Source organism: Pelodiscus sinensis, unplaced genomic scaffold (genome assembly GCF_049634645.1).
Source record: "Pelodiscus sinensis isolate JC-2024 unplaced genomic scaffold, ASM4963464v1 ctg34, whole genome shotgun sequence".
Lineage (NCBI taxonomy): Eukaryota > Metazoa > Chordata > Testudines > Trionychidae > Pelodiscus > Pelodiscus sinensis.
Window position 1 is genome coordinate 6,737,096 of NW_027465849.1, and position 66,136 is coordinate 6,803,231.

Sequence of the window (66,136 nt, forward strand, 5' to 3'; positions counted from 1 at the left end):
TTTCCCTGCCAGGAGGCAAAAGTACCAAACACCTGGCAACCCTATGACACACTCAGCAACTGGGCCCAGCCCCCCTGCTTACCTGGTTCTGCAGGGAAGCTCCGTTCTGGCTCCATAAAGAAAACAAAATGGCCACCCACAAAAAGTCTAAAGAACTGAAGCCTTCCCTGGGTCTTAGTGCTCAACTGCTTCCCTCTTGCTATCCCTATTTTGCAGGCACTTACAGCTGTTTTAATGCTGTTTTTTCATTTTTTTTTCCTCAGAAACTTTGGTCTCCCCCTTTTTTTCCCCTGGTGGTTTTTCTGCGGGGAGGGGTTTGGTATTTTTGGGTAAACCATCTGGCAACCCTATGCACCCGCATCTCCTGCTCCACATCCACAGGAAGCCTCTGACACACAAACATATACACACCCCAGGTCACAACCCCCTCCTTCACCCAAACTCCCTCCCAGACCCTCTCCTGCACCCCAGTCCCCTACCCCAAGCTCCCTTCTGCACCCAGTGTCTGTCCCAGACCCTGTGCCCCCTCCATAGGAAAGTGCAGCCCTCAGCCACTTACCAAAATCCTGGTGTGCCCCCCATCAAAAATGACTGCCCACCCCCGGGATAGACACTGGGCAGGGGAGGACAGACAATCGGACGCTGTGGACAGAGGGCTGGGTGCTGTCTGGGGAGAGGGAAGAATCTCCTCCTGGTCAGCACCTCCCCCTGTGCCCCCCCCCACCCCCGTGCCAGTGAATGCTCTGGTTGTGGTAGCCTCTGTCCCCGGCTGGCACCCGTGTCGCTGGCCTGGTGCTCCCAGGCTGCCTGCAATGGGCTCTGTGCACCCCCCCTCCAGGTCTCGGGCACACAATGGATCTAACAAGGTGACGGGGGGGCAGAACAGAACCAGCTTAGGCTCTGCATTGAGAGGGGCCCCTCCCCTCAGTCTCTCCTTCCCTGTGGGGCAAAAAGATACAGGGGTTTGCCCTGGGTAAAAAATCGCCCCAACTAAGAAAGGGGGGGCAGCTGGTGGGAGGCTGGGGGGCAGGGACATGCTCCTTAACCCAGCACAGGGTAGGGGTTATGGGGTGGCTGCAGGGGGGCTCAGCGGGTGGGGCTGAGGATGTGGGGCCAGAGAGAAGCAGGGCGGGGGCAGAGTGGGGGATTCAGGGGGCAGGGGCTGAGGAGGTGCAATGGCTCATGGGAATTCAGGGGAGAGATTGAAGGGAGGGGGCTGAGGGGAGCCGAGGGGAGAGGCTGAGGGAGGGTCGGGGGGCTCAGGGGAATGGGGTCCAAACCCAGCAAGGGAACTGGAGAGAGAAAAGACTCAAAAACGGGGCGACAGCTGACACCTCCACTGGCTTCACCCCCTTAGACCCCCCCCCCCACACACACACACACACGCAGCTCCTCCTCCTAGTTGCTCCTGGTGGGTGGGCGGAGACTCCAGTTATTCCTCACTCAGCCGGAGGGGTGTCCCTAAGGCATCTCCGGCCACTCCCGCCCCCCCGCATCCCCTCCGGCCCTGCCCCCCCCCCCCAGCCTCTCCCATCCGGCCCTGAATTCTCAGAGCCGGGGAGGGCGGAGAAATCCGCCAATCAGCATCTGCTCTGAGCCCCCTCCCCCTCCAATTCAGTCCGGCCCCCTGGGGCAGCCCCGAATAGGGGCAGGGGGGAGGGGAAATCTGAGTGCGGAGCCGCCCTGAGGGACTGTGATGGGGGGGGGGGGCGCTCAGCTGGGAGGTTAAGGGGGGCAGAGAGTCCGGAGGGGGCACAGCGCAGGGGCTAAAGGGGGTGGCAGAGGGAGGGGGAGGGCGGGGCTGGGGAGGGCGGGGGCACAGTGTCAGGTGTGGGGCGGGGCGGGAGCGCAGTGGCAGGTAAGGGGGAGGAGGCCTGAGGGGGGGCAAGGGAGCTGCGGGGGAAGCTGGCTAAAGAGGGGCATAAGGGGGCGGGGTCAGAGGAGGGGTAGGGCGGGCTGCTGGGGTGGGGGTGGGGGTGGGGGCGGGCCGCAAAGGGGCTTAGGGGGCGGGGCTCTCTGCGATGTCTCTCCTGCGCGGCCGAGATGATGCAGGCGAGAGGCGGTTGCCATGGGAACGGGAGGCAGGGAGGGACCGCGAGGGAGGGAGGCGCGGGGCGGGGCGGGGGGCAGCGGCCGGCGGGGCCGGGCCGGGCCGGGAGCGGGCATGGCCGAGCGGGCTCCGGGCTGCCCGGGTCTTTACGACACGGCCACGTTGCTCCAATTCTGCACCGGTGAGTTAGCGCGATCCGTGACCGGGCTGCCCCCCCCCCCCCCCCCCCGGATCCCTCCAGCCGTGCCCGGGGCTGCCCCCCTGCATCTCCCCCCAGCCGTGCCCGGGGCTGCCCCCCTGCATCTCCCCCCAGCCGTGCCCGGGGCTCCCCCTGCATCTCCCTCCAGCCGTGCCCGGGGCTGCCCCCCTGCATCTCCCCCCAGCCGTGCCCGGGGCTGCCCCCCTGCATCTCCCCCCAGCCGTGCCCGGGGCTGCTCCCCTGCATCTCCCCCCAGCCGTGCCCGGGGCTCCTCCTGCATCTCCCCCCAGCCGTGCCCGGGGCTGCCCCCCTGCATCTCCCCCCAGCCGTGCCCGGGGCTGCTCCCCTGCATCTCCCCCCAGCCGTGCCCGGGGCTGCCCCCCTGCATCTCCCCCCAGCCGTGTCCGGGGCTGCCCCCCTGCATCTCCCCCCAGCCGTGCCCGGGGCTGCCCCCCTGCATCTCCCCCCAGCCGTGCCCGGGGCTCCCCCTGCATCTCCCCCCAGCCGTGCCCGGGGCTCCCCCTGCATCTCCCCCCAGCCGTGCCCGGGGCTCCCCCTGCATCTCCCCCCAGCCGTGCCCGGGGCTCCCCCTGCATCTCCCCCCAGCCGTGCCCGGGGCTGCCCCCCTGCATCTCCCCCCAGCCGTGCCCGGGGCTCCCCCTGCATCTCCCCCCAGCCGTGCCCGGGGCTCCCCCTGCATCTCCCCCCAGCCGTGTCCGGGGCTCCCCCTGCATCTCCCCCCAGCCGTGCCCGGGGCTCCCCCTGCATCTCCCCCCAGCCGTGCCCGGGGCTGCCCCCCTGCATCTCCCCCCAGCCGTGCCCGGGGCTCCCCCTGCATCTCCCCCCAGCCGTGCCCGGGGCTGCCCCCCTGCATCTCCCCCCAGCCGTGTCCGGGGCTCCCCCTGCATCTCCCCCCAGCCGTGCCCGGGGCTCCCCCTGCATCTCCCCCCAGCCGTGCCCGGGGCTCCCCCTGCATCTCCCCCCAGCCGTGTCCGGGGCTGCCCCTGCATCTCCCCCCAGCCGTGCCCGGGGCTGCCCCCCTGCATCTCCCCCCAGCCGTGTCCGGGGCTTCCCCTGCATCTCCCCCCAGCCGTGCCCGGGGCTGCCCCCCTGCATCTCCCCCCAGCCGTGCCCGGGGCTCCCCCTGCATCTCCCCCCAGCCGTGTCCGGGGCTCCCCCTGCATCTCCCCCCAGCCGTGCCCGGGGCTGCCCCCCTGCATCTCCCCCCAGCCGTGTCCGGGGCTTCCCCTGCATCTCCCCCCAGCCGTTGGCTTGGTTGCCCCCTGCATCCCCTCCCCAGCCGTGCCCAGGGCTGTTCCCCCCCCCCCCCCGCATCCCCTCCCCAGCTGTGCCTGGGGCTGCCCCCTCTCGCTCCAGCAGCCACACCCGGGGCCCTGTGGCTGGCCCGCATAGCACAGCCAGGTGCTCTGGGGGGCCGGTGTCCCCCTGCGCCTGGGGTCATGTGGGGTCGTGGAGCAGGCAGGCTCACGGGTACGAGGAGACCGAAAGGCACTTGGGCAGGATTCGCCCTCGGGCTGGCTGCAGCCGTGGGCAAAGAGCGGGGGCAGGAGACAGGGGCTGCCCTGCTGGTGCCTCTCTCTCCCCACCCACAGCCCCCCTGCTGTGGCAGCCCAGCCCCACATCCCGGGGGGCTCAGCCAGGAGCCACCAAACTCCGTGGGCGAGGCCCTTTGCCAGTCTCTGCCCACAGCTCTGCAGATCGCAGCGGTCCCTTTCCCCGGCAGGACACGGGGCCCGCGTCCAAGCAGCCTGGACGACCCATCTGGCCCTGGCGCGTTGGCGCGGTCCCCTCCGTGCCCGCCCGTCAGGTGCTGCCGGGAAAGAGTCGATGCTGGGCAGGGCCGGCCATCCACTAGATTCCCTGGTTCCCCCCCAGAGCCGGTTCCTGGGATCCCAGGAATCCTGCCCATTTGTACGCCTGGCGGGCAAAGCACAGGGTGGAGCATGTGCCACCTGGCCCCTCCCCAGATGCCACTGTGAGCAGCGTAGTACAGTCCCTCCGCCCATGTGGGACTTTTTCCAGCTTACATCATTGCAAAGCCCTTGCTCAGGGGATCCTCCGCTTGGCATGGAGATGCAGCCACCTCTGGGGTGGAGCATGGGACTGTTTATTCAGGGACTCCCCCCGCCAGGGTTGAGATGCAGCCTCCTCTAAGGTGTGGCAGGGGGGTGGGCACTGAGCTGCAGTTGCCTGCATGGAAGGGCACCCTGGGGTTCCGTGCTTGGTGCGGGGAGGGCGCTGTTTCTGGGGTGGGGCGCAGAAGCTGTTTAACAGCCCCCCTCATGACAGGGCAGGGTGGGATGTGCAGAAGGGGCCTGTGAGCGGGGGAGCGGTGGGCACAAGGAGCTGGAATGTTTTGAGGATCCTGGCGCAAAATCCTTAGTGATGTCTCCCGGCATCTTCTGATCCCTGGAGCACCCAGGCCCTCCTCTGGACTCGTGCTGCGGAAGAGGGGCTCTCCTCCCATGCCGTGCCCCCCAAGGGTGATGCCCCAGGGGCAAGAGAAAAGGAGGGGGAATCTGAGGGTGGGGCAAAGAGGAGAGGGGCGAGGCAGGACCATTTTTAGCTCCGGTGCCCGGGGCAGCTGTGCCCCATTCCCGCTGCCGGGAACCAGCCGCGCCTTCCCGGAGTGCCTGGCACCCCCTCCCCTGGTGCCACTGCCGCCTGATCTCCACCCCATCCTCCACCATCCCAGCCCCTCCCTGGGCTTCCTGCCCCCTCTGCCCGGGCTGCCCCGCAGCGCCAGGCCCCCGCCTCGTCCCCACACGGGGCAGCGCCACGGTGCGGCCCCCCCCAGCTCTGTGGTGGGCGGGCGGGTCCCCAGGGAGCGGTGCCAGGCGGAGAGGAGTGAGCGGCTGCCATTGGGCCGCCGGCCGGGCTGCTGCAGGGAGGGCGGGCCGAGGAGTGAAATACGATTGCAGAGGAGAGAGGCAGGGACGGAGGAGCCACCACTGCAGAGGCCGGCAGCGGGGCAAGGGGGGGGGGCACGCAGGCCGGGCACAGGGCCCCCGGTGCGACAGGTGGGTGCCAGAACCGGGCTGCCGCTGGGTCTGCAGAGAGCGGCAGGGGAGCTCCCAGGGATGGGGGCCTGGGAGGCAGCATCTCTAGGAGATGGGGGGGTGCCAGGGTCCAGCAGGGGGGGGGGGCAGTGGCTAGGGGGCACTGCCGGGCGGGGAAGCAGGGGCTGGTTCTGGCTCTGGGGGGTACCCGTAAAGTTCTGCAGAGCCTGACCTTGCAGAGGGCTGGCCTGGCCTGCAGCCAGGCTGGGAGGCACCAGAGACCACCCCATTGGTCCTAACCCATCTGCCACCCATGCTCCGGGGGTGCCACCGCCAGGGGCCAAAGCCGCTGCAGGGGGGCATCACGAGAAACTGGCTGCCCAAGCTTGGGGAGGGCTCAGCGTCTGTTTTCTCTGGTCAGCCAGGCCAGCAGCCCCTGCAATATTCCCACCCCGGGAGACAAGCCAGAACTGGGACCCTGATTGTGGAGGGGGTGGTGGCTTAGGGACGGGCACAGCCGGTGCGGGAGGGGGCACTTGGGGATGGGCATGGAAAGTTGGCTGCAGGGGTTACTGGGGGTGGGAATGGCCAGTCAGGGGCATTGCCTAGAGATGGTGTGTGTGTGTGTGTGTGTGTGTGTGTGTGTGTGTGTGTGTGTGTGTGTGTGTGTGTGACGGGGTGGGGAACCTAAGGCACCGGCTTGCCTGGATCCAGCCCCCAAGGCTCGGGGCTCCCCCCACTCCAGCGTTGGGGGCTGGAGCACACAAAACCGACTCGGCTGGGGTGCAGGGAAATGTGGGGAGAGCCTTTCTGCTTCTCAGTGGGGGTTGGGTGTGGGGGGGGGGGTTGCTTCTCACTTTTGTGCAGCCCCTGGCTGATTTTTCTGTGGGTCAGTGGCCCCCAACCCAAAAAAGGTTCCCCACCCGGGTGTATGAGCGTGGCTAGTGGAGGGGAGGGATGCATGGGGACGAGCACAGCTGGTCGGGGAGCATTGCTTGGGGACAGGCTTGGCCGGTCGGGGAGGGGGGGTCACTGCAGACGGGGTCGCTCGGGGACAGGCTTGGCCGGTCGGGGAGGGGGGGTCACTGCAGACGGGGTCGCTCGGGGACAGGCTTGGCCGGTCGGGGGGGGGGGGTCACTGCAGACGGGGTCGCTCGGGGACAGGCATGGTCGGTTGGGGGGGGTGTCACTGCAGACGGGGTCGCTCGGGGACAGGCTTGGCCGGTCGGGGGGGGGGGGTGTCACTGCAGACGGGGTCGCTCGGGGACAGGCATGGTCGGTTGGGGGGGGTCACTGCAGACGGGGTCGCTCGGGGACAGGCATGGTCGGTTGGGGGGGTCACTGCAGACGGGGTCGCTCAGGGACAGGCTTGGCCGGTCGGGGAGGGGGGGTCACTGCAGACGGGGTCGCTCGGGGACAGGCTTGGCCGGTCGGGGGGGGGGTGTCACTGCAGACGGGGTCGCTCGGGGACAGGCATGGTCGGTTGGGGGGGGTCACTGCAGACGGGGTCGCTCGGGGACAGGCTTGGCCGGTCGGGGGGGGGGGTCACTGCAGACGGGGTCGCTCGGGGACAGGCTTGGCCGGTCGGGGGGGGGGGTCACTGCAGACGGGGTCGCTCGGGGACAGGCTTGGCCGGTCGGGGGGGGGGGGTCACTGCAGACGGGGTCGCTCGGGGACAGGCTTGGCTGGTCGGGGGAGGGGTCACTGCAGACGGGGTCGCTCAGGGACAGGCTTGGCCGGTCGGGGGGGGGGGTGTCACTGCAGACGGGGTCGCTCAGGGACAGGCTTGGCCGGTCGGGGGAGGGGTCACTGCAGACGGGGTCGCTCAGGGACAGGCTTGGCCGGTCGGGGGGGGGTGTCACTGCAGACGGGGTCGCTCAGGGACAGGCTTGGCCGGTCGGGGGAGGGGTCACTGCAGACGGGGTCGCTCAGGGACAGGCTTGGCCGGTCGGGGGGGTCACTGCAGACGGGGTCGCTCGGGGACAGGCTTGGCCGGTCGGGGGGGGGGGGGGTGTCACTGCAGACGGGGTCGCTCGGGGACAGGCTTGGCCGGTCGGGGGGGGTCACTGCAGACGGGGTCGCTCGGGGACAGGCATGGTCGGTTGGGGAGGCACTGTGCAAGGACAGACATGACAGGTCGAAGGGGGGGTTGCTCATGGGCATGGCTGGTCGGGGGGATGTCACTTGGGCACAGGGTGGCATGGTCAATTTCAGCTTACTACCCCCCCCCCATCCTGCAGCATCTGGCCCCTCACTGCTCAGAGGTCCCAGACAGGGTGGGGCTGCTCTCTGCCCGGCCCGTGGGCCCTAGGCCTGGGTCCCCCATGTGGGGCAGGGCCAGCACAGCCTTGGCTGAGCAGCAAGGTTCGGGCAGGTGTGGTGGTTAGTTCTGGCCCTGTGCCAGGTGGGGGAGGGACAAAGGGCATCTGCCCCCCCCCCCCCCATTGGACCAGGTGCTCCAGGGGGAAGGGCTGACTCCAGCTGCTTTCCTTTGATGGGTCCTGGCACATGCAGAATGAGGGAGTCAGTGGATGACCCTGGCCCAGCTCAGCTGGGGAGGGGGATGTAAAGCCCACGGGCTCATACTTGGAAAGGGAAACCGAGGCAGTATAGCGGGTAATGCTGACATAGCCCCTGGCAGCGGGACGGGGGCCCATTCTTCCCTGCCAGCAGGAGGATCTCGCTGGGGATCAGCCCCTGGGAAGGGCAGGGGGCCCAGTCACTCCGCAGTGGGGGGGCTAGATCTGACTTGGAATTGCCCCACAGATGGTGCCAGTCAGGGTTTTTGGTTCCGAGGACAGGGCTGGGATCCATGGGGCAGCAAGAGGGGAGGCAACTCCTCTGTCTCTCCCCATTTGGGGCCAGGTGGAGGGGACTTAAAGCTTTGGGATGGGGAGGAGATGAATTGCTCATCCAACCACCGGTAACAGCTGCCAGGGGCCTCACCCCTCTATCTCCCAGTGCATCCCGCACTGCCGAACCCGCTAGTAGACACGAGCGTCTGTAGTGAAATCGCTATTGGCAACCGCTCGCCTGTCGTCAGTAGGGTTCAGAGTTAACACACATTGAACTGTCATTCCAGGCTCTCTGCAGCCTGGAGCCGAGGCTGCTACAGGGTGCAACATCCCCTTTGCAGGCAGGGGCAGGACTGGGGAGTAGGTGTTTCCCTCACACAGATCTGAAATTCTGACTGAGAACCGAGCGTCTGAGCTAAGGAAATAGGTGCCTTCCTCTGGGCTGAGCCCCGTCTCCTGCTTTCTCAGTGCGTTTTGTGTGCTGCCCAGCCTTCCGGGTCTGTCTGTCCAACCCTGCAATGTCCATGGTCGTCAGGGGAGCTCCCCGCACCCCTCTGCAGCACCGACCCCCATCTCCCTCTCTCCCCAGGCGTGCTGGTGTCCCAGGCCTCACCCGGCCTGGCGCAGCTTCCAGCTCTTACTGCTGGGACTGTCGCATGCTCACCTCGAGCCATCAGGGGGTGCTGACACTGCTGCACCCATGGGGGCAGCTGGGATCCGGCTGTGCCCGTTGATGGGCTGTGACAGCAGAGCTATGGGGGAGGGTGTCTGGTGCCCGTCTATGCTGGGACCGGCCATTAGCTCCTCTGCCCCATGCCCTGGGGCAGGACAGACTCAGAAATGTGCGGCTGGAGGAGCCTTGCCCTGACAATCCCTCCTCAGCCCTGAGTTGCTGCCTTCTGCCCTGGCAGAGCCATAGGATGGTTCAGGGCGGCCACCCCAGCCTTCGCACTTTGGGGGCCTGCAGGGGGCATCCTCCCAGAGAGGCAGGGGGCGGGGCTTGGGGAAGGGGTGGGGCTTGTGATGTGGGAGGTTGCCCTGTGTCTGGGCCTCCAGACCCCATGCCCCCCTCGGGGTGGCCCTGGTTTCTGGCAGTGGGGGCAGAGTATAGGCCAGCTGCCAGAGCAGGGCTGTCTGGGAGGCCGGACTCCTGGGTTCTAGCCACTGCTCTAGGGAGGCAGTGGGGTCTAGTGGTTAGAACAGAGAGTCTGGGATTCAGGACTCCTGTGTTCTCTGCCTGGCTCCGGGAGGGGAATGGGGTTCAGAAGTGTAGAGGTAGGAAGGCTTGAAGTCAGGACTCCGGGGCTCTGTCCCCAGCTCTGGGGAGGGAGTGGGGCCTAGTGGTTAGAGACAGCACCGCTAAGGCAAAGCCGCAGAGACGTTGGCCTGCTGAATTCGGGGCTCGGTCCCCAGCTCTGCCTGCTACGACCCTGGCTAGCCTCTCGGCTGTCTTGGCCGTACAGGAGGGAATGCTGGGGAGGATGGGGGGGCGGGGTCTCAGGTGCTACAGGTGGGCAGTGCGTAGAATATGAGGAGCTGGCCTCAGAGATGCCAGACTGGCAGCTCCCTTGCACCCAGAACCGTGCGACGGGCTGGGGTGCGGGGTGGCCCGTCTCTCCTGGACTCCTGGGTCCCAGCTCTGAGCCAGCTGCTCGTCTCACCCCTCCCCCACTTCTAGGTCACTGGTGATGATGGTATGGGGGGTAGGGATCTGGGGCTGCGCCCTTCGTTGGGGGCAGCGGGAGGGGCCCGGATCCCCACGGCTCACCAGTCCCTCCGCTTGCCCCCCCAGATGATAACCTGTCGGGCATCAGCGGGATGGAGGTGGACGACCGCATCTCGTACCTGGAGCAGCGGCTGCAGCTGCAGGAGGACGAGATCCAGGTGCTGAAGGCGGCTCTGGCCGACGTGCTGCGCCGCCTGAGCGCCTGTGAAGAGAACGGACTCAGCCTGCAGAGGAAGGGGCCGGCGAAAGGTACCGGGGCTGCCGGGCTCCTCCCCCGGGGCTGCTCAGCCCACACCCCGGGTGCTCGCCCCTCCCCCGTCCCCTTTCGGCTGAACCTCCGCTCAGCACCATCTGCACCTGCTCCCAGCAAGAGGGGGGCAACCCCCCCCAGGCAGGGTCCTGAGCCGGTCCAGTGCCCACCCCCCCACGTGGCAGCCACCCGCCTCCTTCCCTATCAGCAGCTCCGAAAGGAGCCACCCCCAAAGCCAGGTTGGCCTCGTGCCCCGGGCAGGAGCCTTGAGCCGTGGGGGGAAGGGCTGAGCTCCATGGAGCCCCCCAACTCTGAGATCCACATCTGGGCACTCCCCCCCCCCAGGATCCCAGGGCCCAGCTGTGACCCCACCTGCTCTGGAAGGAAGGAAGCACTTGTCCCGCCCTTGCTCCCCACCATGGGGCACGGAGCCAGCGCCCTGGGACTGAGGGGCATGGGGGTTGTGGGGAGCCCATCACCAGCAGGGAGCCGAGCCGCCTCCTGGGGAGACCCGCCCCTCCCCCCCCAGACTGGGAAGAACTCCCCAGCCGCTGGGGGGCTGCAGCTCTGAGCAGCGACTCCTCCTCCCTCTCTCCCCACCCCCGCAGTCTGCCAGCTGCTCAAGGGGCTGCCCTCCAAGCCCACCCTCAGCAACGGGATCCTCCCGCAGAAGAGACCCGGGGGCTACTCCACCTCCCCGTCGTCCCCCAAGAGAGAGCCGGCCCACGGCGCCGCCAGGAGGTAGGCGCTGGGGGGTGGGGCCTGAGACGCAGGCCGGTGGCTACGGCAGGGGTCACGTTCCTCTCCTGGGCTGGGAGGCCTTTTGGGACGCTGGGAGGGGCAAGGAATCTTCCGTGTCGCGGCTGCATGGGGCCTGGCCCTTGGGGAGAGGAGCTGCCTACAGCCCCAGAGACTGGGTATGGCTTGGGGGCGGGGCTAAAGGTGGCAGTACAGCCTGGGGGGCGGGGCTTAGAGCAGCAATACGGTCTGGGGGCGGGGCTTAAGGCAGCAATACAGTCTGGGGCAGGGCTTAGGGCTGCAATACAGTCTGGGGCGGGGCTTAGGGCTGCAATACGGTCTGGGGCGGGGCTTAGGGCGGCAATACGGTCTGGGGCGGGGCTTAGGGAGGCAATATGGTCTGGGGGCGGGGCTAAGGGGGGCAGTACCATCTGGGGGCAGGGATAGGGGCAGCAGTATGGCCTGGGGGCAGAGTTAGGGGCTTGCACTTCAGCCTGAGCTACAGCAGAAGAGATTGCAGTATGGTCTAGTGGGTGGGGCTACAGGGCTGCAGTACAACATGGGGCAGGGCTAAGTGATGGCAGCACCGCCTCGTGGGCGGGGCCTGGGGCTGCAACACAACCTCGTGGGCGGGGCCAGAGGCTGCAGCGTAGCTCCTGGGGCCTGGACGCTGGGAGCATCCAATAGCTGTGGTGGGACGGTGCCATCCGCAGGTCGCCTGCCCCTCCCGACCTATCCCACGTCGCTTCCCTGCGAGTGGCAGCAGTGGGGCCGGCCCAGCCACTAGCCACCCTAGAACTGCCCCCAGCAGCTCCTGGCACCCTGGCATCCCGAGAGCAGCGCTGCAGCCAGCAGGGGGCGCCAACCCCAGCAGGTATCCACCTGCCCTGCTCCCAGAGAGCTGGAGGACGCAGAGAGGCCAGGGCCAGTGTTGTCCCCGCTACCCGTCCCTCGGCACTGTGAGGGGGTGGCAGCCGGGGCCAGTCTGTGTGCTGGGGATCTCTACTCGAGCAGGCAGCGCCAGGCTGCAGAGCCTGAGGACGAGGCAGGGCGTGCTGAGCGTGGATCAGGGTGTGGGATGCTGGGTGTAGCCGGCACACAGGTGGGGTCTGTGCCAATACCATGCCTGGGGGGCCTGGCGGGTGTGTATCTGCTGGGGCACTGGGGCTGTCTGTCCGGTCCGTGTTGGGGGCAGGTTGCTGTGTGGTGTGGTGGTCGTGTGTAGCTGCGGGGGGGGGGGGGGATCTCCGTCTGTCAACGCTGATGTGCTTGCGCACCGTGTGCCCGGGGCCCCGCGTTGCTGCGGCATGGCTTCCGTCGCACGCCCCCGGTGCCGGCCGCTGCTAGCTCACGTCCTGCCTCACGCCGCCTGCTCCGCTGCTGCACCCCACTGCGGGGGGGAGGGGGGGCCTCACAACAGAACCTGTCTGGGGGCAACACGTTCACATCTGTAATGGGGCTGGGGGTGCACCAAGAAATGAAATACCCCGGCAAACCCAGCCTGGCCCTCTGCGCAGCCCCCCAACCAAGGGGTCCTGCCCTACTCACTCCCAGCGGCCTCCCCCTCACAAATCCACTTCCCCTTGCTCCCTCCTCCCCGTGCTTCTTGTGCGCTCAGCCCTGCACTGTCCAGCTGGCTACCCCCACGCCCTGGCTGGCCCCCTTCCGGCTGGCTCATGCTGTCTCTCCTGCAGCGGGCCCAGGTGCCCCTCCCTGGAGCGGCCGGCCGCGCTCAGACGCGACAGTTTCAGAGAGCAGAGGAGCCGCACCACCTCGTCCAGCAGCTCCTGCAGCGGGAAGCGCGAAGGGTACGTGTCTCAGACCCCACCCTTCCTCCTGCACCCCCGCCCCGCTCAACCGGCTCCTGCGCTGAACCCCGCTACGCAGCCAGCCCGGCAGCTTCCTTGCTCTCAGCAGGGGTGCACTCGCGCCAAGATGCTGCCATGGGGCAACAGACCGTCTGGGGGACCGAACCTGCCACCTCCGGATGTGTTGGGAGGAGGCTCTGCTGCTGGAACTGCAGGATCCGGTCTCAGCATGGCCATAGAGGATTGGAGCCACTAGAGGGCGCCGAGACATGCTGCATTGGCTACAACAGCCCTGGATGCCCAGACATCCAGCCCTTTGAGACAGCCCCCCCCCCACCCCTCTCTCCCTCCCCCCCCATAGGCCCCCTGGCCCTCCCCTCCCCTCCCCATCCCCATCCCTGCAAGGGGTCCAAGGGCAAGTGGGTGGCTCAGTCCAGCCGGCAGCGTGACGCGCCCTCGCCCCCCGGGGACCTGAGCCCCCCCCCCCACCGGCGCAGGTGGAAGGGGTGCTGGGCAGGACAGGCAGCCAGCTGGTCACCGTGGGGCACCCATGCTGTCCAGCAATGCTGGGACTGGTCAGAGGAGAGACCCAGGGGGCTGGAGGGTGGGATGGGCTGGGCTGAGGGGTGTTCAGTGGGTTGGGGGCCCAGCCATGGGGCAGCTTAAGGCTGAGGCCCCAGGGAGATCAGCACTGGAAGTGTCTGGGGAGGACGTGGCGGGGGGGGGGGGGGGTTGGCACAAGAGGGTTTCTGGGAGGTGTGATGCAAAGATCAGGGGGTTGGAGCCAGTTTGGGGGTGACTTGGGGGCCTGACCCTGGGTGGTGGGGGGCCTGGCCCTACAGGAGCGACAGGGAGGGGGGGCACTCCAGGGTTGGTGCTATGGGTCTGGGGGTGACTCTGGGAGGGGGGCCTGGCACTGTGGGAGGGGCATGGCAATGGGAGGCTGAGAAACTTGGGGGGCAGGGGCTGGTGCTGGGCACCTCTGGAAGAGGCTCAGGATTCCCTGGGGAGCAGAGAGCTGGCACTAGAGAGCTAACGCCAGGGTGACTCAGGCCAGCACTGGGGGGGCTGGCTCTGGGGTGACCGGGAGTGTGGGGGTGGTTGGGAGTGACTCTGGCCCACTGTGGGGTGACCTGGAGCGTGGGGATCGGGCTCTGGGGGGGTCGCTGGGGGTGACTGGGAGTGCGGGGATCGGGCTCGGGGGGGTCGCTGGGGGTGACTGGGAGTGTGGGGATCGGGCTCGGGGGGGTCGCTGGGGGTGACTGGGAGTGCGGGGATCGGGCTCTGGGGGGTCACTGGGGGTGACTGGGAGTGCGGGGATCGGGCTCTGGGGGGTCACTGGGGGTGACTGGGAGTGCGGGGATCGGGCTCTGGGGGGTCGCTGGGGGTGACTGGGAGTGTGGGGATCGGGCTCGGGGGGGTCGCTGGGGGTGACTGGGAGTGCGGGGATCGGGCTCGGGGGGTCGCTGGGGGTGACTGGGAGTGCGGGGATCGGGCTCTGGGGGGTCGCTGGGGGTGACTGGGAGTGCGGGGATCGGGCTCTGGGGGGTCGCTGGGGGGTGACTGGGAGTGCGGGGATCGGGCTCTGGGGGGTCGCTGGGGGTGACTGGGAGTGCGGGGATCGGGCTCTGGGGGGTCGCTGGGGGTGACTGGGAGTGCGGGGATCGGGCTCTGGGGGGTCGCTGGGGGTGACTGGGAGTGCGGGGATCGGGCTCTGGGGGGTCGCTGGGGGTGACTGGGAGTGTGGGGATCGGGCTCTGGGGGGTCGCTGGGGGTGACTGGGAGTGTGGGGATGGGGCTCTGGGGGGTCGCTGGGGGTGACTGGGAGTGTGGGGATCGGGCTCTGGGGGGTCGCTGGGGGTGACTGGGAGTGCGGGGATGGGGCTCTGGGGGGTCGCTGGGGGTGACTGGGAGTGCGGGGATGGGGCTCTGGGGGGTCGCTGGGGGTGACTGGGAGTGTGGGGATGGGGCTCTGGGGGGTCGCTGGGGGTGACTGGGAGTGCGGGGATGGGGCTCTGGGGGGTCGCTGGGGGTGACTGGGAGTGTGGGGATCGGGCTCTGGGGGGTCACTGGGGTGACTGGGAGTGTGGGGATCGGGCTCTGGGGGGTCGCTGGGGGTGACTGGGAGTGTGGGGATCGGGCTCTGGGGGGTCGCTGGGGGTGACTGGGAGTGTGGGGATCGGGCTCTGGGGGGTCACTGGGGGTGACTGGGAGTGTGGGGATCGGGCTCTGGGGGGTCACTGGGGGTGACTGGGAGTGCGGGGATCGGGCTCTGGGGGGGCCTGGTAGGGCTGGGGTGACACGGGGAGCGGGGGTCCGAAAACTGGGCATGACTCAGGATGTGGGGGGCCAGCGCTGAGGCTGGGGCTGGCTTCCGGGGGGGGGGGTCTGGCACTGGGGGCGACTCGGGGTCCAGGTGCGGTGCGGGGCCAGGCCCGAGGGGCGGGGTGACTTGGGGCCCGGGGGCTGGGGGTGAAGGGGAAGGACTCGGGGTTCTGGCGCGGAGGGAGACCCGGGACCTGGGGGGGGGGGCAGGGTCTTCGGGGCTCGCCCCGCCCGCGGAGCCGGCCGGGGGGAGGGATCGGGCCGCGGCTTCCCTGCCAGCCGGGGGTGGAGCCGGACTCGGCCCGTCCGGGAAGCGCCTTGCCCGGCCCCACAGCTCCGCCCTCAGCCCGGGACCCCAGCGCAGCGCAGCGCAGCAGGCACCATGCGGAGGGCAGGGGCTGCGGCCAGCCCCAGGTAACCCCCCGCCCCGCCCCACCCCGCTTCCTGGGTCGGATCCGGTTGCAGCGGGGCGGGCCCCAGTGCGCCTTGCCTGAGACTGCCGGGGTCGGGGTGGGGCAGGCTGGCGCAGCAGGTGGGGCGGGGGGGGGCTGTGGGGCAGGCCGGTGCAGGGTGATGGGGATAGACTAGTGACTGGGGGAGGGGCAGGCTGGAGCCTTGGGGTTGCCTGGCACAGTCAGGCTCGGGGGGGTGGGGGGGGAGAAGAGGGACAATGGGGCAGGCTGGTGCAGTGGGGAGGAATTGTGGGGCTGCGTGGGGGGGACGGGCAGGCTGGTGCAGTGGGGAGGAATTGTGGGGCTGCGTGGGGGGGAGGGGCAGGCTGGTGCAGTGGGGAGGAATTGTGGGTCTGCGTGGGGGGGAGGGGCAGGCTGGTGCAGTGGGGAGGGATTGTGGGGCTGCGTGGGGGGAGGGGCAGGCTGGTGCAGTGGGGAGGGATTGTGGGGCTGCATGGGGGAGAGGCAGGCTGGTGCAGTGGGGAGGGATTGTGGGGCTGCGTGGGGGGGAGGGGCAGGCTGGTCCAGTGGGGAGGGATTGTGGGGCTGCGTGGGGGGGAGGGGCAGCCTGGTGCAGTGGGGAGGGATTGTGGGGCTGCGTGGGGGGGAGGGGCAGGCTGGTGCAGTGGGGAGGGATTGTGGGGCTGCGTGGCGGGGAGGGGCAGGCTGGTGCAGTGGGGAGGGATTGTGGGGCTGCGTGGGGGAGGGGCAGGCTGGTGCAGTGGGGAGGGATTGTGGGGCGGCGTGGGGGGAGGGGCAGGCTGGTGCAGTGGGGAGGAATTGTGGGGCTGCATGGTGGGGAGGGGCAGGCTGGTGCAGTGGGGAGGAATTGTGGGGCAGGGTGGGGGAGAGGGGCAGGCTGGTGCAGTGGGGAGGGATTGTGGGGCTGCGTGGGGGGGAGGGGCAGGCTGGTGCAGTGGGGAGGGATTGTGGGGCTGCGTGGGGGGGAGGGGCAGGCTGGTGCAGTGGGGAGGGATTGTGGGGCTGCGTGGGGGAGGGGCAGGCTGGTGCAGTGGGGAGGAATTGTGGGGCAGGGTGGGGGGAGGGGCAGGCTGGTGCAGTGGGGAGGGATTGTGGGGCTGCGTGGGGGGGAGGGGCAGGCTGGTGCAGTGGGGAGGGATTGTGGGGCTGCGTGGGGGAGGGGCAGGCTGGTGCAGTGGGGAGGGATTGTGGGGCTGCGTGGGGGAGGGGCAGGCTGGTGCATGGAGGCCTGGCGCCCGCCCCGACTGTGGCACCCCGTGTGGGGTGGAGATAAAAGCGGCAGATGGGCAGGGAGCGGGAGCCGCCCTCTGCTCGGAGCCTTAACCCCTTCCCCGCTGGGAGTTTCCATCCTGGCCCCTGGGGGGATGGGCCTGTGACAGAAGAAGGGGGGGCAGGGGTCTGCGGGGGGGGATCTCTGGGACAGGCTAGCCAAGTCCCATAGCACGAGGGCCTCCCCCCCGCCACACTCACCTTGGCTCCCAGAGGCCGCGGGGAGGTGGCCCAGGGAATGAGCTGTGTTTCGGGGTCCCCTGAGCCCCAGCTCGGCTGGCCCCAAGTGCAGGGGACATGGCCCAGGCCGGGGACAGGGACGCTGCTCCCTGCTGGTGGGGGAGGCCCGTAATCTCTCTGTCTCTCACCTGCAGCAAACCCAAGGAGGCCACCTTTAGCGCTGGTGAGTAGATGCCCCCGCCCCATGACCCATTGGGAAAAGCCTGGGCAGAGCGAGGTGGGAGGGGGGGAGTTGGGGGGGCAGCTGGGAGGGGGGCAGGTTGGGGGGCGAGAGCCCTTGATTCTGTGGGGTGGTGGGAACTGGTTGCGGGGCACAGGGGAGGTGGATCTGAGGCCTGGGGTGCCGCAGGGGGACGTGGGGGGGGGGGCAGGGGCTCCCGGCCCCCACCCCCTGAACCCTGTCCCTGCACAGAGGATGGCTACGTCAAGATGTACCTACGGGGCCGCCCCGTCCCCATGTACGTCCCCGACGCCCTGGTGGCCACCTACAGCCTGGACACCAAACTGGAGCTGCCGCCCAAGAAGCTGAAGCTGGACTGGGTGTATCCAGGAGCCCCGAGCTCAGCTGGGGTCTGACGGTGCCCCCGCCCCCCCAGCCTGGCTGGCTCTGCCCTGCCCCCCAGCCTGGCGGGCGGCTGGGCGGGCCCTAGGGCTGCCTGCCTCTGAAATGAGAAACGTGTGAGCAAAAGATTTTTCATCCCTAGAGCCTTGTTTACACAGAGAGGTTGGACCAGTTACACCAGTATAACCAGGGGCCCTGGGCTTTGTGGTGCCTGCCAGATAGCCCTGGGCGGCAAACGGCTTAAGAACTGGCACCTGACTGGCAGCCAGGACACCTGGTTCTCTTCCCCAGCTCTGGGAGGGGAATGGGGTCTAGTGGTTAGAGCGAGGGGGGGAGGGGGACTGGGTTCTCTCCCCAGCTCTGGGAGGGGAGTGGGGTCTAGTGGTTAGAGCGAGGGGGGGAGGGGGACTGGGTTCTCTCCCCAGCTCTGGGAGGGGAGTGGGGTCTAGTGGTTAGAGCGAGGGGGGGAGGGGGACTGGGTTCTCTCCCCAGCTCTGGGAGGGGAGTGGGGTCTAGTGGTTAGAGCGAGGGGGGGAGGGGGACTGGGTTCTCTCCCCAGCTCTGGGAGGGGAGTGGGGTCTAGTGGTTAGAGTGAGGGGGAGGGGGACTGGGTTCTCTCCCCAGCTCTGGGAGGGGAGTGGGGTCTAGTGGTTAGAGCGAGGGAGGGAGGGGGACTGGGTTCTCTCCCCAGCTCTGGGAGGGGAGTGGGGTCTAGTGGTTAGAGCAGGACTGGGAGCTAGGACTCCAGATTTTCTTCCCAGCTCTGGGAAGGGAGTGGAGTTTAGTGGTTAGAGCGGGGGGGGGGGGGGGCTGGGAGCCAGGACTCCTGGGTTCTCTCCCCAGCTCTGGGAGGGGTGTGGGGTCTGGCGCATTGGCTGGGAGCCAGGACCCCTAAGTGACTGGGAAGGGGGCAGGTTACATCCCTTGGTGCCTCAGTTTCCACCTCTCCTAGAGTTGGGGCTGCAGGGTTACTGGCAGCAGACCAGTGATCCCTGGGGCACTGGGTGGGAACGGGGAGCCGCCTTGCCCTCTTTTCCTTGACCCGTCGCCCCCAGCTACGGGTACCGGGGCCGCGACTGCCGGGCCAACCTCTTCCTGCTGCCCACGGGGGAGATCGTGTATTTCGTGGCGGCCGTGGCCGTGCTGTACAGCGTGGAGGAGCAGCGCCAGCGGCACTACCTGGGCCACAATGACGACATCAAGTGGTGAGGGGGGCGGGGGGCATGGCGAGCCGGACCGTGGAGATGCCCAGCGCCCCCCCGGGTGTGGGGGGGCATGTCTCAGGGTGGATACAGCAGCACATGGGTCTGCCCTGCATGGGAGCCAGCGCCCCCTAGAGGGGAAAGGTCCCATTCCTGTCTCCCCCCCCCCCCCAGGGATGGCAAGTGAAGGGGAAGGGGGAGAGCTGGGCTTCAAACCCGGCCCCCCCCCGGCTTGCCTTGCCCCCAAATGTGGGGCCTGAACTTGCCCCTCTCTCCCCTAGCCTGGCCGTGCACCCCGACATGGTAACCATAGCAACGGGGCAGGTGGCTGGGACATCCAAGGAAGGCAAGGTGAGGAGATGGGGGGGCCCCTTGGGCCTGCAGGGCTCTATGACGGGCTGGGGGGGGGCAGGAAATGCCAGCCCTGGGGGTGGGTCTGGGGGGTGTCAGTGGCAAAGGGGGAGACCCCAGGCTGTCTGGGGGGAGGGGGGCTGGAGGGGGGAAGGGTTGATCCAGGGGCCCTGCCAGTGGCTGCTGGGGGTATTTAGTCCCACCCCCGCTGAGCGGAGGGCAGGGCTAGGCCTGGCTGATGGGGTCCCCCCACCCTGGCTTCTCCTGCAGCCGCTGCTGCCCCACGTGCGGGTCTGGGACTCGGTCAGCCTGAACACGCTGCACGTGCTGGGCCTGGGGGCCTTCGACCGAGCCGTGAGCTGCGTGGGATTCTCCAAGTCGGTAAGCCACGGGCCCTTAGCTCCGCCCTCCCGGCCCGTTCCCTCCCCCGGCTCCGCCCCCTTTCCTGTTATCTGCCCTCCTGCTGCGCCGTCGCCTCAGCCGTGCACCTGCACCTCAGCTCTGCCCCCTTGGAGCCCCCAACCCTTTGGGCCCCTCACCACCCTTCCCCACCTTGGGGTGCGTGTGCTAGAGGATTTAGGGGGCCGGAGGTTCTGGGGTGCAAGGTGAAGCGAGGGGCTGGGGCATTCTGGGGTGCAAGAAGGAGGGCTGGGGGGCTCTCTTCTGCCTCTCAGCTGTGGGGTGGAGGGCAGCTGGCACTGGGCCCTTCCTTGGGGGCGTCTCCTGGCTTCAGGGTCCCAGTGGGACACAAGGAGTGATCGCCGTGCAGTGCAATGGGGGGGATTCCCCCGCCCCAGTGATCCAGCCCTTCCCCGCCTTCGAAGGAGGGGCAAGGAGCTAATGTCCCAACTGTACTGCCCCCACCCTGGCAGGGGAGAGGGCTGGGGTACTGGGAGTGATGGGCCAGGAAAATGGGGGAAAGGCTGGTGAGTGGGGGGCCAGTGCTGAGGGGGGCCTGTGGTGGGGTGGTGTGCACAGGGGGCAGGTCAGTAGATGGTGTCAGCAGCTGGGGACATCTGTACAATGGGGGGTGCCCCCCAGTGAGCCCCACTCCCCTCTGTATAATGGGGGTGCCCCCCTGAGCCCCACTCCCCTCTGTACAGTGGGGGTGCCCCCCGTGAGTCCCACTCCCCTCTGTATAATGGGGGGTGCCCCCCTCTGACCCCACTCCCCTCTGTACAATGGAGGGGTGCCCCCCTGAGCTCCACTCCCCTCTGTACAATGGGGGTGCCCCCCTGTGAGCCCCACTCCCCTCCGTACACTGGGGAGTGCCCCCCTCTGAGCCTCACTCCCCTCCGTACAATGGGGGCATGCCCCCTCTGAGCCCCACTCCCCTCCGTACAATGGGGGGTGCCCCTCTCTGAGCCCCACTCCCCTCTGTACAATGGGGGGTGCCCCCCTCTGAGCCCCACTCCCCTCCGTACAATGGGGGGGTGCCCCTCTCTAAACCCCACTCCCCTCCGTACAATGGGGGGGTGCCCCCTCAGAGCCCCACTCCCCTCCGTACAATGGGGGGGTGCCCCCTCTGAACCCCACTCTCCTCTGTACATTGGGGGCTGCCCCCTCTGAGCCCCACTCCCCTCCGTACAATGGGGGCTGCCCCCTCTGAGCCCCACTCCCCTCCGTACAATGGGGGGTGCCCCCTCTGAGCCCCACTCCTCTCCCCAGAACGGCGGGGGGCTGCTGTGCGCCGTGGACGACTCCAACGAGCACGTGCTGTCCGTGTGGGACTGGCAGAAGGAGCAGAAGATTGCTGACGTCAAGGTAACCCCCCCCCACCCCGTTATGCCCCCCCCCAACCCCGCCGCCACCCCTTCATGCTCTCCCTCCCCCGCAGTGCTCCAACGAGTCGGTCCTGGCCGCCACCTTCCACCCCACGGAGCCGGCCCTGCTCATCACCTGCGGGAAGTCGCACATCTACTTCTGGAGCCTGGACAAGGGCACCCTGAGCAAGCGGCAGGGCATCTTCGAGGTGGGGGGCAGAGCTGGGATGGGGGGCACTAGGGCTGCGCTGCAGGGAGTCGGGAGGCCTTTGCCCTCCTTTAGGGTCCAGCCATTCAGGCCTGTGCCCTCCAGGTTGGAGGGTGGGGGGTACTGTGGCCTATGCCCCAGGAATGGGGGTTGGGGGAGGGGTCAAGTGCCTGGCCATGGGGACTTGGAGGTCTTGGTCCCAGGCTGGGGGGTGTTTGCCGGGGGCTGGGTGGGGCAGGCAGGTCTCTGGTCCCAGGCTGGGGGGTGTTTGCCGGGGGCTGGGTGGGGCAGGTCTCTGGTCCCAGGCTGGGGGGTGTTTGCCGGGGGCTGGGTGGGGCAGGTCTCTGGTCCCAGGCTGGGGGGTGTTTGCTGGGGGGCTGGGTGGGGCAGGTCTCTGGTCCCAGACTGGGGGGTGTTTGCTGGGGCCTGGGTGGGGCAGGTCTCTGGTCCCAGGCTGGAGGGTGTTTGCCGGGGGCTGGGTGGGGCAGGTAGGTCTCTGGTCCCAGGCTGGGGGGTGTTTGTTGGGGGCTGGGTGGGGCAGGTAAGTCTCTGGTCCCAGGCTGGGGGGTGTTTGCCAGGGGCTGGGTGGGGCAGATCTCTGGTCCCAGGCTGGAGGGTGTTTGCCAGGGGCTGGGTGGGGCAGGTAGGTCTCTGGTCCCAGGCTGGGGGGTGTTTGCTGGGGGGCTGGGTGGGGCAGGTCTCTGGTCCCAGACTGGGGGGTGTTTGCTGGGGCCTGGGTGGGGCAGGTCTCTGGTCCCAGGCTGGAGGGTGTTTGCCGGGGGCTGGGTGGGGCAGGTAGGTCTCTGGTCCCAGGCTGGGGGGTGTTTGCGGGGGGCTGGATGGGGCAGGTAGGTCTCTGGTCCCAGGCTGGGGGGTGTTTGTTGGGGGCTGGGTGGGGCAGGTAAGTCTCTGGTCCCAGGCTGGGGGGTGTTTGCCAGGGGCTGGGTGGGGCAGATCTCTGGTCCCAGGCTGGAGGGTGTTTGCCAGGGGCTGGGTGGGGCAGGTAGGTCTCTGGTCCCAGGCTGGGGGGTGTTTGCGGGGGGCTGGATGGGGCAGATCTCTGGTCCCAGGCTGGAGGGTGTTTGCCAGGGGCTGGGTGGGGCAGGTAGGTCTCTGGTCCCAGGCTGGGGGGTGTTTGCCAGGGGCTGGGTGGGGCAGATCTCTGGTCCCAGGCTGGAGGGTGTTTGCCAGGGGCTGGGTGGGGCAGATAGGTCTCTGGTCCCAGGCTGGGGGGTGTTTGCCGGGGGCTGGGTGGGGCAGGTTGAGTGCTTGAGCGCCCTGGGGGGGGCTGGCCGTCGGTGGGCACTGGCACCGCTGCCCCTGCTGCCGTTCCAGTCGCCGCTGAGTTGAGACGTGACCTGCCTGCCTCCATCAGGAGTAACGCACCTGACGGTGGCTGGCGCGTGGGTAGGAATTAGCCGTAGTCACTGTGATCCGCGTTTTGCCGACTTGGCACTTTGTCGGCCAAAAGCAGCCGTCTAGAGGGGGCTCTGTCGAGAAAGAAAGCCTTTGTCGACAGATCCCGTCTGCCTCCTTGGACGGATCCCCCTCTAGGCTGCCGCTTTTTGCCGACAAAGCATTGAGTCGGCAAAACGTGGCAGCCATTTTTATGCAAATGAGGCACGGGATATTTAAACCTCTGCCTCATTTGCAATGTTGACCTGCCTCATCTCCATCCCTCTGCCGATAGAGGGATGCAATCTAGATGTACCCTCTGGTTTTGTATTCACTGGTCGCTTTGCTGTGTTGTACGTGTGTCTGCTGTCCTGGGCTGTTCTATAGTAACTCAGTGTATGTGTGTGTGCCTCAGTTTCCCTGGGGGGCCGGACAGGGGCCCAGAGTCCTGGGCTCCCCTTTCCCCAAGATGGATTGTACTGGCTGCTCCTGGTTCCTGTAACAAGTCTGTGCTACCGTGTCCCCCACTCCCGGTGACAGTCAGGCATTTGGTTCAGTGACTTAGCTCGAGGCCGGTCTGGCAGGTAAATCAGAACGATTCAGGGTCGTGGCAGAAGCCACTGTGAAGCGGTAGGGTCTCAAGAAAAGTCCCTCTTATCCCGTGGGCTTCTCCTCTTCCAGCGCCCACATCTGGCACCCAGAATGCTCGGGTGGAAATCTTCTGCCAGCCCGTTGCTCGTGCCTGCAGGCTTTTCCGTCACAAGGGGCCTCGGTCGCTAAAACCTTGGCTCCCGCCCACTCTGAGGTTAAGAACAGGAGCCTGGAACCAGCCCCGGCCGTGTCCAGATCCAAGAAGCCGTTCGGATGGGACTTGACTTCGGAGCCAGGCTGGGATTCCAGCTTCTCCGTGGATCCGGCTTTACCCTCGTATGTTCCACGGTGGCCCAGGGCTGGACAAGCCACCTGCGGATCCACGGAGCGTCTCAGAATCTCCGTCCTGCCCCAGAAGAAAGAGGCCAGATGTGCTCCTCGGGGGCTCGATCGTGGGGTCATCGGCTCTATGAAGGCATCCTTGGTTACGTTCATCTTCGGTCCCGTGTGATCTGAGATCTAAACCGGAGGACTCGCCTTTGGCAGGGGAGAGCCTGTTTAGGCCAAAAATGAATGAGACACCGGAGAGACGGACTCCGAGGGGTCGCTGTGTTGGTCTGTATCCTTTAAAAAACAAGAAGTCCTGTGGCATCTTAGAGGCTACCAAAAATACCTGCATTGTATCACGAGCTTTTCGGGGACAAAACCCACTTCCTCTCTGAGTCTCTGCTCATCTGAGGAAGTGGGTTTTTTCCCATGAAAACTCATGGTAGTTCTATATATTTTAGTCTCTAAAGATACATCTAAACGACAGGCTTTTGTCAGGAGAGGCTTTGTTGACAGATACTGTCGAGAAAGCTTCTGCCGACAAAGAGCATCTAGACGACAGCCAGTTCTGTAGACAAAGCAAGCCGCTTTGTTGACATGAGAGTGTAGATGCAAAGGACAGTGTAGATGCAATAACGCCTTCTGTCGCCAGAACTCTGTCGGTAAAAGGCGTTCTTCCTCATCGAATGGGGTTTACCGCCGTCGACAAAACGTTATGTCGACAGAACTCGGCGGCAGTGTAGACGCAGGGATAGTTTTGTTGACAAAAGTCCACTTGTGTTGACAAAACCCTGTAGTCTAGACACACCCTAAGGGTACGTCTACACAGCAGCGTTATTCTGAAATAATATAAGGCGCGTCTACACAACACGCCTTTATTTCGAAATAATGTCGAGCTGGAGGATTTCTTACTCCGACTCCTGTAACCCTCATTTCACGAGGAGGAAGAACGCTCTAACTCAGACTTCCTGCTGTAGAGACAGTGCCAAAAGCCGAGTTAAGCTCTTTCGACTTCAGCTACGCAACGGACGTCACTTAATTTGGCATTAGCCCTGCTGTGTAGCCGTGCCTTAAGGTGCTATGGGACAACTCGTTGAAAAAAGTGAGAGACTCAATCTACAGGCAGATCCCTCGGACTTTTACCTCCTTATAGAAGAATGTCTACTCTCGTGGGCAGACATCACAGGTAACTATCCCACCGTCGTCTTCGTCCCACCGTCGTCGTCTTCCCCCAGGCACAGGAGACAGCCGTACTTTCAGTCGGAAATGTCTTTGCAGAACCAAGTCAGAAAGAAATTCCCCAAACCCAGCTGGAGAACCAAGCATGCCACAGCCACATCTTCCTTATTGAGCAAGAAGACGCAGCGTCGATGTGTTGGCTGAGTACCTCAAAGCAATGCCTGAAGGTCCCCTCGACAGTTTTGGAGTCTGTCTGTCCAATTTGGACAGCGCATGGACAGCCGTCCCCTGGGACAAATGGCATGAGCTGCAGCCAGGGACGATTCCAGTCACTTCCTCCGTGCAGCCTTCCCCACGCATCCCTCCAGTTTCAGGACCTTTCCCCCACGAGACGATGGCCTCTTTAAATAGGCTAACCTCTGAAAGGTCTCGTGTTGCATCTCCCCCCCCACTCCACCCCTCCCAATTCCCAAAGTTTTAGAGAGAAGAACACAGGATTCCACCTGGATTATTTCGCTTGCTGCCGCCTGGGCATCCAAAATCATGCATCCACTTGAATCATGCATCCAACAGCCAGGGCGTCGGACTTGGAGGGGCCTAGAAAAGTGATGTTCCGCTGAGGACCAGTGAATTCCCATCACTGCTGGAAAGCCGTCGACTAGGAGACGTTATGGCTTTAAATGGGACAGATTCACCATATGGGCAGCTGATAGAACTGTGGACCCCTCTTCAAATATCTGTTGATTGCTCTTAGAAATATCTGTTGTGCTTAGACGCCTCCTTGTACCTTCATCCTGTTAAAGTGCACCGGGCAGCTTGTGCATCGGGCCAGACTCCTGGTCAGGGTGCATCCGCATCCTCGCACCCGCTGGGGAGGGACCCTGCAGAAGGCGTGTTGCATCTTTAGCCTGCAACGCTGAATTTAGTATTAACTCCGCTCATGTCTTCCCCGTTGGAGCCGTTACGTTCTTCCCTGTTTCATCTTTCTGCAAAGACCGCCTCTACAGAGTCCGAGAGCCGAAAGGGACCTCGCCAGGCCATCGAGTCCAGCCCCGTCTGTCCCTGACAGGCGTCTGTCCAACCTGCTCTTCAATATCTCCAGTGATGGAGACTCCACAGCCTCCCTAGGCAATTTATTCCAGTGCTTTGCCCTCCTGGCATTGTTACTTGAGTCTGTGGGTTTTTCAGCATCGTGCTGGAATTGTTCGTCCTTCCATGGTGTAAATCTTGGGGGGGTTCCCGGTTCCCGCCCGTTCTCCTTTGATGGCCATTGTCAGGTTTCTCTTCGTCCTCTCTTGTTCGTCTTCTCACCTTTGGGAGCGGCTGCCGTCTCTAGGGTTTGTCCGTTTTGCTAATTTGTTTCTAGCGTTGGGCACGTTGGATACGCCCTGGTTGTCTTCACGTTCCTCACTTCTTCTTGACCATCTGGGCGTTCGCGCTGGGCGTTCGCGCTGGGCGTTTGCGATGGGCGTTTGCGATGGGCGTTTGCGATGGGCGTTCGCGATGGGCGTTTCGCGCTGGGCGTTCGCGCTCTCAAGTGACTAAAGAAAAGTTACTGTCCGATTAGCACGAGAACTTGCAGGGGAGGTCACCAAATTGAAATGAACAGGCAGCAGGTTTAGAACACACAAGAGGACGTGTCTTCACGCCGCACACAGTAGGGATGCAGGGCCGCATTATGACTTTCGTGGGCCCTAGGCACTTTTGCCTTCATGGGCCCCTTCCATAAAAAAAATTAAAAATTATTTTTGATAGAACTTTAAACACATCAACATTTTATTTTTTTTCTGTTTTAGGCAAAATTTCATAGATTTTTGTGGGCCCTAAAAGTTTCCTTTTTTTCTGATGTGAGGAAAAAAATTAAAACATTTTCTTCGCCCCTAAAAGTTCATTTTTTTTGCCCGATTTTAAAAGAAGGGTTGTGCTGAGACCCGGAAGTGAGCACGGTCCCCGCCTTTCCCTAACGACTAGTCGATGGAAATTCCATCGACTACTCGACTAGCAAATGAATCGCTACTTAACACCCCTAGGCCAGGCTGATGTTCCCTGTAATCTTTGCCGTCCGTGTGCGGAATAATTGATCTGCACCGAGGCAGGTGTGAATGTGCACCACCAGTAGCAACACTAAGCTGAACTGTGGGGCGGGGGGGCTCTGCTACTCCGCCGGGCGGCATAGGACTTTCTCCTGAGCGGCTGCCCCAGTGCATGCTGGGGCAGATACAGTGCTTTAGACCTGGAGTGCAGACCAGGGGCCGGGTGGGTCAGTTCTGCCTCCTTCCCGGGCGTTCCAGGAGCCTGCAGCGGCTGGTTCCAGGGGGGTGACCTGCCTGTTCCTTCTCCCCCAGAAACACGAGAAGCCCAAGTACGTGCTGTGCGTGGCCTTCACCGAGAATGGGGACGTGCTCACCGGCGACTCCAGCGGCAACCTCTACGTCTGGGGCAAAGGTCAGTGCCGGGAGGGGGCCCCAGGGAGGGGAGCTGCCCCAGAAAGGGGGCTGTCTGGGGACTGGATTGCCAGGGGGCTGATTTTTGACTCAGGCTGGCTCCTGCCTGCCCTGGCTCCGTGCAGCTCCTGGAACCCGCTGCTGGCACTGCAGCTCCCATTGGCCGGTCACCGCAACCAATGGGAGCTGCAGGAGCGGCGCCTGCGGGCACAAGGGCGTAGCCCGGAGCCTCCCTGGCCACCCCTGTGCCTAGGGCCTGCAGGGACCTGTGGCCGCTTCCTGGGAGCGGCAGTAAGTGCCGCCGGGGCCCTGCACCTCGAGCCCCCTCCCGCGCTCCGAACCCCTCGGCCTCAGCCCAGAGCCCCCTCCCGCGCTCTGAACCCCTCGGCCTCAGCCCAGAGCCCCTCCCACGCTCCGAACCCCTCGGCCTCAGCCCAGAGCCCCCTCCCGCGCTCCGAACCCCTCGGCCTCAGCCCAGAGCCCCCTCCCGCGCTCCGAACCCCTCGGCCTCAGCCCAGAGCCCCCTCCCGCGCTCCGAACCCCTCGGCCTCAGCCCAGAGCCCCCTCCCGCGCTCCGAACCCCTCGGCCTCAGCCCAGAGCCCCCTCCCGCGCTCTGAACCCCTCGGCCTCAGCCCAGAGCCCCTCCCACGCTCCGAACCCCTCGGCCTCAGCCCAGAGCCCCCTCCCGCGCTCCGAACCCCTCGGCCTCAGCCCAGAGCCCCTCCCACGCTCTGAACCCCTCGGCCTCAGCCCAGAGCCCCTCCCGCGCTCCGAACCCCTCGGCCTCAGCCCAGAGCCCCTCCCATGCTCCGAACCCCTCGGCCTCAGCCCAGAGCCCCCTCCCGCGCTCCGAACCCCTCGGCCTCAGCCCAGAGCCCCCTCCCGCGCTCCGAACCCCTCGGCCTCAGCCCAGAGCCCCCTCCCGCGCTCCGAACCCCTCGGCCTCAGCCCAGAGCCCCCTCCCGCGCTCCGAACCCCTCGGCCTCAGCCCAGAGCCCCCTCCCGCACTCCGAACCCCTCGGCCTCAGCCCAGAGCCCCCTCCCATGCTCCGAACCCCTCGGCCTCAGCCCAGAGCCCCCTCCCGCGCTCCGAAACCCTCGGCCTCAGCCCAGAGCCCCTCCCATGCTCCGAACCCCTCGGCCTCAGCCCAGAGCCCCCTCCCGCGCTCCGAACCCCTCGGCCTCAGCCCAGAGCCCCCTCCCGCGCTCCGAACCCCTCGGCCTCAGCCCAGAGCCCCCTCCCGCGCTCCGAACCCCTCGGCCTCAGCCCAGAGCCCCCTCCCGCGCTCCAAACCCCTCGGCCTCAGCCCAGAGCCCCTCCCATGCTCCGAACCCCTCGGCCTCAGCCCAGAGCCCCCTCCCGCGCTCCGAAACCCTCAGCCTCAGCCCAGAGCCCCTCCTGTGCTCCGAAACCCTCAGCCCCACACGGAGCCCCCTCCCGCGCTCCGAACCCCTCGGCCTCAGCTCAGAGCCCCTCCCGCGCTCCGAACCCCTCGGCCTCAGCCCCACACGGGACCTCCCGCGCTCCGAACCCCTTGTATGACACAGTGGGGGTACCCTCTGCTTTGTAACCCGTTGTCCCCACATGTGGATCGGCCCAGACACCTAGGTCCCAGCCTAAGCAGATAAGAGCCCAGCTCCCAGAGGGAGAGACAAAGGAAGGCAGGCAGGGACTGTCCCCAGGCTGGGGGGTAGGGCCGGGCGTTGAGCTGTCTGGGCTGGGGGAAGGGAGGATATTTTTAGGCCCAGGAAGGGGGTGAAGCCCCTCCCCCCAAGAGGGCTAAGGTTCCTGCCCGCATGGACCCTCAGCCAGGCCGTGTCTCTGCGAACCAAGAAAATCTGTTCTCCGGCCGGCGGGTGGCCACGTCTGGCTGCGGACGGGGGTGCAGGGCCGTCACAGTGGGGATCACACGTCGCAGCCCGGCCGGGTGGGAGCGCCGGGTTCCAAAGCAGACAGCCCCCCCCCCCCGCAACGTCACACCTTGACCTGCGCCCGGAGCCCCCCGCCGCACGCCAAACCCCTCAGCCCCAGCCCCACCCAGCGCCCCCCTCCACCACCCACCCTGTGCCCCAGCCTGCTGAAAGGGGTTGGGGTCGGGGAGGGGGATGATGTGAGCGGGGGGTGGGGCAGGGGTGTTGGGTTCGTGAGATTCAAAAGTTGGGGGGCAGGATTCCGGAGGGGAGGGGGGGACGCCCTCCTGGGAAGAGCCTCTGGAATGGCGGGGGTGGGGGGCCAGTGGGGGCTCTGAGCCTGCGCCCGTCCCGGCAGGGGGCAACCGGATCAGCCAGGCGGTGCCGGGGGCCCACGAGGGGGGCGTCTTCAGCCTGTGCGTGCTGCACAACGGCACCGTGGTCTCGGGCGGCGGCAAGGACCGGCGGGTGGTGCTCTGGGGGCGCGACTACCAGAAGCTGCAGGAAAACGAGGTGAGGGGGAGGGATGGGCGGGGCCACAGCCTGGGGGGGGGGGCTCCAGCCACGTGGTGGGCAGGGCCATTGCAGCAAACGGGGGGGCGGTGGGGGAGTTTCAGCTGCACCACGGGCAGGGCCACTCCAGCAGCCGGGGGGGGGGGCTCCAGCCACGTGGTGGGCAGGGCCATTGCAGCAAATGGGGGGGGGGTGGTGGCGGAGTTTCAGCTGCACCACGGGCAGGGCCACTCCAGCAGCCGGGGGGGGGGGGCTCCAACCTGGCCACAGCCCCCGCCTGCCCCCATTTCATCGGGATTAACTGGGATCTTAATCCCCAGTGATGGGGGCTCAGTGGGGGGAGCAGCTACCATGTCCCCTTCTGCCTCCCAGAGTCCTGAATGGGGGGTAGTGGTCCTGTGGCCAGGGTCTGCAGGGGGGATGGGCAGATTCCTGGACTTTTGGGTTCTCCCCAATGCTGGGAGGGAGTGGTGGCTAGTGGTTAGAGCAGCGCACTGGGAGTCTGGACTTTTGGGTTCTCCCCAGTGCTGGGAGGGAGTGGTGGCTAGTGGTTAGAGCAGCGGACTGGGAGTCCGGACTTCTGGTTTCTCTGCCCAGAGCTGGGAGGGGAGTGGGGTCTAGTGGTGAGAGCAGGGGGCTGGGAGCTTGGCTTCCTGGGTTCTCTCCCCAGCTGTGCCCGTGTCTCTGCTCCTGCCTCCCCCAGGTCCCGGAGAGCTTCGGGCCGGTGCGCACCATCGCAGAAGGCAAAGGCGACACCCTCTTTGTGGGAACGACCCGCAACTCGGTGCTGCAGGGCTCCCTGGCCACCGGCTTCTCCTCCCTGGTGCAGGTACCCGCCCCCCTGCTGACCCCCCTCCGCTCAGGGACGCCCACTGAGGCAGGCCCTGCAGGGACGTTCCATGCGGGGCGGGTGATGGGGTGCCTGGCCCCAGCGTAGTCAGGAGACGGCTCCATCCTGGCCCATGGGGGTGAGCCCAGAGCCCGGCCAAGTGGCCGTGGCCCCCTCCACGTGGCCCTTTGTTCCTGTTCCTGGCTGGCTCCTCCTCGGCCCTTTGTTCCCACACTTGGACCAGTTTAGCGCCCCCCCGCCCCCTCCCCATGTCTGCCTAGGCCCTAGGCTCACCACACCAGGGTCCCTGTGACACGGGTGCAGAGCGGGCCGGGACTGTTCTTCCGCCTCCGATCTGGGTGTCTAGAGCCGGGCGGAGCTACCCACCCGGCTGGGCCTGGCTCCTTACACCAGCTGGGCCTGGGCCCTGGCTTCTCCCCCCCGAGGGCCTCAAAGCCGAAAGCATCGAATCCTAGGGTGGGCAGAGATCTCAGGGGTCACCGACTCCAGCCTCCGGCCCAAAGCAGGACCCACCCCGACTCAGTCATCCCAGCCAGGGCTGTGTCCAACCGGGACTTAAAAACCCCTATGGATGGAGATTCCACCCCCTCCCTAGGGAACCCGTCCCAGCGCTTCCCCACCCGCCTAGAGAAAGAGTTTTTCCTAATATCCAACCTAGCCCTCCCCCACTGCCACTTGATATCCTGGATATCCCCTGATATCCCCCAAAGGCGGGACAGGGATGTGGGGGGAAGGGTGGAGTGAGGATGAGGCAGGCTGCCCCCTAACATCCCAGGCCACCCTGGACCCCAACTCCCTCTGAAGCGTGGGTCCCACAAAGCACAGGTCCTGGGGCATTTGCCCCTGTCTGTTCTCCGAAAACATGAGCCCAGATGTTGGTAGAGCCGGGGCCCCACGGGCCTCCAGAGCTCACCCACCGCCTGTGTCTGGACCCGGAGGGGATCGCGTGCGAAACGTGAGTCAGCGGCGTGACACGGTGGCCACAAAAGCCAACGGGAGTCCGGGCGACATTCGCTGGAGTGTGGGGAGCCGGGCAGGAGTTGTCCAGAGAAGAGCAACAGGAATGACGACCGGTCTAGGAGCCGGGAGGGCAGGCTGGAGGAACGGGGCTTGTTCAGTCTGGAAAGGAGCAGACAGAGGGGCCAGGCGAGCGGTTTGCAAGTCTCGAAAAGGCCGTGACGGAGGAGGGAGACAGATAGTTCTCCTGAGCCTCTGAGGACGGGACAACATGCAATGGGCTTAAATTGCAGCCAGGGAGGTCGAGGTTGGACATTCGGGAGAACTAACTTCCTGCCTGCCAGGGGGGTTAAGAGTTGGAAAAAGTTGTAGCCTCTCCAGCGGTGATTTTTACGGCCAGGTTGGACAAAACTCGCCCGCTCCGGGAGGTGTATGACATCGTCCCGCCTTGAGAGCCGGGGACTGGAGTAGATGGTCCTTGGAGGTCCCTTCCTAGCCTGTGCTTGGCAGTCATCTGGGGAAGGGTTCGGGAGGGGCTTGGGATGGGGGGCGGGCACATAGCAAACACAGCCATCCTGGTTTGGGGGTTGGGCGCCAGGATACCTGGGTTCTATCCCCAGCGCTGGGAGGAGAGCAGGGCCTAGTGGTTAAAGCAGAGGAGGTGTGTGGGCCAGGACTCCGAGGAGCTAGCCGTGGCTCTAATCGCGGGATTGCCCCCCTTGCTGAGGCCGAGGGGGGCCCGGTTGGGCCTGCTGCTCACCGAGCCGGCCCTTCTCTCCCCAGGGTCACACGGAGGAGCTCTGGGGCTTGGCCACGCACCCCAGCCTGGACCAGTTCCTGACCTGCGGCCAGGACCGGCAGGTTCATCTGTGGAGCGTGGCCACCCACCAGCCGCTGTGGAGCAAAGCCATCGAGGTGAGTGTGGGGGGGTCCGGCAGGGCGGGGGCGGGGCGTGCACCCTGCAGCCCTGGGCCTGACGCAACCCCCCCTGGGCCTGACGCAACCCCCCCTCTCTTTGCCCCCAGGACGCGGCCCGCTCGGCTGGCTTCCATCCCGACGGCTCGGTGCTGGCCGTGGGCACGGTGACCGGAAGGTAGGGGGGGGGCAGGGGAAGGGGGGACGGAGCCTCGCTCCTGCGGGGAGGGGAAGGGCACTGCCCCCTACTGGCGGACCCATGGCAGTGACAGCTCCCTGCACACCTGCCCTGCCTGGCAAAGCCAGGTGCGGCTCAAGCCTGGCCGAGGATCCGGCACCGTAATGACCCCCCGCCTCCCCCCCCACACACACACACACGGCTCGCCCTGGGCTGCCGCGTCTGGGCCCCGACTGCCGGACGTGCCCCGGAGCCCTCCGCCCTGCCAGGATCCCAGGCCCCCGGAGGGAGGGTTGCTGGCGGGGCGGGTATCGGCCAGCTGCGGTGCAGGGGCCCTGGAGCACCGTCCCGTCCTGCCCCCCGCCAGGTGGCTGGTGCTGGACACGGAGACGCGGGACCTGGTCACAATCCACACGGATGGCAGCGAGCCCATCTCCGTCGTCAGCTTCTCGCCAGGTAGGTGCCGGGGCCGCGGGGAGCATCTCGAGCCGGGCTGGCAGGGGCTGCGGGCGGGAGTGAGGGGCACCGGCCGGGCTGGGGGGCAGGGCCGGGCTGGCAGGGGCTGCGGGTGGGAGTGAGGGGCACCAGCAGGGCTGGGGGGCAGGGCCTGCGGGCAGGAGGGAGGGGCACCAGCAGGGCTGGGGGGCAGGGGCTGCGGGCTGGAGTGAGGGGCACCGGCAGGGCTGGGGGGCAGGGCCGGGCTGGCAGGGGCTGCGGGCGGGAGGGGCCCTGGCAAAGGGGGGAGCCCAGGGCTGGGGAAGCAGCAGGGGGCTGCAATGGGGGAGCAAGGGGCCCTGGCAGAGCTGGGGCACGGGGCCCCACATCCCCAGCCCATTGCGTCCCCAATTCCGGTAGCGCCTCGGCTCCCGTGGAGGGACGTCCCGCAGCCCGTGCGGCTCAGCCCGGCCCCCCCTCCACCTCCCCCCCTCTGTGCCCCCAGACGGCAGCTACCTGGCCGTGGGCTCCCACGATAACTTCGTGTACGTGTACGGCGTCTCCGAGGGCGGCAGGAAGTTCAGCCGCCTGGGCAAGTGCTCGGTAGGTGGGGGCCGGGCGGGGGGCGAGGGGCCCTCGCTGGCTGCTGGGTCCCAGCGGCGCCGGCTCTGCCCACTGGGCGCTCTGGATGGGGGGAGTCTGGGGCCGGCAAAGCCCTCGCAATGGGGCGGGGGGCCCCATAAGGCTCAGTGGGGAGGCGTTCCCGGGGGGGGCATCTCAAAACACTCTGGGTGGGGCAGCCCCAGAGTCCTGGGTCAGTCATAGCCCCCCCCGACACCTTCCTCCACCATTTCCCCACCTTCCCCCCCTGCCACCCCCTTCCTCCCCCTCCCCCGTCGGTCACTGTGCCCCCCAAAAACTCCCCCCTCCCGTCCCTTGCCAGGGTCATTCCAGTTTCATCACCCACCTGGACTGGGCGGTGGACAGCAGCTGCTTCGTCACCAACTCCGGGGACTACGAGATCCTCTACTGTGAGTGTGGGCAGGGGGTGCGGGGCCCGGAACGGGGGGACCCTGGCGGCCGCCCCTCCACGGGCTGGGTGGCGCAGAGTCCCCTGCTCATCCTGCCCCCTCCTCCCCAGGGGACCCCACCACCTGCCGGCAGATCCCCAACGCCGGGGCCGTGCGCAACCTGGAGTGGGCCACAGCCAGCTGCGTGCTGGGCTTCGGGGTCTTCGGTGAGTACGGGGGGCGCTGTGGGGCCAGCCTGGGTGCATGGGCACAGGGGGGCGGGGCTGCTCCCATGGCACCTGAGGGCTTTTTGGGGACCAGAGCTGAGGTGCCTATAGAAGCTGGGGGAGTGGAGGGGCTGGGGGCTGGTCAGGGAGCGGGGCTGGGGGGCGGGGGGACGTAGGGACTGTGAGCTGGTCGGGGAGTGGGGCTGGGGGGGGGGGCCGGTCGGGGAGTGGGGCTGGGGGGCGTAGGGGCTGGGGGCTGGTCCGGGAGGGGGGCTGGGGCATGTGGGGGCCGGTCGGGGAGTGGGGCGGGGGGGCTGGTCGGGGAGTGGGGCTGGGGGGCCGGTCGAGGAGCGGGGCTGGGGGGCGTGGGGGCCGGTCGGGGAGTGGGGCTGGGGGGCGTGGGGGCCGGTTGGGGAGTTGGGCTGGGGGGCGTGGGGGCTGGTCGGGGAGTGGGGCTGGGGGGCTGGGGGGCCGGTCGAGGAGCGGGGCTGGGGGGCGTGGGGGCCGGTCGGGCAGTGGGGCTGGGGGGCGTGGGGGCCGGTCGGGGAGTGGGGCTGGGGGGCGTGGGGGCTGGTTGGGGAGCGGTGCGGACCCACGTGCTGGTCGGCCTGACCTCCCCGCCCTGCAGGGATCTGGCCGGAGGGCGCGGACGGGACGGACATAAACGCCGTTTGCCGCTCCCACGACCGAAAGCTCCTGGCGTCCGCCGACGACTTTGGCAAAGTGCACTTGTTCTCCTACCCCTGCTGCCAGCCGCGGGTGAGTGCCAGCCCCACGCCCCCTGCCCCGGTGCCCCACACCAGCCATGGGTGAGTTCCAGCCCCACGCCCCCTGCCCCGGTGCCCCACACCAGCCATGGGTGAGTGCCAGCCCCATGCTCCCTCCCCCGGTGCCCCACACCAGCCATGGGTGAGTGCCAGCCCCACGCTCCCTGCCCCGGTGCCCCACACCAGCCATGGGTGAGTGCCAGCCCCATGCTCCCTCCCCCGGTGCCCCACACCAGCCATGGGTGAGTGCCAGCCCCACGCTCCCTGCCCCGGTGCCCCACACCAGCCATGGGTGAGTGCCAGCCCCATGCTCCCTGCCCCAGTGACCCACACCGGCCATAGGTGAGTGCCAGCCCCATGCTCCCTCCCCCGGTGCCCCACACCAGCCATGGGTGAGTGCCAGCCCCATGCTCCCTCCCCCGGTGCCCCACACCAGCCATGGGTGAGTGCCAGCCCCATGATCCCTGCCCCAGTGACCCACAACAGCCATGGGTGAGTGCCAGCCCCATGCTCCCTGCCCCGGTGCCCCACACCAGCCATGGGTGAGTGCCAGCCCCACACCTGCTGCCTCCGGTGCCCCCCACCAGCTGTAGGTACATGTCAGCCCCGTGCCCCTCATTGCCCCCCACCAGCCGTCAGTCTGCGCCAGCCCCATGGCCCCCATCTCTCGGCCCTTCTCCAGGCTGTCTCCTCTGGCTGTTCCCTGCCCCACCCTCGGCCCCAGCCCGGGGGGCGCTGCGCTGCCCCGCCCCCAACCCGCCTTTCTCCCCGGCAGGCCCCGAGCCACGCGGCCGGCGGGCACAGCAGCCACGTGACCAACGTTGCCTTCCTGCCCGACGACAGCCTGCTGCTCTCCACCGGCGGCACTGACACCAGCGTGCTGCAGTGGCGCCTCGTCTAGGGCCGAGGAGGCCGGGGGGGCAGGGCCGGGGGGGGAGGGGGACCGGGGGGGGGGCTGTATTTTCCAGAGGTCTATATATGTACGGAGTCTATATCCAGAGCTCTATTAACCGCGGCAGGTTGCACAGGCTGGGGCGGAGCCAGGCCCCGGGGGCGGAGCCAGGCCCTGGGCCGGGGGAGTGGCTAGGGCACTTGGGGGAGGGGCTAGGGCACTCGGTGGAGGGGGTGTCCGGGGCCACCAGGTCCCCCCCAAGATGCCACAAGGGAATGTTCGGGGCTGAGTCCCAGCAAACTGGAGGCAAGGGGGGTCTGAGGGAGGCGGGGTCCCCTCTTCCCAGGCGGGGGGGGGAGGCGGGGCTCACCCCAGGGCCCCCCACCCCAGCCAACTGTATTTGCACTGGACACGGTGATGGCCACGGCTCCTGGCGCCGGGGGCAAAGGGCGGGGGCCGAAGCATGAACCGGGATTTCCAAAGAGCGGGCGCCCGGCTGTTCCCGGCCCGGCCCGGCCAATAAAGGCAAGTCACTGAACCGGCCCAGGCTGGCTGGGGGGCGGGGATGCGCCGGGGCCGGCTCCGGGTGTCAGGGCAGTGGGGGGATGCACCCGGGGGTTGTGTGTGTCTGTTCTGGGCGGGCTGGAGGGGGGGATGTGTGTGTGTGTGTGTGTTTGGAGGGGGGTGCTTCTGGGCGCTGGCTGTGTGTGGATTGGGGGCAGTGTGCCTGGGGTCCGGCTGTGTGTGTGGGGGTGGGTGGGTGTGTTGGGGGGGATGCACCCCAGGAGCTGACTGGGTGTGTGGTGGGGGACATGCTTTTGGGGCCATGTCAGTGTGTGTGTTAAGGGGAACGCATCTGGGGGGCTGTGCTCACACGTTGGGAAGGCGCCCGGGGCCAGCTGGGGGTGATGGGGGGGCTGACTGTTGGGAGGAAGGAGCCCCGGGCCGGTGGGGTGCGTGCGTTGGGGGGTGCACTGAGGGGCTGGTAGTGCCTGGGAGAGGCACATGATTGGGGGGGGATTGCGCAGCGGGGGCAGCACACCTGGGTTCCCAGCCTGAGGGGTGCAGGGCCGGCAGCCGGCAGCAGGGGGCGCTGTGCAGCCATCAGAGCCCCACAGAACCCCCTTGCTGCGCTCTCACCCAAGGCACTGTGACAAGGGGGGCAGAACCCGCCTTGCTCTGAGGAGGGGGGTGCCCCGGGCTTGCTGAGCTGCGCCCCACCGCCCCTAGTGGCTGAGCCCGGGCACCGGGGGGAGCAGGAGGGTGCTCCCGAGCCAGCCCCCAGAGGTGACAAACCTTTGTCACCCCATGGCCTGCGCCTGCCGGGGGGCTCGCTGCTGGGTACCCCCAGCCCCGAAGGGGCTTGGCGCTCTCCTGCCCTACCACCCCACACACTGAGGGGCCGGGTGATTTGGGGAAGGTGGGTGGGGACCAAGAGCAGCTGAGTGACTGGGCCGGGCCAGCAGGACCCGACCCAGCCGGGCTGGGGGCAACGGCGCTGCCCTGAGACTCCGGTGATGGGCCCAGCGTGAAGCCCGGCTGCTCTGAGCACCGGCGCCGAAATGCGACCGTGGTTCTGAGGCACGAGATCTGGGGAGGGGGGTGCGCCCCCTGGCTCCGCCCCAGCTCCCGCCCCGACTCCGCCCCTTCCCTCAAGGCTCCGCCCACACCCCAGTGTCCCCTGTAAGCTGAGCACTTGGGCGGCCACCCAGGAGAGATTCTGGAGGGGGGGGGCAGAGAGCTGGGCAGGGGCCAAAGCCCTCCCATCCTGGGGCTGGAGCATGCAGGGCTCGGGGGACAGGGACGAGCTGGGATTGGGCTGAATTTGACACATGGCCCGTGCAATGTCGCCCCCCCAGTGGCCGGGACTGAAAGCCAATGAGGGCCCTGCCCCGTCCCCTTCCCTCCCTCTGGGGCCCGGCTCCAGCCCCTCAAGCCTCCATCCCTGCTGTTTGCGGTACATGGCAGCTGGGGCACCTACCCCAGTGTGTGGGGCACTCGGAGCTGCCCCTGCCATCCTCTCCCTGGGGAGATGGGGGCCAGACTGGGGGGGGGCCCAAGATCAGACTTTGCCAGGGTCCCTGGGTGCAGTTCCCCCCATTCCCCACCAGGCGGACACTGCCACCTAGGGGAGCCAGCCAGCCAATCCCCTGCCCTGGGGCGGGATCACAGCAGGCGCCCCCTAAAGGGGAAACGCTTCATGTCCTATTCCACTGCCCTGCTCCCTCTGCTGAGCCCCTGCCCCACAGCGCCCCCTGCTGGGTCCCCTGCCCCGCTCCCTGCCCCACAGTGCCTCCTGCTGAGCCCCTGCCCCACAGCACCCCCTGCTGGGTCCCTTGCCCCACTCCCTGCAGCCCAGCACTCCCTGCTGAGCCCCTGCCCCGCAGTGCCTCCTGCTGAACCCCTGCCCCACAGTACCTTCTGCTGAACCCCTGCCCCACTCCCTACCCCACAGCACCCCCTGCTGAGCCTCTGCCCCACAGCACCCCCTGCTGGGCCGCCATCCTGCTCCCTGTAGCCCAGCACCCCCTGCTGAGCCCCTACCCCACTCGCTGCCCCACAGCACCCCCTGCTGGGTCTCCATCCTGCAGCCGGGCGTCCCCTGCTGAGTCCCCACCCTGCTCCTTGCAGCCAAGTGCCCCCTGCTTAGCTGCACTCCACCCGCATCCCGGCACCCCAGCACTGCCCTGGGTCAGAGGTGAGGGTGCGGGCAGCACGTCCCTGGCTGCATCGGTGGCCAGACTCGGCAGCCCTCCGTGGCTTCCAGGAAGGCCTGTTCTTTGCCCCTTTGTCACTTCCGGGCCGGGAAGAGTCGCTCATTGTTGCCGGACGGTTGTTTATAGCTACGTTTTGAGCTGGAGGAAATGAATCCTCCATATGCCAAAGGCTGGTTCTCCCAACTCCAGACCAACCCCCCCCCCCCCCCGCACCTCCGAGTTGCTGGCTGCACTGCTGAGCGCTGGGGGTCTGATGGGCCGGGGGGCGGATGCGTTTCTGTCGTGCTGGCCAGCGAGGAATGCAGGGCTGGTGTCGCCACGATGGAGTATTTCCATGCTGGGGTGTGATGATCGGCCTGAGTCCTGGCTTTTTGCGCACCCTGGCCGTTGGCTGTAGGGCCTTGCGTCTCGTTTCCATTGCACGTTAGCTGGGCCTAGGCTGCAGAGCAAACTCAGGGGTGTCCTTTGGGAATGCTGTAGCCCTTGGGGAAACGGGCAGCCTGTCTGGAACACTCGGCCGCGCGGTGTAACCCAACAGTCTCTGGGCCGGGTTGGGTGGGCGGGGAGGAAGGGGGCGCAGTTAAGGAGACATCTGACCGAGGTGGCCACGAAGTGGAAACCTTGAAGACAACCAGGAAGTGTCTCATGTCCGCCACGCTCGACCGGAATTAGCAGAGTTGCCAGACAGGCAGAGACCCCCCAGCAAAGGGAGCCGACAAGCAAGAGCTAAGGATGGAAAAGCCGCCCGTAAACGTCACAAGGGCCTGCAGGAAACGCCCACGGACTGCAGCAAGACCCTGCAAAAACCCACCGACTCCAGTGGGATCCCGCAAGTTTAAAAACGGGGCGCTCCAGCCAAGGGGCTCTGGGTTTGGGGTTCTGTCCAGCCCGACTCGTCACTCAAGTTCAGTCTGAATGGCCACTGGACTTGAGCCACAAGAGACTCATCTGCGGGGGGGGAGGGGGTGCGTGTGTATGTGTGTGTGTGTGTGTGTGTGTGTGTGACAACACCTGCACTCAGCCACACCTCCTGGCAGGGTGTGTGTGTGTGTGTGTGTGTGTGTGTGTGTGTGTGTGTGTGTGACAACACCTGCACTCGGCCACACCTCCTGGCAGGGTGTGTGTGTGTGTTTGTGTGTGACATAACACCTGCACTCAGCCACACCTCCTGGCAGGGTGTGTGTGTGTGTTTGTGTATGACATAACACCTGCACTCAGCCACACCTCCTGGCAGGGTTTGTGTGTGTGTTTGTGTATGACATAACACCTGCACTCAGCCACACCTCCTGGCAGGGTGTGTGTGTGTTTGTGTGTGGCATAACACCTGCACTCAGCCACAATTCCTGGCAGAGGGGTGTGTGTGTGTGTGTGTGTGGTGTGTGTGTGTGTGTGTGTGTGTGTGTGTGGCATAACACCTGCACTCAGCCACAGCTCCTGGCAGAGGGTGGGTCCTAGTGGTTAGCGCAGGCAGGGCTGGGAGCCCGGACTCCTGTGCTCTGTCCCTGTGGCTTGGAGGGGCATGGAGCCTAGTGGTTAGGGTGGGGAGCTCAGACTTCTGAGTTCTGCCCCTGGCTCTTGGAGGGGCGTGGGGTCTAGTGGTTAGAGCAGGCAGCCCAGGCTCCTTGGCTTTGGGAGAGGAGGGGTGTCCGGAAGCCAGGACTCCTGGGTTCTCCCTGGCTCTCGCTGACTCTCTGGAGGGGCAGCTCCTAGCACATGGGATGGGGAGTGTGTTGGGGGGGTTCCTTGCTGTCCCCTCAGCTCTGGGGGTTCCTTGGCTGAGAAGAGGGAACAGCCCCCCCAATGGCAGCAACGTTTCTGAGTGACTGTCCCCCACCCCCCGTTTAACCTACCTCCCCCCATCCCCGTGGGGGTATTCGGGTGCCAGAGAACCCCTCATGTTCAGTGGGGGGGGGCATGGCAGACAGAGCCATCAGCTGAGCAGTGGGGGGAGGGGAGAGAGTCAGTAACTCTGTTCCCTCCCGGAGGGGCTCTGGCAGCATCAGGGTTAACTGGGCGGGGCCAGGGATCCGCCCTGGGGCTGAGGGGCTAGCACGGGGCGGGGGGAGGGGACCCTAGCAGGGCTGAGGGGGCAGGCTGCTCCTCATGGCCTCGCACCGAAGGGGTTAATCCCGAGAGCCCTGCAGAGGGAGGGTTAATCCCTTGGCTGGGCGGGGGGGGGGCAGGGAGCCCAATCCCTCCCCCCCATGCCTGGAGCTGAGGGGGGTGGAACCCGGGGGCGGCATTGGCGCTGCGAGGGTTAACTCCCTGGGTGGGACAGATGCCAAGGCCCAAGGGGGGGGGGGGGTCCCAGAGCTCCTTGAGGACACAGGCCCCAAGTCCATCCCTGTAGGAAGCAGGGCCCAGCTCGCCAGCCCGGGAACTGCTCCCCACGGTCCATCCCCCTCCTGGATACCCGCGCCCCCCCCTTCTGTCCAGCAGCTGGCTGGGATCAGGGCTGCCCAGCCCAGGGGTTCCCCCCCCCGACAGCAGACCAGTCCCCCCCATTGTCTTCTTTCTGCTCCACTAACAGCCGGAGCCCTTGTGGTCTTGCTCCCCGTCAGCTTTTCCAGGACTTTTCCCAGGACTTCTCCGTCCCCGTGACAGTTTATCAACCCCCCACCTCGAACTGAGGGCACGGGAGCTGGACGCGGGACCCCAGCGGCGGCCGCCTCGGAGCCCAGCACAGCGTGAAATCCCCTCACACCTCCCACCCGAGGCCCCCGTCTGTGGGGCGGGAACGTGGCCCCGTCCACCCCCAGCTGAGCCCGGGAGCAAAGCCCCAGCGCAGGGCCAGCAGCCGGGACCCTGGGTGTGGGGCTGACAGCAGAGCTTCCTGGGTGTGTGGGGCTCCAGCTGGGACCCCAGAGGCTAGGCCGGGAGCCTGGGGGTATTGCAGCCCCGCCCTCTGGTTCCCGCACCTATGTTCCCTGTTAACCCATCCCGGGATCACCTTCGCCCAGGAGCAGGAAGTTTGTTTGGGTCGGGGGCCGCTGACCCACAGAGAAATCAGTCCGGGGCCGCACACAGCGAGAAGCTGAAAAACCAACCAACCCTCACTGGCGTGGCCCGGACAGAGAACGAGAAAGACACTTCCCACGTCCCCCTCCCGCACCAGAGCCACTGGGGACGGGGCTAGTAGATTTTGTGTGCTCCAGCCCCATGGTGAGGCGGTAGGGGGGCTGGATCACCAGCGCAGGCTCCCTGGTGCTGGGGGGGGAGCCCTCAGCCTCGGGGGCCGGATCCAAGCAAGCCGGGGGCCACATCTGGGCCCCCGGCCTGAGGACCCCCACTCCTGCCTTAGCCCTTTTGGCTCTTGTGTCACACTGGGATTTCCTGTTCCCCCCATTTCCCCCCCATCATTTGCAGAGTCACCACTTCCCAAGGTAGAGTCCCCCGCCCTGGAGGTCTGGCCGCCCGTCTGCCCCTGGGTGCAGGCATGTGTATTTCCCCGCACGAATTTAACTACCTGCTCTTTGCTCAAGCCCTGTTTACCAAGGGATCCGGCTTGCTCTGTATCCGTGACCCGGCCTCATGATTTTCCCCCTGCCCCGATCTTTGGACCGTCTGCCAGCGGTCCCACCGACCACTTCCTCTTTCCCTCCAGGATGAAAACATTCGACTGAGTAGGGCCGAACCAGCAGCCTCCTCCCCCACCAACCCACCCCGGCACAGAGAGGATCCCCTGTCTCCCCGCACATTCAGATACCTGCCGGGCAGCCCGAGTTTGATCCACATGGGCCACATGTTATATTGCTCAAGTGTTGGGCTCAAACCGTCATGCGGTGCCAAGCCAACGGCCTTACTGATGTCTACGGACATGCTCTGATTCACCCTCTTCCCTTCATTAGTCCAACTAGGGAGCTTGGTTTTTTTTTAAAGGGTATCAAATGAGCTAGGCAGGATCCCTTGTCTGTGTGGATTGCTATTAATTACATCACCCTCCTGTCATTCTTTACTTGCTCCTTTATCTTGTCTGGGATCAGTGTCCGGCAGACAAACCAATCATTGGCCGAGTCACCCCGTTTGCCTTTTTCAATACAGGGCACAGCATTTGCTCCCTTTCAGCCTCCCCTGTCTCCCCTGGGGGTCCGAGTCCCCACCAAAGAGCTGGCAGGCGCCTCGGCCAGCTCTTTTACTACTCTTGTGGGTGTCCCAGACTGACGGGTGTAAACCGCTCTAACTTGAGCTGCGTGGTTAAAGGACTACGGGGAGGCTGGCACAGCAGGGCATAGCCTGTCCGAGGCCAGGGCAGCACGGGCGGGTTGGTCCGGCAGGAGCGGGGGTTTACCTCAGGGGCAGGGCTGGTGCTGGAGGGATTAACCGTGTTTGCCAGCCAGGCTAGTGCTGACAGGGCTAAACCGATGCACGGGGGGAGGCGCTGCGGGGGGGGGGGTGGGTTCACGCTGTCCATGGTGGGGGCGGATGCTACAGAGTCAGCTCACTTCCTGGGGAGCTCGGTAGCGCGGGGATTAATCCGCCGGGGGTGGGTCCAGCAAGGGAGGAGTTAACCCGCCGGTGGGGCGGTTCGGCAGGGGAGAGGTTAACTCTGGGGCGGGGTGCGGGTTTGGCAGGAGAGGGGTTAACGCACTGGCGGGGGGGGGGTCCGGCAGGGGAGGGGTTAACCCGCCGGCGGGGTGAGGGGGGGGTCCGGCAGGGGAGGAGTTAACCCGCCGGCGGGGTGAGGGGGGGGTCCGGCAGGGGAGGGATAACCCGCCGGCGGGAGAGGGGGGTCCGGCAGGGGAGGGGTTAACCCGCCGGCGGGAGAGGGGGGGTCCGGCAGGGGAGGGGTAACCCGCCGGCGGGGTGAGGGGGGGGTCCGGCAGGGGAGGGATAACCCGCCGGCGGGAGAGGGGGGGTCCGGCAGGGGAGGGATAACCCGCCGGCGGGAGAGGGGGGGTCCGGCAGGGGCGGGGTTAACCCGCCGGCGGAGTGAGGGGGGAGTCCGGCAGGGGAGGGGTAACCCGCCGGCGGGAGAGGGGGGGTCCGGCAGGGGAGGGGTTAACCCGCCGGCGGGGTGGGGGGGGGGTCCGGCAGGGGAGGGGGTAACCAGCCGGCGGGGTATGGGGGGGTCCGGCAGGGGAGGGGGTAACCCGCCGGCGGGGTGAGGGGGGGGTCCGGCAGGGGAGGGGGTAACCCGTCGGCGGAGTGGGGGGGGTCCGGCAGGGGAGGGGGTAACCCGCCGACGGGGTGGGGGGGTCCGGCAGGGGAGGGGTTAACCCGCCGGCGGGGTGGGGGGGGTCCGGCAGGGGAGGGGTTAACCCGCCGGCGGGGTGAGGGGGGGGTCCGGCAGGGGAGGGGGTAACCCGCCGGCGGGGTGAGGGGGGGTCCGGCAGGGGAGGGGTTAACCCGCCGGCGGGTGAGGGGGGGTCCGGCAGGGGAGGGGTTAACCCGCCGGCGGGGTGGGGGGGGGTCCGGCAGGGGAGGGGGTAACCCGCCGGCGGGGTGGGGGGGGGTCCGGCAGGGGAGGGGTTAACCCGCCGGCGGGGTGGGGGGGGGTCCGGCAGGGGAGGGGGTAACCCGTCGGCGGGGTGGGGGGGGGTCCGGCAGGGGAGGGGGTAACCCGCCGGCGGGGTGAGGGGGGGTCCGGCAGGGGAGGGGGTAACCCGCCGGCGGGGTGGGGGGGGGTCCGGCAGGGGAGGGGGTAACCCGCCGGCGGGGTGGGGGGGGGTCCGGCAGGGGAGGGGTAACCCGCCGGCGGGGTGGGGGGGGGTCCGGCAGGGGAGGGGTAACCCGCCGGCGGGGTGGGGGGGGGTCCGGCAGGGGAGGGGTAACCCGCCGGCGGGGTGGGGGGGGTCCGGCAGGGGAGGGGTTAACCCGCCGGCGGGGTGGGGGGGGTCCGGCAGGGGAGGGGTTAACCCGCCGGCGGGGGTGGGGGGGGGGGGTCCGGCAGGGGAGGGGTTAACCCGCCGGCGGGCTGAGGGGGGGGTCCGGCAGGGGAGGGGTTAACCCGCCGGCGGGCTGAGGGGGGGGTCCGGCAGGGGAGGGGTTAACCCGCCGGCGGGGCCGGGCTGTGTCTGCGGCTCCCTCCCCGGGTGTGTCAGTCGCGCGGAGTCGGTGCCTCTGGACGCTGCCCCGGGAGCGACCCGCACAGGGCGAGCGGCTGGGCCGGGACCCGGGACCTCATGGCACCCGGCGGGGACGCCCCAGCGAGAAGCTCCGGACCCTGCGCGCTGCACCTCGCCCCCCGGTGACCCCTGTCCCGGAGCCCTGCACGGTGAGACCCGCTCTGGGGCTGGGGGTGCCAGGGTGGGGGGCACAGGCCCGGGCCACTGGCATAGGGGTGCTGCTGGTGCATGGGGCTGGGGTGCCCCGGTGTGGGGCTCAGGGTGGGGGTACCTAGGTGTAGGGCCGTAGGTCCCCAGGTGTGGGGCTGTGGCAGGGGGCTGTAGGTGCCCAGGTGTGGGGCTCAGGGTGGGGGTACCTAGGTGTAGGGCTGTAGGTCCCCAGGTGTGGGGCTGTGGCTGGGGGCTGTAGGTGTGGGGCTCAGGGTGGGGGTACCTAGGTGTAAGGCTGTAGGTCCCCAGGCGTGGGGCTGTGGCAGGGGGCTGTAGGTGCCCAGGTGTGGGGCTCAGGGTGGGGGTACCTAGGTGTAGGGCCGTAGGTCCCCAGGCGTGGGGCTGTGGCAGGGGGCTGTAGGTGCCCAGGTGTGGGGCTCAGTGTGGGGGTACCTAGGTGTAGGGCTGTAGGTCCCCAGGTGTGGGGCTGTAGCAGGGGGCTGTAGGTGCCCAGGTGTGGGCTCAGGATGGGGGTACCTAGGTGTAGGGCTGTAGGTCCCCAGGTGTGGGGCTGTGGCAGGGGGCTGTAGGTGCCTAGGTGTGGGCTCAGGGTGGGGGTACCTAGGTGTAGGGCTGTAGGTCCCCAGGTGTGGGGCTGTGGCAGGGGGCTGTAGGTGCCCAGGTGTGGGGCACAAGGGCGGCTGGGGTTCCTGGGCAGGGGCGGGAGTAGAAGGGGTGCCAAGACATTGGGCTTGGGGGTCCAGGGGAGATGAGAGCCCTGGAGCATGCAGGGACAGCTGGTGCCCAGCGGGGGGCAGAGCCGGGGGGGGGGCAGAGTTGGGTAATTGTCCTGGGAGGAGAACGTGCCCCAGGCTGCCCCTTGCTCTCTTCCCACTCCATGTCCTCCCCCCACCAGGAGATCCTCCTCCCCCAGGGTACCCCTACCCCATATGATGCTCCTATGCTTCCTTCTCTCTCCTGCCCCACCTCCCATCAGTCCATCTCTCCCCCCGCCCAGGGCCAGGGCTCCCCACTTGGGGAAGGGAGTCAGTGGGGCCCGGCTGCGTCCTCCTCCAGGCTCTGGGGGTCGCCCCATGGCTCAGTCCTGGCCACATCAACCCCTCCCAGGACCTGGCAAGCCAAAGGTTGCGGGGGGGGGGGGGGGAGTTGGGCTCATCACCCCCTGCTGGCCAAGTCCTGCTGATGTCTGGGCTGCTCCCCCCGGGCTGGGATTGGGAGCCGAAGGGTTAAATCAGGGCTGGGGTGGGGGCTGGGCTGGAAGGTACCTCGGGGCTGCACCGCTTCGGGGCTGGGGGGGGCATTCCTGGGGCAGGGGGAGTCTTGGGTTTGCGCATCTGTTTGGGCAAGGCCAGCAAGTACCCCTGCTTAGGGGCTGGGAGTGAGGAGCACCAGCAGAGATGTGAGGGGAGGGGAACCCAGGATGGAGAGCTGGCGTGGTGCCGTGGGTGGGGCGTGAGGGGCACTGGCAGGGCAGGGCCGGCGTGGTGCCGCGGGTTGGGGGGCACTGGCAGGGCAGGGCCGGCATGGAGCCACGGGTGGGGCGTGAGGGGCACTGGCAGGGCAGGGCCGGCGTGGTGCCGCGGGTTGGGGGGCACTGGCAGGGCTGGCGAGGATGCCGGTGGGCACGGGGGCTGTAGCAAAAGGTCAGTTGTTTCATCAAGCCCCAGGCAGGGAACTTCCAGTGCACTGGATCCCGGCCCGTGTGCCAGGCTTGGCTGGGAGCCTGGCACCGGAGTCGCGCTTCCGAAGCCCTGCGGCGTGGGGCCAGGAGTGCTCCCTGCAGGGCATTCTTGGCACTCGCTGCCCTCCGGAGCTAGCCCCACATCGGGGGGAGTGGCCCTCCTGGCGCTCGGAGCAGCTGGGCTCCTCCGGCACCGGCCTGGCCCCCGGCGGGTGGGGTGAGGGGGATGGGTGTGGACAGGGGGGATGCGGCTTGTAGCTCCACTCAGCTCTGCAGGGCAGACCAGGGGCCGTGGGGCAGGAACCTGGGAGCCATGGGCAGCTCCCGACGCTGGGTCACCGCGCAAAGTGGGGCACGGAGACCTGGGCTGGGGCTCCCAGCAGGAGACCCCCACCGGGTGACCTTGGACACGGGAAAGGAAAAGTGTATTTTGGGAGCCCACCCCAGAGCTGGGCGCAGGCGGCAGGTGGGGCTGGACCAGCAAGGGGGGGAAATCAAAGCCATGCCGCCTTCGCCTGGGGCTGCAGCGGTAGGTGAGGGAGCAGGGCAGGCGCTGGGGGCAGGCAGGAATGTCGGGCTCCGGTCTGTGCGCCAGGCCAGGAGGAGACTCCAGCCAGGCCAGGAGGAGACTCCAGCTGGAGTCGTGAGCTCTGGGCCGTCTGTGCTGCCAGCGAACGGGGGCCCAGCCCTGCCCAAGTCCCTGTCCTGCCGGACGCTGCCCAGAGAGGGGCCCCGTGTGGGTGATGGGAGCAGCTGGGCCCTTAGGCATCCAGCCTCATGGATAGGAGACGGGCACGGGGGGCTGGACACGGCCCCTTGTCCTGGGGCCCTGCCCGATTTCCCAAGCTGCTTTGCAGCCCACAGGGATCCTGCCACCAGACCTCGCTCTTCCCACCGCTGGCCCAGCGCCTTCCAACCAGGAAGGAGCATTGAGGTCTCTGAGGGAAACTGAGGCACCGAGCTGCGGGGGCAGGGCTGAGCCGGACAGCTGACACGGCTGGGAACAGGACCCAGGTGGGAACCCTCGGCTAAGCTGTGTCCCACTTGAGGCCCTGACCCTGGTCCCTGGGCTTTGACCCCCAGTCCCCCATCTCACCCGGTGGCTCTCCTGAAGCAGCACCTGTCCCCTCCCCCACCCCCCCCCACCCCCGCCACCTCGCTCCTGTACCCATCAGAACTGGGGTGGGCCACCCAAAGGCTGGGATGACAACGGGGCACAGTTTGTGGCAGGCCTGGCTGGTCTCAGCCCTTCATCCCTATTGGGGGGGCATGGACAATTTCCTGACTTGTTCCCAATAGCTCAGCCCCCGGGGGGGAATTAACCCCTGCGGTGCCAGCTGCCTCTGAGCGGCCAGAGTTCGGAGCCCTGGCATCCGCCAAGGGGCCTTGCTGCCAGCCCCACGGCTCCCCCGCCTGGCGGGACCCCGCCCCACCTGCCCCTGCCCCTGCCCCTGCCCCGGGGAAGCTAGATTTTGCACAGGCCCCAGGGCATTGTAGGTAGGATGGTTTGGGGTGGCCACCTCAGGCCTCGCTCTTTGACAGCTGCCCCCACCATCCAAAGGACGGGAGGGCCCCCCATCTCCCAGCAGGGTCGCGTCACTCCTGTCGCTGCAGTGAGGGCGGCGGGGCCTGACCCCTGCTCCTGCCCCACGCCAGGCCCCCTCGATAATCCCCCGGCTCGTGTAACTCGGGGGAAGGGAAAGAGGGAGAGGGCGGAGCAGGGGGGGGAGTGGGATCGGGGTGAAGCTGGTCCTGGACCCTGCTCCCCACCTAAGGACGGCCCTGCTTGTGAGATAGCCATGGGCCCCGGGGCATTGTGGGGTAGCTGTGGGGAGAGACAATAGCCCTGCCCCAAGGCATTATGGGATACTCATGGGTAGCAGCATGGGCCCCAGGGCATTGTGGGGTAGCTGTGGGGAGAGACAATAGCCCTGCCCCAAGGCATTATGGGATACTCATGGGTAGCAGCATGGGCCCCAGGGCATTGTGGGGTAGCTGTGGGGAGAGACAATAGCCCTGCCCCAAGGCATTATGGGATACTCATGGGTAGCAGCATGGGCCCCAGGGCATTGTGGGGTAGCTGTGTACCGGCCACTAGAACCATTCCTAGAGCATCCCCAATGCCCATCGTCGCTCCCTGCTGGCAGAGCTGGGGCAGGGCCGGGAGCAGAAGCTGCAGCTATGGGGCGCCCGTCGGGGCCAGACTCACCCCTACCCTCCACATGGTTATTCCAGGACAGCCCCATGCGCCCGCAGCAGGAGGCCCCATTGTGTGGGCAGCAGGTGGGTAGGGCTGCATGGCAGGGGGCTGCGGGTTGGGACTGAGGGGCACCCCTGGGGAGGGGTGAAGCTGGGGCTGATCTGTGCCCCATCCTCCTTCGTGTCTTGCCTCCCGGCTTCTGGAAAGTGATTCCCCGAGTCCCTCATAATGGCTTCATGCGGGGCCTGGCGTAGCCGGGGGCTTCCCCCACAGCCAGTGCCCTGCCCTGCCCCCCACAGCGCCCCCTGCTGGGAGAGGCCAGGGCTGGTGTAGCCAGGGGCTCCCCCCACAGCCAGCTCCTGCCCTACTCCCCACAGCGCCCCCTGCTGGGAGAGGCCAGGGCTGGTGTAGCCAGGGGCTCCCCCATAGCCACTGCCCTGCCCTGCCCCCCACAGCGCCCCCTGCTGGAAGAGGACAGGGCTGGCGTAGCCGGGAGCTCTCCCCATAGCCAGTGCCCCTGCCCTGCTCCCCACAGCGCCCCCTGCTGGGAGAGGCCAGGGCTGGTGTAGCCAGGGGCTCCCCCCACAGCCAGCTCCTGCCCTGCTCCCCACAGCGCCCCCTGCTGGGAGAGGCCAGGGCTGGTGTAGCCAAGGGCTCCCCCCACAGCCAGCTTCTGCCCTGCTCCCCACAGCGCCCCCTGCTGGGAGAGGCCAGGGCTGGAGTAGCTGAGGGCTCCCCCCATAGCCAGCTTCTGCCCTGCTCCCCACAGCGCCCCCTGCTGGGAGAGGCCAGGGCTGGTGTAGCCAAGGGCTCCCCCCACAGCCAGCTTCTGCCCTGCTCCCCACAGCGCCCCCTGCTGGGAGAGGCCAGGGCTGGCATAGCCGGGGGCTCCCTGCCCGTACGCCAAGGCATGCCTCTGTCCCAGTGCCACTGCGTGGCCGCCAGGGCCCAGCTGGGCTGCGCCCCCGGCACATCCGCCCCGCAGACGGGCGAGCGCAAGGCTCCGGGTTATAAATAGCCCCACTCCGGGGTAATTGAATTGGGCTGCAAGCACAGGCTGCCGGGAGTGCACCAGCTGGGGGGGGCTGTGTTAACCCCTCCTTGCCTGGGGCTGCTTGTGCTTTCTGGCGTGAGGGGCTGTGGGGGCCCCAATCCTCATCCCCGGGGGGGCTCGGAAGCTAATGGAGGCCACGTTTGTGCCTGTCGCGGGGTGATGTTCTGCCTCCCCCCTCCCCACAGAGCTCTGGCTTTGCCCTCCCTTCCCAAGGTCAGGCAAGAGCCCCCAGGGGACACGCTGCAGCCCTGGCATGCCCGGGGGAGGGGGTCTGGCTGGCTAGTGGCGAGGAGCGGGGAGTGTTGGTTGGGGGATGAGAAGCGGGATCGGGGCAGGGACTGGGTAAGGGATGGAGGAGGGGGCTGGGCAGGGGTGGCTATGTGGTGGGTGTGGAGGGGCTGGGCAGTGGGGTGGCTGTGGGGTGGGGTGGGAGCTGGGCAGGGGGTGCAGGTGGCGGGAGGGGGCTGGGCGGGGGGTGGCTGTGGGGTGGGGTGGGAGCTGGGCAGGGGGTGCAGGTGGCGGGAGGGGGCTGGGCAGTGGGTGGCTGGGGGTGGGGTGGGAGCTGGGCAGGGGGTGCAGGTGGCGGGAGGGGGCTGGGCAGTGGGGTGGCTGTGGGGTGGGGTGGGAGCTGGGCAGGGGGTGCAGGTGGCGGGAGGGGGCTGGGCAGTGGGGTGGCTGTGGGGTGGGGTGGGAGCTGGGCGGGGGGTGCAGGTGGCGGGAGGGGGCTGGGCGGGGGGTGGCTGTGGGGTGGGGTGGGAGCTGGGCAGGGGGTGCAGGTGGCGGGAGGGGGCTGGGCGGGGGGTGGCTGTGGGGTGGGGTGGGAGCTGGGCAGGGGGTGCAGGTGGCGGGAGGGGGCTGGGCGGGGGGTGGCTGTGGGGTGGGGTGGGAGCTGGTCAGAGGGTGCAGGTGGCGGGAGGGGGCTGGGCGGGGGGTGGCTGTGGGGTGGGGTGGGAGCTGGGCAGGGGGTGCAGGTGGCGGGAGGGGGCTGGGCAGGGGGGTGGCTGTGGGGTGGGGTGGGAGCTGGGCGGGGGTGCAGGTGGCGGGAGGGGGCTGGGCAGGGGCACTGCAGGGGGGGCAGGGGGCACCTCCTGGGCAGGGAGCGTCTCTCCCTCAAGGCCCGGCGGCCTGGGCGGCAGGTGGGCAGCGGGGCCCGGGCTGGGCTAACGTCATTGTGGCTGGTAATGGGCAGACAGCGGCTCCCTGAGCACGGAAGGGGGGGCGGGGGGCGACGGCTCCGTCCGGGCCCCACTCTCAGGGTGCTGAGACCTGCGGGGGTGAGGGGGGCTGGGGACATGAACCCCCTGCTCTGGTGGTGCCCCCAGCGTCTCCCCCGCTCTCTCTGGGGGGAGCAGGCCCACCGCTGCCTGGATCCCGTGGGGGAGATGGGGCCCATGGTGACGAGGGCCGGGCCCCAGGTGTCCGGCAGGCCCCAACCCCCCTTCCCCAGGCCCGGCGCCGCTTGCCAGCTGGTTACACAGTAACGAGGCTCAGCCACAGCATCATTAATACAACCGTGCTCCAGCCTCGTCCGCCAGCGCAACTCGCTCCACGGGGTTCGGGGAGGGGAGCGGGGCCTAGTGGGGGGCCTAGTGGTCAGAGCAGGGCGGGCAGGGAGCCAGGACTCCTGGGTTCCATCCCGAAGGCTCCTAACCACTTCCCATAAAGTTTAAGTCCCTTTCCCCTGGGCTGGGAGGCTGGAATCCATCCAACTATCTGTGGGGCAAAATTCCTGGGGGCTTCCCCTTTGCCCCCACCCACTCCTGTTGTGGGGGTCAGCCTGGGAACCCAGCGGCCTCTGCCCTTTGGCAGCTTCCTGGCTAAGCCAGCCCAGGGCCACCAGCCCTGGACAGAGGGGACAGAGCCAGCCACACCCCCCCCAGTGTCCCCCAGGGCTCAGCCACCTCCCTCCTACCATTGGCAAGAGGGTCAGGGTGGGGCGGGGGTCAGGGGAGCTGGGGGAGGGGGTCTGGCTGGGGAGAAACCGAAATGTGGCCAGATTCCTGGAAAGTCTGAAAGGCTACGTCTCCACAGCTTCCCTCTTCAGCAAAAGCCTATGCAAATGAAGTGAGGATTAGCATATTGCCGCGCTTCATTTGCATAATTAATTAGGAGCCGTTTTTGCGCAAGAGGATTTTGTGCAAAAAGGTACTGTGGAGATGGCACCTTTTTGTGCAAGAATGGCTCCTAATTAATTATGCAAATGACGTGTGGCAATATGCTAATCTGCACTTCATTTGCATAGGCTTTTGCGGAAGAAGGAAGCTGTGGAGACTTAGCCAAAGTGTCTAAAAACGCTGGGGGGGGACTGGAATTCTGTCAGCAGCAGCTGGATTCCCCTCCCCCCATGGATAGGGGGGCAGCCAGAACCCCCAGCTCTGTGCCCCCTCCCACTCTGCCAGATTGTCCAGAAACCCCCAACCCTGTGCCCCCAAACCTGCGGCCTCCCACCCCATTGGCCAGGCCTAAACCCCTCGGGATCCCCCTTTGTTCCTATGGGCCCCGGTGGCCTGTGACTCCGCCCAGTTTGGCTGTGGTCCATCCACGGCCTAGGAGCTGAGTGCCTGGGGCGGGCCAGGTGCATTGTGGGCTATTCCCTCGTCCCCTTGCGTGGGGGTGGGCCAGGTGCATTGTGGGCTATTCCCTCGTCCCCTTGCGTGGGGGTGGGCCAGGTGCATTGTGGGCTATTCCCTCGTCCCCTCGCGTGGGGGTGGGCCAGGTGCATTGTGGGCTATTCCCTCGTCCCCTTGCGTGGGGGCGGGCCAGGTGCATTGTGGGCTATTCCCTCGTCCCCTTGCGTGGGGCCAGGTGCATTGTGGGCTATTCCCTCGTCCCCTTGCGTGGGGGCGGGCCAGGTGCATTGTGGGCTATTCCCTCGTCCCCTCGCGTGGGGGCGGGCCAGGTGCATTGTGGGCTATTCCCTCGTCCCCTTGCGTGGGGGCGAGCCAGGTGCATTGTGGGCTATTCCCTCGTCCCCTCGCGTGGTGGTGGGCCAGGTGCATTGTGGGCTATTCCCTCGTCCCCTCGCGTGGGGGTGGGCCAGGTGCATTGTGGGCTATTCCCTCGTCCCCTCGCGTGGCGGTGGGCCAGGTGCATTGTGGGCTATTCCCTCGTCCCCTCGCGTGGCGGTGGGCCAGGTGCATTGTGGGCTATTCCCTCGTCCCCTTGCGTGGCGGTGGGCCAGGTGCATTGTGGGATACCTTCTTCAGTGCCCCTGTGCCCAGACCCCCTCACCCCTCTGGCAGCCTGCAGCTGGAGCTCCGCTGCCCATCCCCAGAGCCTGTTGGCACACGGGCTGTGGATACAAATGTGCCATTCCTGCCGGTGGCAGCCCAGTCCCATGCAAAGCACCTGATTTCCCTACACGCCCGGGCCCCAGGCTGAGCCCAGCAGGGGCAGGGGTCTCCCACAGGGAGCTGCCCCATCCCTTGCTGGGGGGCTGCACCTCTTTGGTGGGGGTCTGGCCACTCCAGGAACCTTGTTACTAATGGAGCCAGGGGACGAGCTGCTGCAGCCGGTGACGGGGCTGACGCACGTTCTTTTGTTTCAGTAACTTCAGTGGTTTTGTGGAATCTGCCCGGCAGCTTGGCTGGGCCCCAATTCCCCTCCCCCTCCCCGAGATGGGACTAGAACCCAGGAGTCCTGGCTCCCAGGCCGCCTGCGCTAGCCCCTCACTTTCAACCCCCCCGCCACTTGGTTCACACAGCAGGAATTTGGGACCCACGCCTCCTGGAGTCCAGCCCAACTGTTCCCCACTTGGTTTCTCCAGGTCCCTTCCGGCCAGTCCCTGCCTCAGTTTGCCCATCTGTGATGGGGGGAGGGGTGAAGGGTGCTGCCCCCTGCCTACCTGTGGGTGCTCTGAGATCCCCATGGACACAGCCTGGTCAAGATACCAGCCTACGCTTCCTCCCGCAGGGCCCTGAACCAGGGGCTGGCAAGCAAAGGCCTCGCAGCCCAGCCCCACAGCCATTAACCAGGATCAAAGGCGCAGGTGTGTAGAGAGGGCGCCGTCTCACCTGGCATGAAGTGTGATGCAAATAAATCATCCGTCGCCCAGGGAAGTGGGGGGAGGGGAAGACTGGGATCGGGGAGGGGGGGCAGGGACTGCACCTGCCCTGGCTATTCTGCTATGGGGAGAGAATCAGCCAAGCCAGCCCCGGTGGCTTTTTCCTGTCTCTCCCCAGCACAGATGCCCCCCGATCCGAGCACTTTGCCCTCAGCCCCACCAGAGGAGCCATGCCATGCCAGTACTGCGCCAACCCCTGGCGGGGATAAAACCAGGCACGGAGGCGCCGCCAGCAGTAGTGGGCTGTTATCCACCCCAGGAGCCGCCCGTAGCCAGTGCCTGCAGGGGCACAAGGCTCTGGGGGATCGGGCCTGGGGCAGTGGTGGGATCGGGCCTGGGGAAGTGGCGGGATCGGGCCCAGGGCAGTGGTGGGATCGGGCCCCGTGCTGGTGCTGTGGCCGGGTCCTTCAGGGCTGCGCTGGACTCTGGCCTCTCGACTCGCTCGGTCACCCGGCTCCGCTGCCTTTGCCCTTTGGCGCCCGGCAGGGGAGTTCCGGGGCCGGCTGGACGGGCCGAGGGGATTAAGGGATTAACGGCCTGGAAAGGTCTCGCTCACCTGTCGTTGCTGCTGGCCCAGCAGGCGCCGCGGCTCCTCCCATGCTGCTTGGCCTTCAGCCAGTCCGGCCTCCTGGCCCGTAGCCATCACCCCCTGCCAGCCCTCTGCCCTCATGCCCGGCCTCTGGCTGGCCCGTGCTCTTGAACCCATGGCCAGTGCCTCCCAGCCCTTGTGCTTCCAGCCAGCTCCGGCCCCCCCATCACCCACCACCTTCCTGCCCCACCCGTTGCCTCTCCTGGCCTGGCTGCCAGCCATTCCCCCCCAGCTCAGCCCCCAGCTGTTGCCCCTGGTCCCACCCCATATGGGGGGGTGGGATTCACTTTCTCTCCATAATCTGCTTCTCTTGCCTTGATTCTGAGCAGATCTGGGGCAGGGCTTTGGAGCCTTCCTGCGGGACTCTTGGCAGCCTTAACACTGCCCCAACCAACCTTAACGGTGCCTCTTCGCCACCCTGGCCCCACCTTAATTCTGCCCCTCGGCACCTTTCCCAGGCAATCTTAACTACCCCTTCTCCCCTTCCATCCCACCCTTAACTCTGCCCCTTTGCCCCCACCCTGACCTCCCTCATCTCTGATCCTTTGGCCTCCACCTCAGCCTTGACTCTGCCCGGGCACTGTCCCATCTCTTGGATGCACGGTGAGGACGTGGCTCCTGGCTTCCCACTGGTGCCACTGCCTGGCACGGTGCCCCCCACCCAGAGTGCAATGTAGTTCCAGTGGAGGGGCTGCCCGGGGAGGGGAGCCATCCGGAGGGCAGCCCCATACTGCACCTGGATCATTCTTGTGCCTGTGACCTGTGGCTCCTGGTTTCCTCCAGCAGCATGAGCTGTGCCTGACTGGCACCCCACCTCGGAGGGGAGAGCTGGGGGGGAGGACGCTGGCTGGTGGAGGGGGTTGGGGGGAATGGCTGGGGGATGCTGAGTGGGAGGGGCCAGTGGGGATCTGGCAGGAAGGGGGCTCAGAATGGCAGGGGGGTCTGGTGGGGCAGGGGGCCTGGCTGGAGGGAGGTGGAGATTTTCAGGGGCAGAAGTGGCCCAGCAGTGGGGCAGGAGGACTGGCTAGTGGGCAGTGGGGCTGGCAGGGGCAGAGGGGGCCCAGCTGGGGAGTGGGGAGAGGTTGCCTGATGGGCAGTGGGGGCGGGGGCCCAGGATATGGGCAATGGGGCTGGCAGGGGCACAGGGGGCCCAGCTGTGGGACAGAGGGACTGGCTGGTGGGGGGGACAGGCTGGGGATTTAGGGGGGCTGGAGGGAGGCCATCTGGGGAATGGAGGGAGGTTGGCTTACGGGGGTCTGGCTGAGGCCCCCCCCCAACCCCAGCCAGGTGATCAACTACCAGGCCACGACGGACGGATGCCACGGCCGGTGGGGGCAGGCGTCTGCACTGGGCTCGGCCCCAGCACTCCCAGCGCTGTCCCAGCTTTCCCCTCCGTGCCTCAGTTTCCCCTCCATGGCTCCCAGGATGCCCCCTGACTGACCCCCGCCTAGGGCCCCACGGCAGCAGGCCAGGGATGGGCCCAGACCTGCCAGTGCCATGCGGCAGCCTGTCCCATGGGCGCCCGGGCACCGAGCCAGGGCTACCGGCCAGCAGGTCCCGCTCCCAGAGGCCCTAGGGCTGGCGGCAGGACGGCCTCCCCGCCTGCGAACTGGGTCGCGCCGACCCATGGGACCGCCCTACCGCGCTCGCTCCCAGCCTGCCCGGGGCTGTGCGAATGGGCCCCCGGCCAGGCGGGACGCAGCGCCCCCGGCATTCCTGCCACGGCCTGGCTGTGTAAATAAACCCGGGAGGCCTCGCGCCGCCGAGCGGGGAGCGACCCTGAGGCCGGGGCACGGCTCTGTCCCTGGGGTCTCCCGGGACCTGCGGGCTCCCTGCCAGTCTGTCGCGGTCGCGGCTCTCAGGAGTCGCCGTCTGGGACAGGCTCGGGGAGGGCTCTGGGGCTGCGGCTCTTCTCAGGGCAAGCTGGGACAGCCGGGGAAGCCGCAACCCCGCCCCCCAGGCCTGCACCCCACTCTGCAGTCAGCACTGACCCCCACAAGGCACCACAGGAGGGCTCAGGGGTCAGGAACACAGCGCAGGGCGGACCCCGTCATCGGGAACTTACAGCACAGTCCTTCCGGGTGGGGGTGGAGAACCCAGGGTCTGGTGTCCTGGACTCCCCCCTCTGAGTCCTGGAAAGCTGTCTGCCAGTAGCCCTCCTCTGTCCTTTGTTATTGTAGGGTCTCTCGTGAGCGCTGGGCTCTGCGCCAGTCTGTTATTGTAGGGTCTCTGAAGCGCTGGGCTCTGTGCCGGTCTGTTATTGTAGGGTCTCTGAAGCGCTGGGCTCTGTGCAGGTCTGTTATTGTAGGGTCTCTGAAGCGCTGGGCTCTGCACCGGTCTGTTATTGTAGGGTCTCTGAAGCGCTGGGCTCTGCACCGGTCTGTTATTGTAGGGTCTCTGAAGCACTGGGCTCTGCGCCGGTCTGTTATTGTAGGGTCTCTGAAGCGCTGGGCTCTGCGCCGGTCTGTTATTGTAGGGTCTCTGAAGCGCTGGGCTCTGCGCCGGTCTGTTATTAAAGGGTGGAGCATTTTCCAGAGCAGGGACAGGGTGTGCTCCCCCATGCACAAGGAGGCTGGTAGGGCCGGGACCCTGGGGCATGGGGCACCATACAGCCTGCCCCTATCTCCCACAGCTGGTGAGGATCTGGGGTTAGCGGGGGGGTCACTGGCAGGGGTGAGGGGCTGGAGGGCCACATGAGGGGGGAGGTGGGCCGCTGCTATGAGGCAGGGAGTGATGGGGGGCTGTGGGGAGCCCGGGAAGCTGGCTGGGGAAGAGGTGGGGGGGCCGGTGGGGACTGGGCAGGGGGGTTGGGTGAGGGGCCTTGTGAGGCGAGTGCTCCTAACGCGCTCTTCTCCTTCCCCAGGGGCTGCGTCCCAGGCTCCCTGCCCCCCACTGTCATCCCAGCCGAGCCCGGGAGCTGCTTCTCCGCGGAGGCCGGATGGGGCTGGGCTGAGGGGGCCCCACGCCAGGGCCCAGCCGGGGGCTATGGACACCCTGCCCCGGGGAGCCCCGCGAGACGTCCCACTCGGCTCTGTGCTCCCGCCGACAGCCCTCGCGGTGAGCGGCCCGCCCGGGGCCCCGTGGCGATGCGGCTGTGCAACGCCACCCTACTCAGCTGCCACGTGGATTCCAAGATCGACCACCTCTTCCCCCCCACGCTCTACATCACGGTCATCGCCCTGGGGCTGCCCACCAATGGCCTGGCCCTGTGGGCCGCCTACCTGCAGGTCCGTCAGCACAACGAGCTGGGTATCTACCTGCTCAACCTCTCGGTGGCCGACCTGCTGTACATCGCCACGCTGCCCATGTGGGTCGACTACTTCCTGCACCACGACAACTGGGTCCACGGGCAGGAGTCCTGCAAGCTCTTCGGCTTCGTCTTCTACACCAACATCTACATCAGCATCGCCTTCCTGTGCTGCATCTCCGTGGACCGCTACCTGGCCGTGGCCTACCCGCTGCGCTTCGCCCAGGTCCGCCGGGTCAAGACGGCCGTGGCGGTGAGCGCCGTGGTCTGGGCCATCGAGATCGGGGTCAACTCGGCGCCGCTCTTCCACGACGAGCTCTTCCACGACCGCTACAACCACACCTTCTGCTTCGAGAAGTACCCCATGGAGAGCTGGGTGGCCTGGCTGAACCTCTCCCGCGTCTTCCTCGGTTTCCTCGTCCCCTGGACGCTCATGCTCTTCTGCTACCAGGGCATCCTGCGGGCCGTGCGTGGCAACGTCTCCACTGAGCGGCAGGAGAAGGCCAAGATCAAGCGCCTGGCCCTGAGCCTCATTGCCATCCTCCTCGTCTGCTTCGCCCCCTACCACCTCATCCTGCTGTCCCGCAGCGCCGCCTACCTCCGCCGGCCCTGCGACTGCAGCTTCGAGGAGAGGGTCTTCGCGGCCTACCACACCTCGCTGGCCTTCACCAGCCTCAACTGCGTGGCCGACCCCATCCTGTACTGCTTCGTCAACGAGGGGGCCCGCGGCGACGTGGCCAAGGCCCTGGCCAGCCTGCGGCGCTTCCTCGCCAGCGCCAAGCCCCAGGAGATGGCCAGCGCCTCGCTCAGCCTGGACACCCCCCTCTCCTCCAAGAAGAGCAGCTTCAGCCGGCTCCCTGGGGCCCCCCGGCCCCCGCTGCCCCCGGGCCCGCCCGACGAGGGGCTGCAGATGAAGATCTTGACTTGCAACCAGTGAGCCGCCACCCCGAGGTGTAAATACGGCGCCCGTCGGCTGAAGGACGGCCAGCGGGCCGGGCGTTGCGGGGGCGTGCCCAGAGAGGCCGTAGGGGCCGCAGGGCAGGGGGCTGGGCCAGGACGGACGGACCCCTGGGTCCCGCAGACACGGGAGGAGGGGGAATGGCCGTAATGCGGCTGGATCCCAGGCGGAGCGACGGAGGGATGGGCGGGGGCGGATGTCTGGGTGGGAGCAGACAGACTGATAGAGGCAGGGGTGTGTGTGGGCATGGAGGGAGGGACGGGGGCTCTGGGCCTGGATTGAGCGGGGCTGTGAAGGATGGTTGGACAGAGCCACTGGATAGAAGAAGGAGGGTAACAGGCTGAGAAGGGATGAAGAGGTGTGACTGGGGACAGAGGGTGTGACTGGGGAGGGCTGGAGGGTGTGACTGGGGACAGAGGGTGTGACTGGGGAGCGCTGGAAGGTGTGATTGGGGACAGAGGGTGTGACTGGGGACAGGGGTGTGACTGGGGAGTGCTGGAGGGTGTGATTGGGGACAGAGGGTGTGACTGAGGTGGAAGGTGCGACTGGGGACACAGGGTGTGACTGGGGAGGGCTGGAGGGTGTGATTGGGGACAGAGGGTGTGACTGGGGAGCGCTTGAGGGTGTGATTGGGGACAGAGGGTGTGACTGAGGTGGAAGGTGCGACTGGGGACACAGGGTGTGACTGGGATGGGCTGGAGAGTGCGACTGGGGACAGGGGTGTAACTGGGGAGGGCTCGAGGGTGTGACTAGGGACAGGGGGTGTGTTCGGGGATGGAGGATGTGATCGGCTGTGGAGGGCCAGGGAGGCGCACAGAGGTGCTGTCCCCCTATGCCAGCCCCACCCCTGCCCAGACTGCTCTAGCATGGCTCAATACCAGGCACAGCATCTGGGCAGTGCCCGGCTCTACTCCGGATGTTCCTAGTGTCCCACCCTGGCCCGATTCCCCTCCCCCTGCTCTGGAGGTCGGGGCTGGGGCTCCCTGTGGCCCAACGCCCCCGGCACAGCGTCGCCGTGGCCAGGCCGAGCTCCCAAACCCACGGGCCAGGGAAACTGCCCAGGGTGCCACCCGGAGCCAGCGCCTCGTGGACTGCCCGCCAGGGCCAAGCCTGCCAGAGCCGGTGGCGCCACCATGGACCTGCCCAACAGGACCTCGGGTGACCTCTGCTGTCTTCAGCCACAGCGGCTGGGGGAAGGAGATGAGCCCCCTGGTCCACGGGGGAAAAGAGCCTACTACTGCAGCCGGCTGAAGGCGTGCCTAGGTGGGGGGTGGGCCTTGTCCAGAGCGGGCATGCAGACTAGGTGATGGACGGTGGCCACATGGGACCAATAGCAAGACGAGGCTGCAGGCTACGGCGCGGGGCACCCATCCCCGCCGATGGGGCTGTCCCGTGCCAGGCAGTACCCTTGGCCTGACAGTTAAAGAATGGTATTTATTTCCGGGGGGAAAGGGGGAGGCTGGCGGGGCCCCACTGAAGGAGCGGGGCCCTCCATGTTGGGGTCAGGGCCCAGACGTGCCCTGGATCCAATAGCCCCTGCCCCCAAAGGGAGCAATCGGGCTGCTAATGTGGCCCTGCCAGACGCAGACAGTGGGGGGAGGGGTGAACAAAGCCGTGTTTTAATTGAACTCTTTCCGACTCTTCCTCTGTCATAAAGAAACCAACGCGAAGGGCGCCAGCCCCAAACCTCGCCGAATCCCTTCTGGGTTTAGCTGGCTGGGTGCTAAGGTGGGTCATTACAATCCCCCAGGCTGTCCCAGGGATCCCACCGCTGCCACCAAAATGGCACAGCGGAAGGTCAGCCTGTGGACCTTGGCATTCACTGGGCACAGAATCCCCCTGGGCAGACTCAGGCACGTCTCCAACCTACCTAAACCGGGCTCCTCGCTGCGCTGGGGAGCCAGGACACCTGGGTCCCATGCCTGGCTCTGCCCAACATGCGGAGCAAGTCTCTCCCGTGTCCATCCACTGGGGAGCTCTCCAGAGCCAGGCTGTGTGTCTCAGAGGCTGGGCAGTGCCCATGTTTGGGGTTGGTGCTCCTGGGACCCCCATGCCCGGAGGGCAATCTGAGACAAAGCCAAGGGCAGGTTTCTACCTGCCCCCCACCCCGCTGCTCTAGCCGCACTGGAGAATGCAGCTACTTGGCGCCTTGCGCTGGCGTCTCCCCATCGCCCCAGCCAGCGCCAAGCCCACGTTGGCAGTGGACGTGGGAACCTCGCGCTGGCGCCGGGCAGGGCCCAGCAGGGGAATACGCTGGCATCAGCTTGGCCCAGCTTGGGGGAGAAGCCGCGTAAGGTTGGGGGGCCCAGTCCCCGCAGGGAGAATAAAGAGCCCCCCCCCTTGAAACGGTGTCCGACTCTCCTGATTTCGGAGGCAGCCTGGCAATGGGAGGAAAACCGGGAACCCTGGCCTGGCTACGCTGGGCCCCACGCTGCTCTCCAGATGCCAGCAGGAGGCGCCCAACCAGCGAGGCCCCATGGGATGGGGGAGCCCACACAGCTGGGCCGAGGGGGGGACTGTGCCCACGTGTACCCCCCTCCCGAGCAGAGTGGGCCGCTTGGGGAATGCAGGGAGTGGCTCTGGGCAGCGCCCGCCCAGCCTCCCCCTTGCTCAGACAGTGCAAACGGCTCCCTTGCCGGATTGTTATTGTAGGGTCTCCCAGGAGCGCTGGGCTGGAAACTGGTTTGTTGCCCCTGGTGGAGGCAGGGGTACCCTGAAGCCATCTCTGCCCCCCCCCCCCCCACTCCACCTGGTTCCTGCAGAAACCAGCTGCCGGGAGCTGGCGGGGGGGGAGGGCGATGGGGCCCAGGAAACGAGGCTGGAGGTACAGGGCACAGCTCTGCTGGGCACCTTGGCACCAACCCTGCCCCAGGCTTCTCATCCAGGCCCTGGGAATCAGGTCAGTGGTCACGTGCCTACATTTGGCAGGCCCAAGCCCTGGCTCGCAGCCCTCCCCCGCTCTAACCATTAGCCCCTGCTCCCCTCCCGGAGTGGGGTGTGGGAACCCAGCTCCCTGCTCTAAGCCAGTGCATCCTGACCCCACTCCCAGCCTGGAGCCAGGGAGGGAACCCAAGAGTCCTGGCTCCTCCAGCCTTCCCCTCCTCTAACCACTGGACCCCACTCCCCTCCCTCTGCTGCCTATGTTGAAGGAGGCCTGTCAGCTGTTCCCATCTGGTTTCCCCTTTGCTGGCTGGTACAAGAGGCCCAGTAATGCCCCCCCCCCAGCTCAGTCCCCGTATGGGTCCTCACCTCACCACACCAGGGCTCTCCTTGGCGGGGGCGGGGGGCGGAAGAACCAGGTTCTGCGGCGCACAAGTGGGGGGCAGCGGACCGGGCTGGGCTCTGGTTTCCAGTGTGTCCCAAATGTTTCCCTGCCCTGCTGCAGGGAATCCCCAGCTTATGCTGCCCACAAAGGTGCCACCTTGATGCCACTGCTCAGCCTGAGCTGGGGGTCCTGTTTTCCTCACACTGCATGCCAGCGCTGGGCAGGACCCCTGCGCCCCACCCCAGAGGTGGCTGCATCTCAACACCGGACACTGCCCCTGTGCCCCACCCCAGAGGTGGCTGCATCTCAGCACAGGACTCTGCCTCTGCGCCCCACCCCAGAGGTGGCTGCATTTCAGCACCGGACACCGCCCCTGCGCCCCACCCCAGAGGTGGCTGCATTTCAGCACCAGACACTGCCCCTGTGCCCCACCCCAGAGGTGGCTGCATTTCAGCACCGGACACTGCCCCTGCGCCCCACCCCAGAGGTGGCTGCATTTCAGCACTGGACACCGCCCCTGCGCCCCACCCCAGAGGTGGCTGCATTTCAGCACCGGACACCGCCCCTGTGCCCCACCCCAGAGGTGGCTGCATTTCAGCACCGGACACCGCCCCTGCGCCCCACCCCAGAGGTGGCTGCATCTCAGCACCGGACACCGCCCCTGCGCCCCACCCCAGAGGTGGCTGCATCTCAGCACCAGACACCGCCCCTGCGCCCCACCCCAGAGGTGGCTGCATCTCAGCACCAGACACTGCCCCTGCACCCCACCCCAGAGGTGGCTGAATTTCAGCACCGGACACCGCCCCTGCGCCCCACCCCAGAGGTGGCTGCATCTCAGCACCAGACACTGCCCCTGCACCCCACCCCAGAGGTGGCTGCATCTCAGCACCAGACACTGCCCCTGCACCCCACCCCAGAGGTGGCTGCATCTCAGCACCAGACACTGCCCCTGCGCCCCACCCCAGAGGTGGCTGCATCTCAGCACCGGACACTGCCCCTGCGCCCCACCCCAGAGGTGGCTGCATCTCAGCACCGGACACCGCCCCTGCGCCCCACCCCAGAGGTGGCTGCATCTCAGCACCGGACACCGCCCCTGTGCCCCACCCCAGAGGTGGCTGCATCTCAGCACCGGACACCGCCCCCTGCGCCCCACCCCAGAGGTGGCTGCATCTCAGCACCGGACACCGCCCCTGCGCCCCACCCCAGAGGTGGCTGCATCTCAGCACCGGACACCGCCCCTGCGCCCCACCCCAGAGGTGGCTGCATCTCAGCACCGGACACCGCCCCTGCGCCCCACCCCAGAGGTGGCTGCATCTCAGCACCGGACACCGCCCCTGCGCCCCACCCCAGAGGTGGCTGCATCTCAGCACTGCGTAACATTTGTTCTTCCATCTAATCTGAATACATTCTCCCTGGCGCTGAACTCCCATGCTCCCTGGAGGTCCCCGCAGCCCGGGCGGACTCTGCCTCCAGGAACGGGGGGGGGGGGGGGGGGGGGGGCCGTGACCGCACAAGCGGCGGCTGCGCCCCCCGTCACGGGGCAGGGGATTTCGCAGCAATTCCTGGGAAGCAACAGGAAGCACCGGCAAGAACGCTCAGGCCTGGGGATCTCCCCTGCTCCCCCGCAGCTGCCCACGCAGGCCGAGGCGCCCCCTGCTGCCTAGTGAGGGGGGCTGCCCCCCGCCTGTCCCCACTGACCCCTTGGCAGCATTGGATTTTCCCTGGGCTGGGGGGGGGGGGGAACTGGGACGCCAGCCATCTCGGCATCGCTCCAGCCAGCATCCTGGCGCGGCCCAGGCCGTGGAGCCAAAGCGGGAGAACTTCCCGCCCGTCGCCTGTTTGTTTAGTTTTCGCTCTCCCTTAAGTCCACTTGATCCCCCCAGCCAGCCGGCTTCCCCGAGGGCCGCACGCTTCCCCCGCCCCCAGAGAACCCAGGAGTCCTGGCGCCCGCTCGGACCACCCTGTCGGGCAGACGCCCCAGCCCCACCACGCACACGCTGCCTGCTTCTGCGGGTGCTGCCCCTCTGCCCACCCACCAGGGCTGCCCCCACTCACGGCCCCGGAGCTCCCCCATCACTACAAGGGACCGCCAGGGCTGGAAGGGGGGTGCTGGCCCCGCCCCGGACCTACCCTGGGCTCTATCCCAGCTCTGGGAGGGCAGTGGGGCCTAGTGGTTAGAGCTGGGAGTCTGGGTTCTATTCCTGCCTGTTTCCCTCCATTGCACTAGGCTTTTGGGGGGGGGGGGGGTGGCCAGGTGCTTGGAGATCCCCTGGGGGAAGGGCCGGGAGCTGGGCTGTCCAGCTGGGCTACTGGGGGGGAGGGGGGCCCTGTGGCTTTTGTCTCTGACCCTGCTTCCGCCCTGTCCTGTGGCTCTCACCAGCTGGCAGGCCCCTCCGCCGTTCGCACGGCCCCACTGACATCCGGACGGGATGGGGGGGGGGGGGCAGCCGCTGGGCCTGTGTCCTCGCCCAGCCCCGGAGAGGGGGCGGGCGGCTGATGGGACTCGCCAGCGCTTGTGACTGTGCTGAGCTGAGACCCTCCAAGCCCCCCTCCCCGGCCTGCTTAGCGCCTGGCAATGGATGGAGGCTGGGAGTGACCCAGGAGTTGGGGGGGCAGGGGGTGAGCGTGTCCCTTGGGGGGTAGGGGCTTAAGAGGAAGAACCCACCAGGGACCCCCCCACACACAGGAACTGCAGTGAGGGGGGGGGTCACTGCAGCCCCAGCCCTGCAGCTCAGGGTTGGGGGGGGAACAGCCCACCGGACTTGTCCCATTCTCTGTGCCGGGTCACAGGCCGGCCACCCCCCCACCCGGGGTAGCAAGGAGACACCACCCCATTGCGCCCGTGGGGAACCAGCCGCGGGTCCCGAACGCACCCCCCTGCCCCCGGGGCTCTCAGCCAACACCCCCTTGCAGCCACCTCTGGGGCTGGTGCCCCCCGCCCTGCGCTGCCCCAGGGGGGCCTGAGCCCCGCCCGGCTGCAGGGCTTCCACGCGCCCAGCAGTGATCGGGGTCAGACGAGACTTTCCCGGCCGCTGTGAAAGGGGGAGGCACGAACAGTGAGACTGAACCCCCCCCCCGCCCTCCCTGTCACACTGACCCCCCCCTCCCTGTCACACTGACCCCCCCGCCCTCACCGAACCCCCCCGCCCTCCCTGTCACACTGACCCCCCCCCGCCCTCACCGAACCCCCCGCCCTCCCTGTCACACTGACCCCCCCCCGTCACACTGACCCCCCCGCCCTCACCGAACCCCCCCGCCCTCCCTGTCACACTGACCCCCCCCTGTCACACTGACCCCCCCGCCCTCACCGAACCCCCCCGCCCTCTCTGTCACACTGACCCCCCCCTGTCACACTGACCCCCCCCGCCCGCACCGAACCCCCCCTCCTCCCTGTCACACTGACCCCCCCCGCCCGCACCGAACCCCCCCGCCCTCCCTGTCACACTGACCCCCCCGCCCCTCCCAGCTCATAGCCCTGGCGGGGGTGGGGGGGGCAAAATCGGAGACCGCCTGGAACTGCGAGGAGGGGGAGGGGGCAGGGCGGGGGGGCGGGACAGGAGGGGGGAGCCTGGCGCGGGGAGAAGCACGTGGGGGGCGAAGGGGGCCCCGCCCCGATTGGCAAGGACACGCCCCTTTCCCCGCCCCCTAGCGCTCCCCGCGCTCTCTCATTCATCGCCTATGCATGAGCCTCATTTGCATGCCGGCGTGCTGGGCGCGGGAAGGACAGCCTCGCTCTCGCCCTCCTGGCGCCTCATTTCCATATTCATTGTACGTCACCCGAAGACGCACGACGGAACGCTCGCGTATTCATGAGCCTCGTTTGCATATTAGGCTCCCCGACCCCGCGGCGGGGGCGGAGTCGGCGCGCTGACGTCACGGCGCGCGGCCGCCGGGCGGCAGGAGGATGGTGGCCGGCGCGTTCCCCATCGCGAAGCTCCTGTACCTGGGCGTGCGGCAGCTGAGCCGGCCGCTGGCCGCGCGCATCAAAGCGGGGGCGCGCGCCAGCCCCTTCTTCCGCACCTACATCTGCGGGCCGCCGGCGCAGCGTGAGTGACGGGCCGCCGGCCAATGGGCGGGGCGGCACGTGCGGGGGGAGCCTGGCGGGCCACGGGAGGGGGCGGGACTGCGGGGCTGGCGGGCCAATGGGGATTCGGTGGGGGGCGGGGCTACGGGGCCATTCGACCCAATGGCCGTGCGTGGCTGGGAGGGGGCGGGGCTTGCGGCCTCCCGGCCAATAGGCGCAGCCCGTGGGCGGGGCCCCGGACGACTTTGAGCGGACACCCGGAAGCCAAAGCGCATGGAATGAACCTTGACCCCTCCCCCCTCCTGAGCGCACTAGGGCGGGGGGCGGGGCTGGAGGGGCCCGGGGGGGCTGTGGGGGCCCTGGCGGGGGGAGGGGCTGGAGGGGTCCGGTGGGAGGGATCTGGGGGGGGAGGGGCCCGGGGGGGAGGGGCCCCGGGGGGCTGAGGGGGCCCTGGCGGGGGAAGGGGCTGGAGGGGCCCGGGGGGGGATCTGGGGGGGGCGGGGCTGGAAGGGCCCTGGGGGGGAGGGGCCCGGGGGGGGGCTGTGGGGGCCCTGGCGGGGGGAGGGGCCC

The 66,136-nt window shown here is 67.5% G+C and overlaps 3 protein-coding genes across 5 annotated transcripts in view; all 3 read left to right on the forward strand.

The window, feature by feature from the left end:
- Positions 1–2,105: 2,105 nt before the first annotated feature.
- On the forward strand, positions 2,106–36,070 carry EML2 (EMAP like 2). Of its 2 annotated transcripts, XM_075915106.1 has the most exons (22): positions 2,106–2,231; positions 9,857–10,039; positions 10,649–10,781; positions 12,473–12,586; positions 16,989–17,017; positions 17,267–17,396; positions 18,472–18,621; positions 18,900–18,969; positions 19,240–19,350; positions 20,638–20,733; positions 20,807–20,941; positions 26,778–26,877; positions 29,147–29,301; positions 30,005–30,130; positions 31,892–32,023; positions 32,134–32,201; positions 32,569–32,657; positions 33,142–33,239; positions 33,580–33,667; positions 33,778–33,873; positions 34,502–34,632; positions 35,416–36,070. In XM_075915106.1, exons 1-22 carry the CDS (start codon positions 2,165–2,167, stop codon positions 35,539–35,541), a joined length of 2,427 nt encoding a protein of 808 aa, XP_075771221.1. In that variant the 5' UTR covers positions 2,106–2,164; the 3' UTR covers positions 35,542–36,070. The 2 variants fall into 2 exon arrangements, with proteins under 2 accessions (XP_075771221.1, XP_075771222.1); XM_075915107.1 differs by lacking the exons at positions 2,106–2,231; positions 9,857–10,039; positions 10,649–10,781; positions 12,473–12,586 and adding an exon at positions 15,191–15,325.
- An 8,159-nt stretch (positions 36,071–44,229) lies between these two features.
- GPR4 (G protein-coupled receptor 4) lies at positions 44,230–59,052 on the forward strand. 2 transcript variants are annotated; one of them, XM_075915245.1, is made up of 2 exons: positions 44,230–44,463; positions 56,936–59,052. In XM_075915245.1, the coding sequence occupies exon 2, from the start codon at positions 57,159–57,161 to the stop codon at positions 58,254–58,256; it is 1,098 nt and encodes a 365-aa protein (XP_075771360.1). In that variant the 5' UTR covers positions 44,230–44,463; positions 56,936–57,158; the 3' UTR covers positions 58,257–59,052. The 2 variants fall into 2 exon arrangements, with proteins under 2 accessions (XP_075771360.1, XP_075771362.1); XM_075915247.1 differs by lacking the exon at positions 44,230–44,463 and adding an exon at positions 55,953–56,707.
- Positions 59,053–65,386: 6,334 nt separating this feature from the next.
- OPA3 (outer mitochondrial membrane lipid metabolism regulator OPA3) overlaps positions 65,387–66,136 on the forward strand; it is a 2,864-nt gene continuing 2,114 nt past the window's right edge. The window contains exon 1 of the mRNA XM_075915100.1: positions 65,387–65,588. Within this exon, the coding sequence (XP_075771215.1) occupies positions 65,447–65,588 (142 nt within the window). The 5' untranslated portion in view covers positions 65,387–65,446. The remainder of the gene's footprint in view (positions 65,589–66,136) is intronic.

Bases quoted from the DNA above. Each gene is read 5' to 3' on its own strand.
- EML2 (XM_075915106.1), top strand. From the start codon at position 2,165: ATGGCCGAGCGGGCTCCGGGCTGCCCGGGTCTTTACGACACGGCCACG. The intron at 18,970-19,239 runs GTGAGGAGATGG...CTTCTCCTGCAG, and splicing joins GGACATCCAAGGAAGGCAAG to CCGCTGCTGCCCCACGTGCG. The intron at 20,942-26,777 runs GTGGGGGGCAGA...CTTCTCCCCCAG, and splicing joins AGCGGCAGGGCATCTTCGAG to AAACACGAGAAGCCCAAGTA.
- GPR4 (XM_075915245.1), top strand. From the start codon at position 57,159: ATGCGGCTGTGCAACGCCACCCTACTCAGCTGCCACGTGGATTCCAAG.